This window comes from Tachyglossus aculeatus, unplaced genomic scaffold (genome assembly GCF_015852505.1).
Source record: "Tachyglossus aculeatus isolate mTacAcu1 unplaced genomic scaffold, mTacAcu1.pri scaffold_234_arrow_ctg1, whole genome shotgun sequence".
NCBI lineage: Eukaryota > Metazoa > Chordata > Mammalia > Monotremata > Tachyglossidae > Tachyglossus > Tachyglossus aculeatus.
The window spans coordinates 1-72,089 of NW_024044949.1; the positions used below are offsets into that span (position 1 = coordinate 1).

A 72,089-nucleotide genomic window follows, 5' to 3' on the forward strand; every position below is an offset into this window, starting at 1 on the left:
CCCAAAGAGCCCCCCGCTGAGCCAGGAGGCGGCCGCCATCTTCCCACAGGCCCCTCGGTCCATGATGAGGCTGTAGCGCAGGGGGAGGCAGATGGCCGCGTAGCGGTCGTAGGACATCACCGTGAGGAAGGACATCTCCAAAGCGACAAACAGATTCACTAAAAAGACCTGGGTAACACAGTTTCTGAAATAGATGGATCTGTTGTTGACCAGGGCATCGAGGATGGATTTGGGGACGGTGACGGAGATGTAGCCGAGGTTGATGATGGACAGGTTCCTGAGGAAGAAGTACATGGGGGTGTGGAGGCGCCGGTCAAGAAGGGTGATGGCGACGATGAGGAGGTTCCCCGTCAGGACCACCAGGTAGAACAGGAGTAACAGCGCGGCCTGGGCCAGCTGGAGCTCCCGGACCTCTTAGAATCCCAGGAGCAGGAATTCCGTCACAACTGTGTGATTGACCATGTGGTCTGAGGACTGCCTAAGGGTACCAAGAAAGCAATTGAGTATTCACTCTTCCCCTGTTCCTCCCCCTCCTCCTTCCCTCACCCCCAACGATCTGGCCTCCTAATTCATCAGTAAAATTAACTCCATCAGGTCTGAGCTCCCCAAAGTCACTCCTCCCCCTTCTCCAACCCCCCGGCTCTCAGCCCTCTCTGCTACACTCCCATCCTGCCCAGCGGTATCCTCAGATGAGATCTCCTCCCTCCTCTCAAGTGCTACTCCGGCCACCTGTGCTCCTGACCCCATTCCCTCTCATCTTATGAAATCTCTCACCCCGTCCCTCCTCCCCTCCTTAACTTCCATCTTCAACCACTCACTCTCCACTGGTTCCTTCCCCTCTGCCTTCAAACATGTCCTCGTCTCCCCCATCCTGAAAAATGGTCTCTTGTCCCCGCCTCCCCTTCTAGTTATCGCTCTATCTCCCTCCTACCATTCCTTTCCAAACTCCTCGAACGAGTCGTCTACACCCGCTTCCTCCAATTCGTCAATGCCAAATCTCTCTTCGACCCCCTCCAATCTGGCTTCTGTCCCCCACATTCCACCGAAACCGCCCTCTCAGAGGTCACTAATGACCTCCTGCTTGCCAAAACCAACGGCTCCTACTCTATCTTAATCCTCCTCGACCTCTCAGCTGCCTTCGACACTGTAGCCCACCCCCTTCTCCTCAACACGCTATCCGACCTTGGCTTCACAGACTCCGTCCTCTCCCGGTTCTCCTCATCTCTCCGGCCGTTCATTCTCAGTCTCCTTCGCGGGCTCCTCCTCCCCCTCCCATCCCCTTACTGTAGTGGTTCCTCAAAGGTCAGTTCTCCGTCCCCTTCTGTTCTCTGTCTACACTCACTCCCTCGGTCACCTCATTCACTCCGACGGCTTCAACTATCATCTCTACGCTGATGACACCCAAATCTCCATCTCTGCCCCTGCTCTCTCTCCCTCCCTTCAGGCTCGTGTCTCCTCCTGCCTTCAAGACATCTCCATCTGGATGTCCGCCCGCCATCTAAAACTCAATTATGTCCAAGACTGAACTTCTTATGTTCCCTCCCAAACACTGCCCTCTCCCTGACTTTCTCATCACCGTGGACGGCACTACCATCCTTCCCGTCTCACGAGCCCGCAAATCCGGTGTCATCCTCGACTCCGCTCTCTCGTTCACCCCTTACATCCGATCGGTCACCAAAAACTGCCTCTCTCACCTCCCCAACATCGCCAAGATCCGCCCTTTCCTCTCCGTCCAAACCGCTGCCCTGCTGGTTCAGTCTCTCATCCTATCCCGACTGGATGACTGCATCGGCCTCCTCTCCGATCTCCCATCCTCCTGTCTCTCCCCACTTCAGTCTATATTTCACGCCGCTGCCCGGATCATCTCTGTGCAGAAACGCTCTGGGCATGTTATTCCCTCCTCAAAAATCTCCAGTGGCTACCAATCAACATAGGCATCAGGCAAAAAACTCCTCACTCTTAGATCAAGGCTGTCCATCACCTCACCCCCTCTCACCTCACCTCCATTCTCTCCTTCTCCAGCCCAGCCCACACCCTCCGCTCCTCTGCCGTTCGCCTCCTCACTGTGCCTCGTTCTCTCCCGTCCCGCCGTCGACTCCCGGCCCACGTCTTCCCCCGGCTCGGAATGCCCTCCCTCCGCACATCTGCCAAACTAGCTTTCTTCCTCCCTTCAAAGACCTATTGAGAGCTCACCTCCTCCAGAAGGCCTTCCCAGACTGAGCCCCCTTTTTCCTCTCCTCCTCCCCATCCCCCCGCCCTAACTACGTCCCCTCCCCACAGCACCTGTATATATGTCTGTACAGATTTATCACTCTAACTTGTACATATTTACTATTCTATTTATTTTATTTTGTTAGTATGTTTTATTTTGTTGTCTGTCTCCCCCCGTCTAGACTGTGAGCCCGCTGTTGGGTAGGGACCGTCTCTATATGTTGCCAACTTGTACTTCCCAAGCGCTTAGTCCGGTGCTCTGCACACAGTAAGCGCTCAATAAATACGATTGATTGATTGATTGAATGAATGAATCACTCTGAGAAAAACATAGGACAAGTGAAATTGTTAGGTTGCTTCGGACCTCTCGGGTTCCTCTTTCTTCTGCCTCTGGCCTGGAATGAAGACAAGCACTCAAACCGATTTATTCTCCCGGGGACGTCTCCTGTTCTTAAATGTTTTTGAGGATTGAAATACTGCAACTCCGCTTATTTATCTAGCCACACTAGCTTATCTGCCCTGGAAGCTCTCTCGCTTCATGTCTGGCAGATGCCCACTCTCCTCTCTCTAATAAACACGAAGCGGCAGGGTGACTAAAAGACAGGCAGATGCAGAGAAACAGAGGCAGGGAGACCGAAGCACAGAGACCAAACAAAATTCAGGGAGATATCTAGCGCAGGAGACGGAGTTTTAATTCTAGCTCTGCCACCAGCTTGCAGTGTGACCTGCTGTGAGACCTTGGGCCACTCACATAACTCCTCTGGCCCCAGTTCCTTCATTCGCAAATAGCGGTAAATTCCCTGCTACATAAACTGCGAGCCCCATGTGGGAAAGGGTCTACGTACAATCTGATTATTCGAGAAGCAGCGTGGCTTGGGAGTCAGAGGTCGCGGATTCTAATCCCGCCTCTGCCACTTGTCTGCTGTGTGACCTTGGGCGAGCCACTTCTCTGTGCCTCCGTTCCCTCATCTATAAAATGGGGATTAAGATTGCGAGCCCCAAGTGGGACAACCTGATTACCCTGTAATAATAATGATAATAATTATAATATTGATGGCATTTGTTTAGCACTTACTAGGAGAAGCAGCGTGGCTCAGTGGAAAGAGCACGGGTTTTGAAGTCAGAGGTCATGGGTTCTAATCTCGGCTCCAGCGCCTGTCAGCCGTGTGACCTTGGGCAAGTCACTTAGCGTCTCTGGGCCTCAGTTACTTCATCTGTAAAATGGGGATGAAGACCGACAACCTGATCACCTTGTATTCTCCCCAGTGCTTAGAACAGTGCTTCGCACAGAGTAAGCGCTTAATAAGTGCCACCGTTATCATTATGACTGTTACTACTACTGCTGTTTCTACTTCGACTAATGACCTGCAGAGAGAGAGAAACAGAAGGCCCAAGACAAGAAACTCAAAGAAATATAAATCGAAAGCTCTAGAAACCCAGAAAAATTGAGAAGGGTAGAGGCATTAAGACAGAGCAATGGAGGAGAAGAGTGAAGGTTGAGACAGAACCAAAGGCAGAAACAACAAGATCATCAGAAAGGCGATGATGCTCACTAACTACATCAGTTAGTTGGACGGTGAACAACAGTGATCCTGAAATGGTCTCAGAGTTCGACTTTGTGATAACTAATGCTTATCCAGCGCTTAGAACAGTGCTTTGCACATGGTAAGCGCTTAACAAATACCAACATTATTATTATTATCATTATCTAAACTGCCCAATCTTGATAAATGGCAGTCCGGTCGCTAACACTGCCAGTTCCCCGGTGACTTTCAAGTTCCAAACCAAATTTTCCTTTACATAATAACCTTCAAAAAATGAGCATTTTCCATCAACACCTGTGCACATGTTCTGTTTTGTTGTCTGTCTCCCCCTTCTAGACTGTTAGCCCGCTGTTGGGTAGGGACCGTCTCTCTATGTTGCCGATTTGGACTTCCCAAGCGCATAGTACAGTGAGCGCTCACTAAATACGATTAAATGAATGAATGAAATCAGACCTCTCGGATTCCTCTTCCTCTGCCTCTGGCCTGGAATGAAGACAAGCACTCAAGCCGATTTATTGTCCGGGGAACGTTCCCTGTTCTTAAATGTTTTTGAGGATTGAGATACTGCAACTCCTCTTATTTATCTAGTCACACTAGCCTATCTGCCCGGAAGCCCTCTCGATTAATGTCTGGCAGACCCCCACTCTCCTCTCCCCAATAAACACGAAGTGGCAGGGTGACTAAAAAACAGGCAGATGCAGAGAAACAGAGGCAGGGGGACCGAAGCACAGAGACCAAAAAAATTCAAGGAGATATCTAGCCCAGGAGACGGAGTTTTAATTATAGCTCCACCACCTTGCAGTGTGACCTGCAGTGAGACCTTGGGCCAGTCACATAACTTCAGTTCCTTCATTTGCAAGTAGTGATGAATGACATTTTCTCCCTGCTACGTAAACCGCGAGCCCCACGTGGGAGAGGGTCTATTAGAGAAGCAACGTGGCTTAATGGAAAGAGCCCGGGGTTGGGACTCAGAGGTCGTGGGTTCTAATCCCGCCTCCGCCATTTGTCTGCTGTGTGAACTTGGGCAAGTCATTTCGCTTCTCTGTGCCTCAGTTACCTCATCTGTAAAGTGGGGACTAAGACTGTGAGCCCCACATGGGACAACCTGATTACCTTGTATCTCCCCCAGTGCTTAGAACAGTGCTTGACATATAGTAAGTGCTTAACAAATACCATTATTATTTTTATCTTGTATCTCCCCCAGCGCTTAGAACAGTACTAGGCACATACTAAGTGCTTCACAAGTATCAATAAAAAAACCGGTCTCCATTTTACTTAGAGTGTGAGCTCCATGTGGGACACGGGCTATTTCCAATCTTCTATCAACTCCAGCACTTAGAACAATTCTAGCGTTCAGTAGAGTGCCTGGCACATAGTAAGCGCATAACTAATGCCATAATTATTATTATTGTTATTATTATTACAAAGCACTCACTAAGTGCTTAACAGTACCTATAAAATACCTCCTCTCCCTCCAATTTAGACTGGGAGCCCCTTGTGGGACGTGGAGTCTGTCCTATCGTGTATCTAGCCCGGATTCTAGCCCTGTGCTTGGAATATAGTAAGCACTTACCAAACTAGAGGATGACAAGGAGCAGGCACGAACTCACACGAACAATGAAGCAGCTGAAGGTCAATGAAATGGATTTCCTGCCGCACGTTGGCACTCACCAATGGATGGAAACAGGCGATTTCTCGTCACATTTCTCCCAGACTTAAAAAAGCTTCCATTTTTTGTTGTTCAGCCCCTCCATCTCTGACGTTGTGGTCAGGGATCTTGTTTCCCAACTCTCTTATATTACTCTATATAGTACAGAGCTCTGCCTATGGGAAGTGTTCAGTAAATACGACTGATGGATTAATTAAAGTCCATCTCCCCCTCTAGACCGTATGCTCACTGTGGCCAGGGAATGTATCTCCCAACTCTGTTATATGGTACTCTCCCGAACATTTAGTTCAATGCCCTGCACACAGTAAGCACTCAGTAAATCCCACTGACTGATTGCCGGTTGAACCCGGGAGGATACATCACTCTCTTTTTGAGGAGTTCCCGAAAGATCGTGTCTTTCACATTCTGCGCTCCTCTCGAGTGGCAATTTATAATCCTTCCCACTTGGCCTCTCTTTTCCCTCGGGAGAAAGCAGGATTCCTCTTTTGTTTTGAGGGGCTTCGTGACTGAAAGCCCCCAGAATCTACTGTGATTGAAAGAATGAATGAATGAAACATCCTGGCTTTTCCACGAGGATAATCAAGCTATTCTCCACCCCCCAGCGCTTCATATTTGTAAATTATGACGTATATCGTAAATTATTTATTTAGATTAATGCCTGTCTTCCTCTCTCGACTTTTCGGTTCTTGTGGGTAGGGAAGGTGCCTACCAACTTTGTTATACTGCAGTGAAAACGAGAATAATAATAATGGTATTGGTTAAGCACTTACTATGTGCCAAGTACTGTACTAAGCGCTGGAGTGGATACAGGCAAATTGGGTTGAACGCAGTCCCTGCTCCGCGTGGGACTCACAGTCTTCTTCCCCGTTTTACAGAGGAAGGAACCGAGGCACAGAGAAGTGAAGTGACTTGCCCAAGCTTACACAGCAGACAGGTGGCAGAGCCAGGATTAGAACCCATGACCCCAGGCCCAGGCTCTATCCACTATGCTTACAGAAGCAGCATGGTTCAGTGGAAAGAGCCCGGGCTTTGGAGTCAGAGGTCATGGGTTCAAATCGCAACTCCGCCAATTGTCAGCTGTGTGACTTTGGGCAAGTCATTTAACTTCTCTGTGCCTCAGTTGCCTCATCTGTAAAGTGGGGATTAAGACTGTGAGCCCCCCGTGGGACAACCTGATCTCTTTGTAACCTCCTCAGCGCTTAGAACAGTGCTTTGCACATAGTAAGCACTTAATAAATGCCAACATTATTATTATTATTATTATGCCATGCTGCTTCTCTGGCATTCTGTACTCTCTCAAGGGCTCAGTACAGTGCTCTGCACACAGTAAGCGCTCAATAAACACCACTGATGGTGGCGAGTGGTGATTGAAGGCCTTAAGTGGAGAAGGCTGGGATTATTTCTTTTTCCCAGTACCGTCTCCTCGTAGATTCTAAGATGTATTCTCAGAGGCTACTTTTCTGTCATCTGGAATCATTTTTGTGATCAAGGGTCTCTTTTTGATTCCCTCCTTATGATCTAGAATCCTCCCTTAACCGACTCTTTCCTCTGTCTGTGTTTCTATCCTCTTATTCACTGAAGAGAACAGTAATAATAACTGTGGCATTTGTTAAGCGCTCACTATGTGCCAAGCACTCTATAAGATTCAAGCTAATCAAGTCAGACAACAGCCTCGGCCTCTCGTGGGGCTCGCAGTCTTCATCCCATTTTCCAGGTGGGGAAACTGAACCGCAGAGAAGTGACTCGGCCAAGGTCGCAGAGCAGACAAGTGGTGGAGAGGGGATTAGAACCCAGGACCTCTGACTCTCAGGCCTGGGGTCTTTCCGCTGGCTATTCTGCTTCTCCGTTTGGTGAGCACTACCAGAGCACTGTTCCAAACCCTTGGATAAAACACTAGGCTATTTCAAGGGGCTTGCAATCTTACGGGGGAGGCAGACACTCAAGGGAATTACAGACGGGAAGCAACAGAGTGTAAGGGTTTGGACATAATCCCTATGGGACTGGGGTCGGATAATAATAATGATAATAATAATGGCATTTATTAAGCCCTTACTATGTGCAAAGCACTGTTCTAAGCGCTGGGATAGATACAAGGTAATCACGGTGTCCCACGTGGGGTTCACAAACTTAATCCCCATTTTCCAGATGAGGGAACTGAGGCCCACAGAAGTGAAGTGACTTGCCCCAAGTCACACAGCTGACCAGTGGTGGAGCCGGGATTCAAACCCATAACCTCTGCCTCCAAAGCCCGGGCTCTTTCCACTGAGCCATGCTGCAAGCACTCCATCTCAATATTCCCAAGCACTGGGAATCAATTCTGGGAGAGCAGCTGGATCCTAGAGAGAAGAAGGCTGGCCACTTAATGTTAAAATAGTGCGCAGAAAGTGGTCCGGGACCATATTAGCCAATCGATCAAGCAGTGGTATCTATTGAGCGCTTACCGTGTGCAGAACGCTGTACTAAGCGCTTGGGACAGTACAATAGAGCAGAGTGGGTAGACACGTTCCCTGTCCACAGGGAGCTTACGGACTAGGGAAAGAGACAGAGATGAATATAAATAAATGAATTGTGGATATGGACATCAGTGCTGTGGGGCTGAGGGAGGGGTGATTAAAGGGAGCAAATCCAAGTGCGAGGGGGACACGGAAGGGAATGGGAGAGGAGGGATTGGTCAGGGAAGGTCTCTTGGAAGAGAGCTGCCTTCAATAAGGCTGTGAAGGTGGGGAGAGTGATCTGTAGTGGACAAGAGATGGATCAGCTGAAAACGGAATGTCTTCTGATTCTGGATAAATAGCAGTTTAGTCAGGGTAGGGTTTGGAATCTGGTAAGTCAAGGGAAGGGAGATAGGGATAGCGAGGAGTGGTCAAGACTGTAAGTTTCTTGTGGGAGGGGAACGTCTCTGCCAATTCTGTTGTGTTGGCCTCTCCCAAATGCTTAGTAATAATAATAATAATGATGATGGTATTTGCTAAGCGCTTTCTATGTGCAAAGCACTGTTCGAAGCGCTGGGTAGGTTACAAGGTGATCTGGTTGTCCCCCAGGGGGCTCAGAGGTTTAATCCCCATTTTACAGATGAGGGAACTGAGGCCCAGAGAAGTGAAGTGACTTGCCCAAAGTCACACAGCTGATAGTCGGCAGAGCCAGGATTTGAACTCCTGACCTCTGACTCCAAAGCCCGGGCTCTCTACACTGAGCCACGCTGGGCACCGCACGGAGTAAGCGCTCAGTAAGTACCACCGATTGACTGATCACCAGGGAAGGGGAAACGACAACACTTAGTTGGCGGGATTCGGAAACATTCTGGGAGCAAACGTCAGGTGAAAAAGAGGGGATCTTTATTCTGGAGGAACGTAAGCCCCCTCAGGACCCTCCCCAGGGACGCTTTCGTGTCCCGGTTCCTCAGGCTGTAGATGAGGGGGTTCAGTGCGGGGGGCACCGTGGTGTAGAAAACGGACACCAGCAAGTCTAGGGTCGAGGGGGAGTCAGACGTGGGCTTGAGGTAGGCCACGGCGCCGGTCGAGAGGAAGGTGGTGACAACGACGAGGTGGGGCAGACAGGTGGAGAAGGCTTTGGCCCGGCCCTAGCAGGCCGGCATCCTCAGCACGGCCCGGAAGATGCGCACGTACGAGACGACGATGAGGACGAAGGAGATGAAAGCCAAGCCGAATGCCGTGGCTATGCTGACGTCGATGACGACATGCGTTTCGGAACAGGAGATCTTCAGTAGGGAAGGGATGTCGCAGAAGAACTGCTGGACCAGGTTAGAACCACAGAACCTCGGTTTTAACGTCCCGGATGTGTACACCACCCCGAACAGGCCCCCGCCGAGCCAGGAGGCGGCCGCCATCTTCCCGCAGGGCCCTGGGTCCATGATGACCCCGTAGCGCAGGGGGAGGCAGATGGCTGCGTAGCGGTCGTAGGACATTGCCGTGAGGAGGGACAGCTCCGAGAAAGCAAACGAAATCACTAAAACCACCTGAACCATGCAGCCCCATAGAGAGATGTCTCTGCCATTGATCAGGGAGTTGTGGCTGGATTTGGGGACGGTGACGGAGATGAGGCAAAGGTCGAGGATGGACAGGTTCCTGAGGAAGAAGTACAAGGGGGTGCGGAGGCGCTGGTCGAGCGCGGTGACGGCGATGATGAGGAGGTTCCCCTTCAGGGCCGCCAGGTAGACCAGGAGGAACAGCGCGGCCTGGACCAGCTGCAGCTCCCGGACCTCCGAGAATCTCAGCAGGAGGAATTCCCTCACCTTGGTAGTGTTTCCCATCTCCACGGATTATCTGTGGATTTTCCATGGAGGCACAGAGAGGGAGCACGTTTACAGGAAGGAATCGGAAAAATCCCCATTTTGATTTTCAACTATCAGCGTCCCTCCGTTTTGGTTTCTGAAAGTCAGCATTTTCACTTTCACAGAGACCCAGGATGGGAAGGCAATGGCTTTGGAGCAATGGAAAAGGGGCTGGGGTCCTAATATTCCACCCATCCCTTTCTCTCGCTCACATACACACACACTTTACAAAGATATTTTAATATTTTCTACCAACTCTGTTCCACTATACTCTGCCAACCCTGTTCTATTTCACTCTCCCAAGCACTTAACAATAATAACAATAATGATGATGGCATTTAGTAAGCGCTTACTTTGTGCAAAGCACTGTTCTAAGTGCTGGGGAGGATACCAGATGATCAGCTTGTCCCACATGAGGCTCACAGTCTTCATCCCCATTTTCCAGATGAGGGAACTGAGGCCCAGAGAAGTGAAGTGACTTGCTCTAAGTCACATAGCTGACAATTGGCGGATCCGGGATTTGAACCCATGACCTCTGACTCCTAAGCCCGGGCTCTTTCCACTGAGCTACGCTGATTGGATCAATGGTATTTAGTGAGCATGTACTGTGCAGTGCACTGTACTAAGCACTCGGGGCACTATAACCCTGTTGGTAGGAACTTTCCCTGCCCACATCGAGTTGTTAATAATATTAATATTAATAATAATAATAATAATAATAATAATGGCATTTATTAAGCACTCACTATGTGCCAAGCACTGTTATAAGCGCTGGGGAGGATACCAGGTGATCAGCTTGTCCCAAATGGGGCTCACAGTCTTCATCCCCATTTTCCAGATGAGGGAACTGAGGCCCAGAGAAGTGAAGTGACTTGCCCAAAGTCACACAGCTGACAATTGGCGAAGCCGAGATTTGAACTGACGACCTCTGACTCCAAAGCCTGGGCTCTTTCCACTGAGCCACGCTGCTTCACTTGGTTCAGTGCTCTGCTTACAGTAAGTGCGCAATAAATACTGTCGATGAATCGATCATTTCTGCAAACACCTTTTGGGTGTGTGTCATAACGGCACCCTGATATTAGCATTCAATCGTACTTACTGAACGCTCACTGTGTGCAGATTGCTGTACTAAGCGCTTGGAAAGTACAATTCAGCAACAGAGAGAGACAATCCCTGCCAACACTGGGCTCACAGTCTAGAAATGAATGAATTACCCACGTTGCCTAATGTTTCTTCAACATTAATGGTGTTTCCTGAGCGCTTTCTGCGTGCAGGGCACTGTACTGAGTGCTTGGGAGAGTACAACAGAACAGAGTTAGTGGAAACGTTCCCTGCCCACAGCGAATTTACAGTCTAGCAGAGGGGATGGACACTAATAGAAATATATCAATCAATCAATCAATCGTATTTGTTGAGTGCTTACTGCGTGCAAAGCACTGTACTAAGCGCTTGGAAAGTACAAGCTGGCAACATATAGAGATGGTCCCTACCCAACAGTGGGCTCACAATCTAGAAGGGCTCACAGTCTAGAAGTTAAGCGCTTACTATGTGCCAAGCACTGTTCTAAGCGCTGGGGGGGATACAAGGCGATCAGGTTATCCCACGTGGGGCTCACAGTTTTAATCCCCATTTTACAGATGAGGTCACTGAGGCTCAGAGAAGTGAAGTGACTTGCCCAAGGTCACAAAACAGACATGGTGGAGCTGGGATTAGAACCCACCACCTCCGATTCCCAAACCCGGGCTCTTTCCATGGCGCCACGCTGCTTCTCTGATAGATTCTGTTATTCTTAGCCTCAGAGGCAATCCAGTAGGCGATCGCTCGATCGATGGTATTCACTGAGCACTTGCTGGGTGCGGAGCATTGTACTAAGCCTTGGTGGGAGTACAGGAGAACAGAATTGGAAGAAACATTCCCGGCATTCCCGGCCCTCAGAGAGCTTCGTGGCTAGTCTAGTCTCGGCACCGTGGTCCTTTGTCCTTCTCTTGGGATCCTGGCAGCTTAGTTCTGACTGGTTTCAACTAGACGTTTGGAGTCCGCGCCTCCTAAAACTCCCAACTCTCTCCTTCGGGAGGTCAGTGTCTTTTCCACAGAGGCGGATTTTCCACCCACATCCCACGCCCGGCCTCTCATCTCACACCCATCCTTGCGGTTCCATCTTCTCTGCATTCCTGGCTTTTTATCTGGCCCCTCTTTACAACCTGGCCTCGCATTCTATATCTTCCAACCTGGTCGGAGATTGGGAAGCAACGTGGACTACTGGAAAGCCTGGGAGTCAGGGATCTGGGTTCTAATCCCACTCCAAAACCTACCCTTTTGTGGGAGGTGTTTGTTAAGCGGTTACTAGGTGCCAGTCACTACACTAAGCGCTGGGGTAGATACAAGCTAAGTAGGTTGGCCACAGTCCCTGTTCCACAAGAGGGTCACGGTCCTAATCCCCATTTTACATATGAGGTAACTGAGGCACAGAGGAGTGAAGTGCATGGAGCTTGAATTAGGACCCACATGCTCTGAGGCCCGTGATCTTTCCACTAGGGCACGTTGCTTCTCACACACGAACATATTCTTCTATTATCTGTCATTCATTTTAATGTCTCCTTTTCACACTAGATTCTAAGCTTCTTAATAATAATAATAATGATGATGATGGCATTTATTGAGCGCTTACTATGTGCCAAGCACAGTTCTAAGCGCTGGGAAGGTTACAAGGCGATCAGGTTGTCCCACAGGGGGCTCACAGGCTTCACCCCCATTGTACAGATGAGGGAACTGAGGCCCAGAGAAGTGAAGTGACTTGCCCAAAGTCACACAGCTGACAACTGGCAGAGCCGGGATTCGAACCCATGACCTCTGACTCCAGAGCCCGGGCTCTTTCCACTGAGCAATGCTGCCCTTCTTCAGGGCAGGCTTTGTGTCTATCCACTAGAGGAGCAGCGTGGCTAAAAGGAAAGAGACCGGGGTTGTGGATTCTAATCCCGGCTCCGTCACTGCTGCCACGCAGCAGTCTGAATCAGGATGAAGCCAGCATCCCTCCTTTCACTGGCCGCATAAGAACATATTCTCATCCCTCCCTCCACGCCTAGACCGTGAAGACCCAAACGGGGAATCTAATTTGGGGCTCATGGCATGAATTGTAGCAGTCCAGTTCTCTGTACCGTCTGTACTTCCCAAGCGCTTAGTACAGTGCTCTGCACACATTACGCGCTCAATAAATGTGATTGAATGAATGAAAGAATGAATGAGAAACATTCCCTGTTCATAATCAATCAATAGTACTTATTGAGCTCTTACTGGGTGCAGAGCACTGTACTAAGCTCTTTAGAGAGTACACTACAACAGAGTTGGTAGACCTGGTATATATGTTTGTACAGATTTATTACTCTATTTATTTTACTTGTACATATTTATTCTATTTATTTTATTTTGTTAATATGTTTTGTTTTGTTGTCTGTCTCCCCCTTCTAGACTGTGAACCTTGGGTAGGGACCGTCTCTATATGTTGCCAACTTGTACTTCCCAAGCGCTTAGTACAGTGCTCTGTACACAGTAAGTGCTCAATAAATACGAATGAATGAATGAATGAATGAATGAATGAATAGAGGAGCAGCGTGGCTAAATGGAAAGAGCCCGGGGTTGTGGATTCTAATCCCGGCTCCGTCACTGCTGCCACGCAGCAGTCTGAAGCAGGATGAAGCCAGCATCACTCCTTTCACGGGCCGCATAAGAACATATTCTCATCACTCCCTTCGTGCATAGGCCGTGAAGACGCAAACGGGGAATCTAATTTGGGCTCGGCATGAATTGTAGCATTCCAGTTCTCTGTACCCAGTAAGAGCTCAGTAACTATGATGGATGGATTGAGCGATTGACTTTGGCTCACCGGGGCGGTCCAGCGTTGGAGATGCTGAGTTCCTCCTCCTCGTCTCTATATGCGGGTCTGTGGTCGGGACGGGAAAGAGCCCGACATTAAACCAGCGCTCCGGGCTCCTCGGAGACAGCAGCCCCCGTTCCGGCGGGACGCGGGGAGGGGGTTCCCCAGGAGGACCAGCCCCGGGATCGCCCCGAGAGACTCGTTTTCTGGAAGACTTTGGAGTCCCAGAGGAGACGTTATCTCCGACGTTCAGCAGGGCTCAGACTGTCCCAGTAATTTTATGTCCCTCACTCACGAGAATGGCCATGGTCACCAATTCATTCAAATGTCGCCGTTTAGTGCTTGCTGAGAGTAAAGCACTGTAGTAAGCGCTTGGGAGCGCACAATACAACAATAAACGGACATAGTCACCGCTCCCACTGAATCTATAACGTAGAGAAATTCCGATAACCAGCAAAACTCTGGCAAACTGCCTAGTTATGCGATCTTCCTCTGAGCTCTCACTCTCCCCACCTTCATAGACTTATGTGGATCCTCTCCAAGAGGCCTTTCCTGACTGAGCCCTAATTTAATGATAATAATAATAATAATGGTATTTGTTAAGCGCTTATTGTGTGCAAAGCACCGTTCTAAGCGTTGGAGATTTCCTCTTCTCCGACTCCCTTCCGCATCACCCTGGTACTTGGATTTGCCCCCTTTATTCACCCCACCCTCTGCCCCACAGCACTTATATCCAAATCCTCAATTAATTTATTTATATTAACATCTGTCTCCCCCCACTAGATCATAAACTCACTATGGGCCTTGCTCCGCGCGGCCTTGCTGCTCCCGGAAGGATTCTCTCCTCAGAGCGCCTCCATAGACGCCTGGGACTCCGTCCTCTAGAGGCCCGCCTGCCCGCCCGCCATCACACCGCGAGGCCTTGCTGCTCCCGGAAGGATCCTCTCCTCAGAGCGCCGCCGTTGATGCCTGTGACTCCATTCCCGAGAGGCCCGCCCGCCCGCCATCACACCGGGCAGCCTTGCTGCTCCCGGAAGGATCCTCTCCTCAGAGCGCCGCCATAGACGCCCGGGACTCCGTTCCCGAGAGGCCCGCCCGCCATCACAGCGCCCCCACAGACGCCCCTCTGTTTCCACTCCCCCCCACTTAGGAGGCCTTCCTTAAAGTGCCCCTCATCCTCCCCTTCCCGGTCCGGTCCTGACTGACACTCCCCCCGCCCCCAGGTAAAAAGTCCTTGTTAGCAACATGTTACATTAACGACAACCTCACGGGCACCTCCTCTGCCCTCCCATGGTAGTTGACTGTTCGCTCCTCTCCCCAGGTATCTCTGCTCCCTGACCCACCTTAATTGGCCCACCCTACTCCAGCACTTAATAGTTTGTATCTGCTCTCTGTGACATCATTATCTGCCAATTCTATTATTGCCATAGCATATTGATTGTTTAACTACACCCTGTGATGCCATCGCCTACTTATATCATTACTACTGTTTTATTGCTTCTGCATCTCAATTTTTAACCTCCAGCTGTATTGTCACTCGCCCTGCTGACCTCACCATGAATTTTCAGTTCCCTTGCTCCCAACTGCCATTCCCATTCCTCACCTTCCCCTTCCCCTTCCCCTCTCCCACTCAGCTTTTTCCCTCCCTCTCACCCACCAAGACGACTCCCCCTCACCCCCTCCCAAGGATTCCTCTGAAGCAGTGCCAGTCCTCCGCTCCTCCCTCCCGGCCCCCTCCCTCCCCTTCTCCCCGCCCCCACCCCATCCCAGTTCTCCTTTCCCATCGCCAACCCCCTTCCCACTCTCCCAGCCCAGGCCCCCGCCAACTCATCCCAATCCAAACCCTCCCCACCCCTCGCACCCTTCCCCCTCTCTCCCCACCCTTGACAGCTGCTCCCAAGTGTGGCCTCTGGAACCCCCGCTACGTTTTAAGTAATATCCCTTTCAACCTGGACCTTTTCCTTTCCAGTTCTCTACTCCTCCTCGCACTAACTGAAACATGGCTGTCTCCGGACGACACGGTCTCTTCTGCTGCTCTCTGCAGTGCAGGCCTCTTCTTCTCCCACTCCCCCAGACTCACCGGAAAAGGAGGAGGTGTCGGTTTCCTTCTCGCCCCCCAATGTCGCTTTCGCACTATCCCTCCTCCCCCTTCCCTTTCCTTCCCTTCCTTTGAAGCCCACATTATTCACCTCTACCACCCCCTCCAGATTCTTGTAGCCGTCATCTACCGCCTTCCCGGCCCCATTTCCAACTTCCTTAAAGACTTTGACCCCTTCCTCACCTTCCTTCTCTTCTTCTCCTTGCCCACTCTGATCCTCGGAGACTTCAATATTCACATGGATATCCCTAACGACTCCTCTGCCGCCCGCCTTCTATCTCTCCTTGACGCTGCCAACCTCTTCCTTCACCCCACCTCACCCACTCGATAACTTGGTCATACCCTCGACCTCATCATCTCCTACCACTGCTCTGTGTCCACCCTCACCAACTCTGAAATCCCTCTCTCTGATCTTAACCTTTTCACCTGCCTCCTCACTCACACCCCTTTCCCCTGTAAATCCGTATTACTCCCTCACAGAGATCTCCGCTCTCTGGACCCCACCCATCTTTCGGAGCGCCTCACACCCCACCTCGCCGCCCTCTCCTCTCTACACAGTCTTGATGATCAGATTACTGTTCTGGACTCTAACCTTTCTACTCAGCTAGACTCACTCGCTCCCCTTTCCCTTCGCCGCTCTCGCACCACTAGCCCATAGCCCTGGGTCACTGCCACTGTCCGCCTCCTTCGCTCTTATGCTCGAGCTGCCGAACGCTGCTGGCGAAAGTCTAAACACCATGCCAACCTCGTTCACTTCAAGTTTATCCTTTCCTGCCTTAACTCAGCCCTCTCTTCTGCCAGACAAAACTATTTCTCCTCCCTTATTGACACCCATGCCCATCACCCCCGCCAGCTCTTCCGTACATTCAACTCCCTTCTCAGGCCCCCGGTTCCTCCCCCTCCTCCTTCCCTCACCCCCAACGATCTGGCCTCCTACTTCATTAACAAAACTAAATCCATCAGGTCCAACCTCCCCAAAGTCTCTTCCCCCCCTTCTCCAACCCCCCGGCTCTCAACACTCTCTGCTACTCTCCCATCCTTCCCAGCAGTATCTATCCTCAGAGGAGCTCTCCTCCCTCCTCTCCAGTGCTACTCCGGCCACCTGTTCTTCTGACCCCATTCCCTCTCATCCCATGAAAACTCTTGCTCCATCCCTTCTCCCCTCCTTAACTTCCATCTTCACCCGCTCACTCTCCACGGGTTCCTTCCCCTCTGCCTTCAAACATGCCCATGTCTCTCCCATCCTAAAAACACCCTCTCTTGACCCCACCTCACCTTCTAGTTACCGCCCCATATCCCTCCTACCATTCCTTTCCAAACTCCTTGAACGAGTTGTCTACACGCGCTGCCTAGAATTCCTCAACAACAACTCTCTCCTCGACCCCCTCCAGTCTGGATTCCGCCCCCTTCATTCCATGGAAACTGCGCTCTCAAAGGTCACCAATAACCTCCTGCTTGCCAAATCCAACGGCTCATACTCTGTCCTAATCCTCCTCGACCTCTCAGCTGCCTTTGACACTGTGGACCACCCCCTTCTCCTCAACACGCTATCTGACCTTGGCTTCACAGACTCCGTCCTCTCCTAGTTCTGCTCTTATCTCTCCGGTCATTGTTTCTCAGTCTCTTTTGCAGGCTCCTCCTCCCCCTCCCATCCTCTTACTGTGGGGGTTCCCCAAGATTCAGTGCTTGGTCCCCTTCTGTTCTCGATCTACACTCACTCCCTTGGTGACCTCATTCGCTCCCACGGCTTCAGCTATCATCTCTACGCTGATGACACCCAGATCTACATCTCTGCCCCTGCTCTCTCCCCGTCTCTCCAGGCTCGCATCTCCTCCTGCCTTCAGGACATCTCCATCTGGATGTCTGCCCGCCACCTAAAGCTCAACATATCGAAGACTGAACTCCTTTTTTTCCCTCCCAATCCTTGTCCTCTCCCTGACTTTCCCATCTCTGTTGACGGCACTACCATCCTTCCCGTCTCACAAGCCCGCAACCTTGGTGTCATCCTCGACTCCGCTCTCTCATTCACCCCTCACGTCCAAGCCGTCACCAAAACCTGCCGGTCTCAGCTCCGCAACATTGCCAAGATCCGCCCTTTCCTATCCATCCAAACCGCTACCCTGCTCATTCAAGCTCTCATCCTATCCCGTCTGGACTACTGCATCAGCCTTCTCTCTGATCTCCCATCCTCGTGTCTCTCTCCACTTCAATTCATACTTCATGCTGCTGCCCGGATTATCTTTGTCCAGAAACGCTCTGGGCATATTACTCCCCTCCTCAAAATCTCCAGTGGCTACCAATCAATCTGCGCATCAGGCAGAAACTCCTCACCCTAGGCTTCAAGGCTCTCCATCACCTCGCCCCCTCCTACCTCACCTCCCTTCTCTCCTTCTACAGCCCAGCCCGCACCCTCCACTCCTCCGCCGCTGATCTCCTCACCGTACCTCGTTCTCGCCTGTCCCGCCATCGATCCCCGGCCCACGTCATTCCCCGGGCCTGGAATGCCCTCCCTCTGCCCATCCGCCAAGCTAGCTCTCTTCCTCCCTTCAAGGCCCTGCTGAGAACTTACCTCCTCCAGGAGGCCTTCCCAGACTGAGCCCCTTCTTTCCTCTCCCCCTCGTCCCCCTCACCATCCCCCCATCTTACCTCCTTCCCTTCCTCACAGCACCTGTATATATGTCTATATGTTTGTACATATTTATTACTCTATTTATTTATTTATTTATTTATTTTACTTTTACATATCTATTCTATTTATTTTATTTTGTTAGTATGTTTGGTTTTGTTCTCTGTCTCCCCCTTTTAGACTGTGAGCCCACTGTTGGGTAGGTACTGTCTCTATATGTTGCCAATTTGTACTTCCCAAGCGCTTAGTACAGCGCTCTGCACATAGTAAGCGCTCAATAAATACGATTGATGATGATGATTATGATGTGGGCAGGGAACGGGTCGACCGGCTCTGCTGTATTACACTCTCCCAAGGGCTCAGTGCAGTACTCGCCACACAGTAAGTGTTCGGTAAATGTAATTGATTGACTGACTCATTCATTCAATTTTATTTATTCGTTCAATCGTATTTATTGAGCGCTTCCTGTGGGCAGAGCACTGGACTAAGCGCTTGGGAAGTCCAAGTCGGCAACATAGAGAGACGGTCACTACCCCACAGCGGGATCACAGTCTAGAAGGGGAAGCAGGGGAAGCAGCATGGCTCAGTGGAAAGAGCGAGGGCTTGGGAGTCAGAGGTCCTGGGTTTGAATCCTGACTCCGCCACTTGTCAGCTGTGTGACCTGGGGGAAACCACTTGACACTTCTGGGCCTCAGTTACCTCATCTGGAAAATGGGGATTAAGACTGTGAGCCCCAAGTGGGACAATCTGATCTCTTTGTATCACCCTTGAGCGCTTAGAACAGTGCTTTGCACATAGTAAGTGCTTAACACATACCACCATTATTATTAGAACGGGGAGACAGAGAACAAAACAAAACACGGAGACAGGTGTCAAAGTCGTCAGAACAAATCGAATTAAAGCCAGATGCACATACGTATGGAGTATATGTGTAGAGCAAACGTGCATCTGGTTTTGTACTGGACGGTCTGGTTTCTGGCTGTTCTGTCTCCTGATGTTCGTCTTTGTCCAGAAACGCTTTGGGCATGTTACTCCCCTCCTCAAAAAACTCCAGTGGCTACCAATCAACCTACGCATCAGGCAGAAACTCCTCACCCTCGGCTTCAAGGCTGTCCATCACCTCGCCCCCTCCTACCTCACCTCCTTTCTCTCCTTCTCCAGCCCAGCCCGCACCCTCCGCTCCTCTGCTGCTAATCTCCTCACCATGCCTCGTTCTCTCCCGTCCCGCCGTCGAACCCCGGTCCACGTCATCCCCTTGGCCTGGAATACCCTTCCTCTGCACATCCGCCAAGCTAGCTCTCTTCCTCCCTTCAAGGCTCTACTGAGAGCTCACCTCCTCCAGGAGGCCTTCCTACACTGAGCCCCCTCCTTCCTGTCCTCCTCCATCCCCCTCTCCATCTCCCCCGCCTTACCTCCTTCCCTTCCCCACAGCACCTGGATATATGCATATATGTTTGTACAGATTTATTACTCTATTTATTGATTGATTTTACTTGTACACATCTATTCTATTTATTTTATTTTGTTAATATGTTTGATTTTGTTCTCTGTCTCCCCCTTCTAGACTGTGAGCCCGCTGTTGGGTAGGGACCGTCTCTATATGTTGCCAACTTGTACTTCCAAAGCGCTTAGTACAGTGCTCTGCACACAGTAAGCGCTCAATAAATACGATTGATTGATTGATTGATCTGGGCCCAGGATCCACGAGTGACCCCAACGACCACCCTCGCAATTTCCCTGCCCCCTTGTCTAACAGCACCAAAACCCCAGCGTCCATTTGGGTGCCACGGCTATTTGCTCTCCTAGTCTTCTCTTACAGTTCCATCTCCCCTTACAGCCCTCCTTTCCTCTTCTCCCACTCCCTTCTGCATCACCTTGACTCGCTCCCTTTATTCATCACCACCGTCCCAGTCCCACGGCGCGTACGTCCATATCTGTCGTTTATTTGTGTCTATTAATAAATAATAATAACGGCATTCATTAATATTAATAATAATAATGATAATTGCATTTTCTAAGCGCTTACTATGTGCAAAGCACTGTTCTAAGCGCTGGGGAGGTTACAGGGTGATCAGATTGTCCCACGGGGGCTCACAGTCTTAATCCCCATTTTACAGATGAGGGAACTGAGGCACCGAGAAGTTAAGTGACTTGCCTTAAGTCACCCAGCTGACAAGTGGCAGAGTCGGGATTCGAACCCATGGCCTCCGACTCCAAAGCCCGGGCTCTTTCCACTGAGCCACACTGTTTGAGCCGAGCGTTGTTCCAAGCGCTGGGGAGCTTACAAGGTGATCCGGTTGTCCCATGGGGGGCTCCCAGTCTCCATCTCCATTTTCCAGAAGAGGTCACTGAGGCCCAGAGAAGTGCCCAAAATCACCCCGCTGACAAGTGGCAGAGTAGGGATTTGAACCCATGACCTCCGACTCCAAAGCCCGGGCTCTTTCCACTGAGCCACGTCCGTCTACCCTAAGCTTGCTGTGGTCAGGGAATGTGTCCTTTATATGGTTATATTGTACTCTCCCAGGCACTTAGTATAGTGCTCTGCACACAGGAAGCACTCAATTAATACGATTAATTGACTGACTGATTACTAAAGGCCACTTAATTTTCACGCCATCTCAGTCCTGATCAAGGACTACTCTTTTTCTAGTCCCAATGAACCCTGATTTATTGGAGGTGCCTAGTGAAAACAGCAGAGGGTTGAGAATCAGAGGAGGACCTGGTTTCTAATCCCTGCTCCACCATGTACCTGCTGGGTGGCCTTGAGCAAGTTATTTCACTTCTCTGGTCCTCAGTTACCTCATCTATGTAATGGAGAGTAAGACTGTGAGCCCCGTGTGGGACAGGGATTGGGTACTATTCATTCATTCGTTCAGTCGTATTTACTGAGCGCTTACTGCGTGAAGAGCACTGGACTAAGCGCTTGGGAAGTACTACAGACTGATCATCTCATATCTACCCTAGTGCTTAGTACAGTGCCTGGCACATAACGGGAGCATATCTACCGATTCTGCTACACTGTACTCTCCCAGGAGTTTAGTATAGGGCGCCGCACACAGTTAGCACTCAGTTGATTGATTGATAATAACCGCTTTACAAATGCTACAAACAAATAGCCAATCTCCACGGCCACCATTCCTTGTAGACGGTTGGCATTATACGATCCATCTGGGCATGGTGGTCCTGGATAATAATAATGATGGCATTTATTAAGTACTTACTATGTGCAAAGCACTGTTCTAAACGCTAGGAAGGTCACCAGGTGATCAGGTTGTCTCGCGGGGGGCCTCCCAGTCTTCATTCCCATTTTACAGATGAGGTAACTGAGGCCTATAGAAGTGAAGTGACTTGCCCAAAGTCACACAGCCGACAATTGGCGGAGCCAGGATTCATTCATTCATTCAATCGTATTTATTGAGCACTTACTGTGTGCAGAGCACTGTACTAAGCGCTTGGGAAGTATAATTTGGCAACATATATGAGGAACCCATGGGATATGAACCCATGACCTCTGACTACAAAGCCCGGACTCTTTCCAGTAAGCTACGAGGTCTCAGCAACTGGACGACAATTTTTCTCCGGAGGAGACTCCAGGGTCACCAACAGTTCCCACGTGAACGACCCCAAAGGGTGGGGACCCAGAATCTCCCAGGCTAGAAGGGCCTCTGACCTCGGGGAGAAGAAGGTTTGTAACCTTTGTAAACCCCCTCCCCCCTCAGAGCTTAGAACAGTGCTTTGCCCATAGTAAGTGCTTAATAAATACCATCGTTATAAGGTTCGACCGCCATTTTAGAGGCATTTCGCCGTTATCATTCTCCTCAGGGTGGTCTTCATGTCCCGGTTCCTCAGGCTGTAGATGAGGGGGTTGAGGGCTGGGGGCACCACGTTGTAAAACACGGACAACAGCAGGTCCAGGGCCAAGGGGGAGTCAGACGTGGGCTTGAAGTAGGTGAAGACCCCGTTCACTATGAATAAAGACAAGATGGCAAGGTGGAGCAGACAGGTGGAGAAAGCCTTGGCCCGGCCCTTGGAGGCCGGCATCCTCAGCATGGCCCGGAAGATGCGTACGTACGAGACGATGATGCCGACGAAACAGCAGAGGCCCAGGAACATGCTGAAGCCCAGAATGGCGAGCTCGTCGATGGAGCGCCTGGAACAGGAGATCCGCACTAGGGAAGGGATGTCGCAGAAGAACTGCCGGGTGACGTGGGTGTCACAGAAGAGGAGGGAGAAAGTCACGGCGGTGTGGATGACTCCGTTCAGCCCCCCGCCGAACCAGGAGCCGGCCACCATCTTCCCGCAGGCCCCTCGGTCCATGATTACCTCGTAGCACACGGGGAGGCAGATGGCGGCGTAGAGGTCGTGGGACATCGCCGTGAGGAGGAACAGCTCCGAAGTGGCAAACAGGACCACCAAGAAGACCTGGGTGGCACAGCCCAGGAAGGAGATGGATCTACGATCGATCAGGGAGTTGTGGATGAATTTGGGGACGGTGACGGAGATGTAGCAGAGGTCTAGGACGGACAGGTTCCTGAGGAAGAAGTACATGGGGGTTTGGAGGCGCCGGTCGAGGACTGTGATGGCAACGATGAAGAGATTTCCCCACCAGGGCCACCAGGTAGACCAGGAGGAACAGCACGGCGTGGACCAGCTGCAGCTCCCGGATCTCTGAGAATCCCAGGAGCAGGAATTCCCTCAATCAATCAATCGTATTTATTGAGCGCTTACTGTGTGCAGAGCACTGTACTAAGCGCTTGGGAAGTACAAGCTGGCAACATATAGAAACAGTTCCTACCCAACAGTGGGCTCACAGTCTAGAAGGCACTGTCAGCGCCGTGTCGTTGACGATTTCTTCCTTGTGGGGAAATAGGAAATAGGGTGCTGTGGGATTGATGGAGGTGAAAATATTAAGTTATCCAAGCAGTGTGGGAAACAGTGCTTGGCACATAGTAAGGGCTTAACAAATGCCATTATTATTATTATTATTATTATTATTATTATTATTATTATTATTATTCTCTGGACCCTAGTTACGTCAACTGCAAAATGAGGATTAAATCCTACTCTAGTAATAATACTATTATTATTATTAGTGACTAGAGCACAGGCTTGGAAATCAGAAGACCTAGGGTTTAATCCCAGTTCTGCCGTTCGTCTGCTCTGTGACTTGGGGCAAGTCACTTCCCTTCTCAGAGAAGCAGCGTGGCTCAGATAAGATCCCGGGCTTTGGAGTCAGAGGTCATGGGTTCAAATCCCTGCTCTGCCAACTGTCAGCTGTGTGACTTTGGACAAGTCTCTTCACTTCTCTGTGCCTCAGTGACCTCATCTGTCAAATGGGGATGAAGACTGTGAGCCCCACGAGGGACAACCTGACCACCTTACAACCTCTCCAGCGCTTAGAACAGTGCTGTGCACATAGTAAGCGCTTAATAAATGCCATTATTATTATTATTATTGTTATTATTATTATTATTATTATTATTATTATTATTATTATTATTATTATTATTATTATTATTATTATTATTCTCTGGACACCAGTTACCTCAACTGTAAAATGAGGATTAAATCCTACTCTTTCCTCTTTTGCATTTTCTCCTGTGCTCCCCTTACTGCACATAGTAAGCGCTTAGTAAATGCCATTATTATTATTATTATTATTATTCTCTGGACCCCAGTTACTTCAACTGTAAAATGAGGATTAAATCCTAATCTTTCCTCCTTTGTATTTTTTCCTGTGCTCCCCTCTACCCAGGGCGCGACATCTACAGGTGAAAGACATTCAATCAATACTATTGATTGATCGATGGATTGACTATTGGGAAATGCTGCCCAGGAAGGAAGATATTTGAGAAAAATCCCAGCAGCTTTAATTTTTCTCCAAAACGAGGAAAGCTGCAATTACAGCTGAACCCAAGCTCCTCCAGTTTTCATGATAAAAATAATACCAATGATGATGGTATTTGTTAAGCGCTTACTATGTGCCGAGTACTGTTCTAAGCGCTGGGGGAGATCCAAGGTCATCAGGTTGTCCCACGTGGGGCTCCCGGTCTTAATCTCCATTTTACAGATAAAGGAAATGAGGCCCAGAGACGTGAAGTGACTTGCCCAAAGTCACACCTCTGATAAATGGCAGAGGCGGGATTAGAACCCATAACCTCTGACTCCCAAGCCCACATTCTTTCCACTAAGCCATGCTGCTTCTCCCACTCAATCAGTCAAATCGATCAATGGTATTTAGTGGCTATTTGCAGAGCACTGTACTTAATGATGATGATGATGATGATGATGGCATTTAGTAAGCGCTTACTATGTGCAAAGCACTGTTGTAAGCGCTCGGGAGGTTACAGGGTGATCAGGTTGTCCCACGGGGGGCTCAAAATCTTAATCCCCATTTTACAGATGAGGTAACTGAGGCACAGAGAAGTTAAGTGACTTGCCCAGAGTCACACATCTGACAATTGGCGGAGCTGGGATTCGAACCCATGACCTCTGACTCCAAAGCCCGGGCTTTTTCCACTGAGCCATGCTGTTTAAATGCTGGGGAGACTACAATTCAACAGAATTAGCAGACGTTCCCGGCCCACAATGAGCTTGCAGTCTAGAGGGGGAGACAGACATTAATATAAATAAAGAAATATGGTACAAGGAACCATATCACAGGCCATGGCAGGATGGAGGGCAGGTTAAGACTTCATTCATTCGATCGTATTTATTGAGGAAGGGGGTAGAGCAGAGAAAGGGAGTTGGGTCGATGGAGAGGAGAGGAGGAGCAGAGGAAAAGTGGGGCTCAGTGTGGGAATAATAATAACAACAATAATAATAATAATAATAATAATAATAATAATAATAGCATTTATTAAGCGCTTACTATGTGCAAAGCACTGTTCTAGGTGCTGGGGAGGTTACAAGGTGATCAGGTTGTCCCACATGGGGCTCAGTCTCCATCCCCATTTGACAGATGACGGAACTTAGGCCCAGAGAATAATAATGATAATGACGGCATTTATTAAGCACTGGGGAGGTTACAAAGTGATCAGTTTGTCCCACTGGGGGCTCACAGTCTTAATCCCCATTTTACAGATGAGGCCCAGAGAATAATAATAATAATGATGGCGTTTATTTAGTACTTACTATGTACAAAGCAGTCTTAATCCCCATTTTCCAGCCTCGGAGAAGTTAAGAGACTTGCCCAAAGTCACAGAGTTGACAATTGGCGGAGTTGGGATTCAAACCCAGGACCTCTGACTCCAAAGCCCGAGCTCTTTCTACTGAGCCACTCTGCTTCTCTAATCGTATTTAGGAAGGCCTCTCAGTGTGGGAAGTGTGGGAAGGGAGAAAGAGAGATAGGTTGGCGGATGTGTGGAAGGAAGGCATTCCGGGCCGGTGGAAGGACGCGGGCCAGGGGTCGACGGCCGGATTGGCGAGAAGGAGGCCCGGTGAGGAGGCGAGCGGCGGCAGAGGAGCGGAGGGTGCGGGCTGCGGTGGAGAAGGAGAGAAGGGAGGGGAGGGAGGAGGGGGCGAGGTGATGGACAGCCTTGAAGCCAAGTTGATGGACGCCTTCTCAGGGCAGGGTCTCTGCAGCCTCCAAGGGACCCTCAAACTAACAACCCTGGAAGTGTTGAGGAGCTGAGTTCTAATCCTCGCTCCGCCAACCGCTTTCTGTGTGATCTTGTACGCATCACTTGACTTCTCTGTGCCTCAGGTCCCCTATTCTCTCCCTTCCTTAGGCTGTGAGCCCCATGCAGGACAAAGACCGTAGCCAACCTAATGGACTTGTAATCTATTCCAGCTCTTAGAAGAGTAATAATAATAACGATGGCATATATTAAGCGCTTACTATACGCAAAGCACTGTTCTAAGCGCCGGGGAGGTTACAAGGTGCTCAGGTTGTCCCACAGGGGGGCTCACAGTCTTAATTCCCATTTCACAGATGAGGTAGCTGAGGTATGGAGAAGTTAAGTGACTTGTCCCTCCCCTTTCTAGACTGTGAGCCCACTGTTGGGTAAGGGCCGTCTCTATATTTTACCAACTTGTACTTCCCAAGCTCTTAGTACAGTGCTCTGCACACAGTAAGCGCTCAATAAATACGATTGAATGAATGAATGAATGAATGAATATGTTGCCAACTTGTACTTCCCAGCGCTTAGTACAGTGCTCTGCACACAGTAAGAGCTCAATAAATGCGATTGAAAGAATGAATGAATATGTTGCCAACTTGTACTTCCCAAGCGCTTAGTACAGTGCTCTGCACACAGTAAGCGCTCAATAAATACGATTGAATGAATGAGTGAACTTGCCCAAAGTCACACAGCTGACAAGTGGTGCAGCCGGGATTTGCACCCATGACCTCTGACTCCAAAGCCCGGGCTCTTTCCACTGAGCCAAGCTGCTTCTCTATAGAACAGTGGAACAGCCCAGAATGTAGATTAGTAGAATAGAACAGTAATTAGAACAATAATAGTAATATTATGCCATAATGATGATGATGATGGTATTTAAGTGCTTACTATAATAATAATAATAATGATGGTATTTGTTAAGCACTCACTATGTTCCAAGCACCGTTCTAAGCACTGAGGTAGATATAAGGTAATCAGGTTGTCCCACATGGAGCTCACAGTCTTAATCCCCATTTTACAGATGAAGGAACTGAGGCACAGAGAAGTTAAGTGACTTGCCCAAAGTCACAGAGCTGACAAGTGGCGGAGCCGGGATTTGAACCCATGACCTCTGACTTCAAAGCCCGGGCTCTTTCCACTGAGCCACGCTGCTTCTCTACAGAACAGCCCAGAATGTAGATTCATTCATTCATTCATTCGTATTTATTGAGCGCTTACTGTGTGCAGAGCACTGTACTAAGCGCTTGGGAAGTACAAGTTGGCAACATATAGAGACAGTCCCTACCCAACAGTGGGCTCACAGTCTAGAAAGTGGGCTCACAGTCTAGAAGGTGGGCTCATAGAATAGAACATTAATTAGAATAATAATAGTAATATTATACCATAATAATGATGACGATGGTATTTAAGTGTTTACTATAATAATAATAATAATGATAATAATAATAATAATAATAATAATAATATTTGTTAAGCTCTCACTATGTGCCAAGCACCGTTCTAAGCACTGAGGTAGATACAAGGTAATCAGATTGTCCCACATGGGGCTCACAGTCTTAATCCCTATTTTACAGATGAGGGAACTGAGGCACATAGAAGTAAAGTGATTTGCCCAAAGTCACACAGCTGACAAGTGGCGGAGCCAGGATTTGAACCCATGACCTCTGACTCCAAAGCCCGGACTCTTTCCACTGAGCCTTGCTGCTTCTATATAGAACAGTGGAACAGCCCAGAATGTAGATTCATTCATTCATTCAATCGTATTCGTTGAGCGCTTACTGTGTGCAGAGCACTGTACTAAGCACTTGAGAAGTACAAGTTGGCAACATGTAGAGATGGTCCCTACCCAACAGTGGGCTCACAGTCTAGAAGGTGGGCTCATAGTCTAGAAGGTGGGCTCATAGAATAGAACAGTAATTAGAATAATAATAGTAATATTATACCATAATAATGATGATGATGATGGTATTTAAGTGCTTACTATAATAAGAATAATAATGATGATATTTGTTAAGCGCTCACTATGTGCCAATCACCATTATAAGCATTGCGATAGATACAAGGTAATCAGATTGTCCCATATGGGGCTCACAGTCTTAATCCCCATTTTACAGATGAGGGAACTGAGGCCCAGAGAAGTAAAGTGACTTGACCAAAGTCACACAGGTGGCAATTGGCAGAGCCAGGATTTGAACCCATGACCTCGTACTCCAAAGCCCGGGTTCTTTCCACTGAGCCATGCTTACTATGTGCCAAGCACTGTTCTAAGCACTGAATAATGATATAGTAACGATGTTAAAGATATCGTAACAAATAGAAGCAGCGTGGCTCAGTCGCTCAGTGGCTCAAGCGCTTAGTACAGTGCTCTGCACACAGTAAGGGCTCAATAAATACGATTGATTGATTTATTGAAAGAGCCCGGGCTTGGGGGCCAGAGGTCGTGGGTTCTAATCCCGGTTCCGCCGCCTGTCACCTGGGTGACTTTGGGCGAGTCACTTCACTTCTCTGGGCCTCAGTTCCCTCTCTGTCAAATGGGGATGAAGACTGGGAGCCCCACTTGGGACAACCTGATGACCTTGTGTCTACCCCAGCGCTTAGGACAGTGCTGGGCACATAGTAAGCGCTTAACAAATGCCATCATCATTATATAAAAAACGTCGCCGTTCTCAGCCTCTGCTTCAGACCAGAACATCTCTTCCAACTTGTACTTCCCCAGCGTTTAGTACAGTGCTCTCCACACAGTAAACGCTCAATAAATACGATTGATTGAATGAATGAATCTGTCCCCAGTTTAGTCATCCCGTGTCCTGTAAATAGTACCCTGAGCGGGGTTTAATAAAAAAGAGCATAATCCCGGCTCCGCTACTTGCCTGCTGTGTGATCCTGGGCACGCCACTTTGCTTCTCTCGATTTCGTCAGCTTATTTTTAAAATCAGGAAAATCAAGTTCACCTTCCTCACGGGTCTTCTTCGAATCAGGCCTGGAATGAAATGGGAGAGCTTCCCTCGCTCCCTCTAGACGGTCAGTTCGTTGCGGACAGGGAATGTTGCCAACTTGTACTACCCAAGCGCTTAGTACAGTGCTCTGCACCCAGCAAGCGCTCAATAAATACGATTGAATGGATGAATTAATTAATTAATACGACTGAATGAAGACTTGTACTTCCCAAGCGCTTAGTACAGCGCTCTGCACCCAACAAGCGTTCAATAAATACGATTGAATGAATGAATTAATTAATTAATACGACTGAATGAAGACATGTACTTCACAAGCGCTTAGTACAGCGCTCTGCACCCGGCAAGCTCTCAATAAATACGATTGAATGAATGAATGAATTATTATGACTGAATGAAGACTTGTACTTCCCAAGAGCTTAGTACAGCGCTCTGCACCCAGCAAGCGCTCAATGACTGCAATTGAATGAATGAATTAATTAATACGACTGAATGAAGACTTGTACTTCTCATGCCCTTAGTACAGCGCTCTGCACCCAGTAAGCGCTCAATAAATACGATTGAATGAACGAATGAATAGAGAAGTAGCGTGGCTCAGTGGAAAGAGCCCGGGCTTGGAAGCCAGAGGTTGTGGGTTCTAATCCCGCCTCCACCTCTTGTCAGCAGTGTGACTGTGGGCAAGTCACTTCACTTCTCTGGGCCTCAGTTCCCCCATCTGTAAAATGGGAATTAAGACTGTGAGCCCCATAAGGGACAACCTGATCACCTTGCATCCCTCCCAGTGCTTAGAACAGTGCTTGGCACATAGTAAGGGCTTAACAAATGCCATCATCACCATCATCGACAGTGCTTGGCACATAGTAAGCGCTTAACAAATGCCATCATCACCATCATCAACAGTGCTTGGCACATAGTAAGCGCTTAACAAATGCCATCATCACCATCATCAACAGTACTTGGCACATAGTAAGCGCTTAACAAATACCGTCCTCATTATTATTCATCATCATCATCAATCGTATTTATTGAGCGCTTACTATGTGCAGAGCACTGTACTAAGCGCTTGAGAAGTACAAATTGGCAACATATAGAGACAGTCCCTACCCAAAAGTGGGCTCACAGTCTAAAAGGGGGAGACAGAGAACAAAACCAAACATACTAACAAAATAAAATAAATAGAATAGATATGTACAAATAAAATAAATAAATAAATAAATAAATAGAGTAAAAAAATATGTACAAACATATATACATATATACAGGTGCTGTGGGGAAGGGAAGGAGGTAGGATGGGGGGATGGAGAGGGGGACGAGGGGGAGAGGAAGGAAGGGGCTCAGTCTGGGAAGGCCTCCTGGAGGAGGTGAGCTCTCAGCAGGGCCTTGAAGGGAGGAAGAGAGCTAGCTTGGCGGATGGGCAGAGGGAGGGCATTCCAGGCGCGGGGGATGACGTGGGCCGGGGGTCGATGGCGAGACAGGCGAGAACGAGGTACGGTGAGGAGATTAGCGGCGGAGGAGCGGAGGGTGCGGGGTGGGCTGTAGAAGGAGAGAAGGGAGGTGAGGTAGGAGGGGGCGAGGTGATGTAGAGCCTTGAAGCCCAGGGTGAGGAGTTTCTGCCTGATGCGTAGATTGATTGGTAGCCACTGGAGATTTTTGAGGAGGGGAGTAATATGCCCAGAGCGTTTCTGGACAAAGATAATCCGGGCAGCAGCATGAAGTATGGATTGAAGTGGAGAGAGACACGATGATGAGAGATCAGAGAGAAGGCTGATGCAGTAGTCCAGACGGGATAGGATGAGAGCTTGAATGAGCAGGGTAGCGGTTGGGATGGAGAGGAAAGGGCGGATCTTTGCAATGTTGTGGAGCTGAGACCTGCAGGTTTTGGTGACGGCTTGGATGTGAGGGGTGAATGAGAGAGCGGAGTCGAGGATGACACCAAGGTTGCGGGCTTGTGAGACGGGAAGGATGGTAGTGCCGTCAACAGAGATGGGAAAGTCAGGGAGAGGGCAGGGTTTGGGAGGGAAGACAAGGAGTTCAGTCTTCGACATGTTGAGCTTTAGGTGGAGGGCAGACATTCAAATGGAGATGTCCTGAAGGCAGGAGGAGATGCGAGCCTGGAGTGAGGGGGAGAGAGCAGGGGCAGAGATGTAGATCTGGGTGTCATCAGCGTAGAGATGATAGTTGAAGCCGTGGGAGCGAATGAGGTCACCAGGGGAGTGCGTGTAGATCGAGAACAGAAGGGGACCAAGCACTGAACCTTGGGGAACCCCCACAGTGAGAGAATGGGAGGGGGAGGAGGATCCTGCAAAAGAGACTGAGAAAGAACGACCGTTACCAACTCTGTTATATAATATTCGTATGATATCCCCCTCATATCCCCCTCCCCATCCCCCCGCCCTACCTCCTTCCCCTCCCCACAGCATCTGTATATATGTTTGCACAGATTTATTACTCTATTTATTTTACTTGTACATATTTACTATTCTATTTTTTTTTGTCAATGATGTGCTTTACTTCCATTTATTCTGAAGACTTGACACCTGACCACATGTTTTGTTTTCTTGTCCGTCTCCCCCTTCTAGACTGTGAGTCCGTTGGTGGGTAGGGGCCGTCCCTATATATTGCCAAATTGGACTTCCCAAGCGCTTAGTCCAGTGCTCTGCACACAGTAAGCGCTCAATAAATACGATTGAATGAATGAATGAATGAATGAATATTCTTCCAGTTCCTTGATTCGGTGTTCTTCACACAAGCGCTCAATAAATAGCACTGATTGATTGACTAATGCCTGCCTCTCCATGTACAGTGTAAGTTCACTGGGGCAGCGATCACGTCCACCAACTCTATTAAATTGGACTCCTCCAATCGCTCATTCAGTGCTCTGTGCACAGTGAGCGCTGGCTAACACCACTGATCTTTTGACTAATTCTAGACCGCAAGCTCGTTCATTCCTTCATTCAGTCGTATTTACTGAGCGCTTACCTTGTGCAGGGCACTGGACTAAACGCTTGGAACGTCCAATTCGGCCACAGGTAGAGACAATCCCTACCCAACAACGGGCTCACAGTCTTGAAGAGGGAGACGGACAACGAAACAAAACAAGTAGCCAGTCAGTGGGCATCCAATGTGTCTACTCACTCTGACCTAGTGTGGTCTGCCAAGCGCTTAGTGCAGTGCTCTGCACCCCGCTGATTGATGGATTCCCTCCTTAGCCCTCACAAGGTCTCAGCCACGGCACTCACGATCGCCACAACGTGCCCTAGATCTCTGATAGTCTTCCCATCTGAGCCCAGAACCGGTGGCAAATATTCCCAGAACAACGTGCCGCAGAAAAAGAGGAGCCGGTTTTATGAACTCCTGAAAAACGTACGACTCTCATCTTCTCCCATCCCCCGGGGATCCCGCCTGCTCGCAGAAGTTAGGATTCCCAGCGGGCCCTTACGTTCAACCTCTAGAAAAATGGCAAAACTGAAGGGAGAGATTGGTTCACCTAGATTTATCCCCCTAGATTTACAATAATTACAAATATTATCATCATTGCTGTTGCATTTGTTGAGCACTCACTAGATTATTATGATATTTAGCACTCACTCATCTATTATTATGGTATAAATTAAGCACTCACTATATTATTATTATTGTATTTGTTTAGCACTCACTCTGCTATTATTATGGTATAAATTAGGCACTCACTATATTATTATTATGGCATTTGTTAAGCACTTACTCTATTCTTATGATAGTATTGGTTAAGTCCTTACTATATTATTATTATGGGCTTTATTAAGCATGCACTATATTATTATGGCATATGTTCAGCACTTACAATATTATTATTATTGTGGTATTTGTTAAGCACTCATTATATTATTATTATGGCATTTGTTAAGCACTTATTACATTCTTATTATGGCATTTGTTAAGCACTTACTATGTTATTATTATGGCATTTGTTAATCAATCAATCAATCAATCAATCAATCGTATTTATTGAGCGCTTACTGTGTGCAGAGCACTCTACTAAGCTCTTGGGAAGTACAAGTTGGCAACATATAGAGACAGTCCCTACCCAACAGTGGGCTCACAGTCTAAAAGGGGGAGACAGAGAAGAAAACCAAACATACTAACAAAATAAAATAAATAGAATAGATATGTACAAGTAAAATGAATAAATAAATAAATAGAGTAATAAATATGTACAAACATATATACATATATACAGGTGCTGTGGTGAAGAGAAGGAGGCAAAATGGGGGGGATGGAGGGGGGACGAGGGGGAGAGGAAGGAAGGGGCTCAGTCTGGGAAGGCCTCCTGGAGGAGGTGAGCTCTCAGTAGGGCCTTGAAGGGAGGAAGAGAGCTAGCTTGGCGGATTGGCAGAGGGGAGGTATTCCAGGCACGGGGAATGACGTGGGCCAGGGGTCGATGGCGGGACAAGCGAGAACGAGGTACGGTGAGAAGATAAGCGGCAGAGGAGCGGAGGGTGCGGGGTGGGCTGTAGAAGGAGAGAAGGGAGGTGAGGTAGGAGGGGGCGAGGTGATGGAGAGCCTTGAAGCCCAGGGTGAGGAGTTTCTGCCTGATGCACAGATTGATTGGTAGCCACTGGAGATTTTAGAGGAGGGGAGTAACATGCCCAGAGCGTTTCTGGACAAAGATAATCCGGGCAGCAGCATGAAGTATGGATTGAAGTGGGGAGAGACAAGAGGATGGGAGATCAGAGAGAAGGCTGACGCAGTAGTCCAGACGGGATAGGATGAGAGCTTGAACGAGCAGGGTAGTGCTATGGATGGAGAGGAAAGGGCGGATCTTGGCAATGTTGCGAAGCTGAGACCGGCAGGTTTTGGTAACGGCTTGGATGTGAGGGGTGAATGAGAGAGCGGATTCGAGGATGACACCAAGGTTGCGGGATTCTGAGACAGGAAGGATGGTAGTGCCGTCAACAGAGATGGGAAAGTCAGGGAGAGGGCAGGGTTTGAGAGGGAAGACAAGGAGTTCAGTCTTGGACATGTTGAGTTTGAGTTGGTGGGCAGACATCCAGATGGAGATGTCCTGAAGGCAGGAGGAGATGCGAGCCTGGAGAGAGGGGGAGAGAGCAGGGGCAGAGATGTAGATCTGGGTGTCATCAGCGTAGAGATGATAGTTGAAGCCGTGGGAGCGAATGAGGTCACCAAGGGAGTGAGTGTAGATCGAGATCAGAAGGGGACCAAGCACTGAACCTTGGGGAACCCCCACAGTAAGGGGATGGGAGGGGGAGGAGGAGCCTGCAAAAGAGACTGAGAATGAACGACCGGAGACATAAGAGGAGAACCAGGAGAGGATGGAGTCTCTGAAGCCAAGGTCAGATAGCGTGTTGAGGAGAAGGGGGTGGTCCACAGTGTCGAAGGCAGCTGAGAGGTCGAGGAGGATTAGGACAGAGTATGAGCCATTGGAGTTGGCAAGAAGGAGGTCATTGGTGACCTTTGAGAGGGCAGTTTCCGTGTAATGTAGGGGACGGAAGCCAGAGTGGAGGGGGTCGAGGAGAGAGTTGGTGTTGAGGAATTCGAGGCAGCGCGTGTAGCCGACTCGTTCAAGGAGTTTGGAAAGGAATGGTAGGACGGATATGGGGCGATAACTAGAAGGTGAGGTGGGGTCAAGAGTGGGTTTTTTTTAGGATGGGAGAGACATGGGCATGTTTGAAGGCAGAGGGGAAGGAACGAGTGGAGAGTGAGCTGTTGAAGATGGAAGTTAAGGAGGGGAGAAGGGATGGAGCGAGAGATTTCATGAGATGAGAGGGAATGGGGTCAGAAGCACAGGTGGCCGGAGTAGCACTTGAGAGGAGGGAGGAGAGCTCCTCTGAGGATAGATACTGCTGGGAAGGATGGGAGAGTAGCAGAGAGTGTTGAGAGCCGGGGGTTGGAGAAGTGGGGGAAGTGTCTTTGGGGAGGTCGGACCTGATGGATTTAATTTTGTTAATGAAGTAGGAGGCCAGATCGTTGCGGGTGAGGGAAGGAGGAGGGGGAGGAACCGGGGGCCTGAGAAGGGAGTTGAATGTACGGAAGAGCTGGCGGGGGTGATGGGCATGGGTGTCAATAAGGGAGGAGAAATAGTTTTGTCTGGCAGAAGAGAGGGTTGAGTTAAGGCAGGAAAGGATAAACCTGAAGTGAACGAGGTTGGCATGGTGTTGAGACTTTCGCCAGCAGCGTTCGGCAGCTGGAGCATAAGAGCGAAGGAGGCAGACAGTGGCAGTGATCCAGGGTTGTGGGTTAGTGGTACGAGAGCGGCGAAGGGAAAGGGGAGCGAGTGAGTCTAGCTGAGTAGAAAAGGTAGGGTTCAGAGCAGTAATCTGATCATCAAGACTGGGTAGAGAGGAGAGGGCGGCGAGGTGGGGTGTGAGGCGCTCCGAAAGATGAGTGGGGTCCAGAGAGCGGAGATCTCTGTGAGGGAGTAATATGGATTTACAGGGTAAAGGAGTGTGAGTGAGGAGGCAGGTGAGAAGATTATGATCAGAGAGAGGGATTTCAGAGTTGGTGAGGGTGGACACAGTGCAGCGATAGGAGATGATGAGGTCGAAGGTATGAGCAAGTTGGTGAGTGGGTGAGGTGGGGTGGAGCAAGAGGTTGGCAGCGTCGAAGATAGATAGAAGGCGGGCGGCAGAGGAGTCACCAGGGATATCCATGTGGATGTTGAAGTCTCTGAGGATTAGAGTGGGCATGGAAAAGGAGGGAAGGAAGGTGAGGAAGGGGTCAAAGTCGTTAAAGAAGTTGGAAGTGGGGCCGGGAGGGCGGTAGATGACCACTACAAGAATCTGGAGGGGGTGGTAGAGGCGAATAATGTGGGCTTCAAAGGAAGGGAAGGGAAGGGAAGGGAAGGAAAGGGAAGGGGGAGGAGGGATAGTGCGAAAGCGACATTGAGGGGCGAGAAGGAAACCGACATCTCCTCCTTTTCCGGTGAGTCTGGGGGAGTGGGAGAAGAAGAGACCTGCACTGCAGAGAGCAGCAGAAGAGGCCGTGTCGTCTGGAGACAGCCATGTTTCAGTTAGGGCGAGTAGGAGTAGAGATCTGGAAAGGAATAGGTCCAGGATGAAAGGGATCTTACTTAAAACTGAGCGGGGGTTCCAGAGGCCACACGTGGTAGCAGCTGTCGAGGGAGGGGAGGGAGGGGGAAGGTTGCGAGGGGTGGGGAGGGTATGGATTGGGATGAGTTGGAGTGGGCCTGGGCTGGGAGAGTGGGAAGAGGGGTGGCGATAAGAAAGGAGAACTGGGATGGGGTGGGGGAGGGGAGAAGGGGAGGGAAGGGGCCGGGAGGGAGGGGTGCAGGACTGGCGCTGGTACAAAGGGATCCTTTGTAGGGGGTGAGGGGGAGTGGTCTTGGTGGGTGAGAGGGAGGGAAAAAGCTGGGTGGGAGAGTGGAAGGGGAAGGTGAGGAATGGGAATGGCAGTTGGGAGCAAGGGAATTGAAAGTTCATGGTGAGGTCAGAAGAGCGAGTGACAGTACAGCGGGAGGTTAACAATTGAGATGCGGAAGCAATAAAACAGTAGCAATGATATAAGTAGGCGATGGCATCACAGGGTGTAGTTAAACAATTAATGTGCTATGGCAATAATAAAATTGGCAGATAATGATGTCACAGAGAGCAGATCCAAACTATTATGTGCTGGAGTAGTGTGGGCCTGTTAAGGGGGTTCAGGGAGCAGAGATACCTGGGGAGAGGAGCGAACAGCCAACTAGCATGGGAGGGCTGAGTAGGTGCCAATGAGGTTGTCGTTAATGTAACTTGGTGCTAACAAGGGGCTATTTCCCGGGGTGGGGGGTGGGGTGGGGGAGAGTCAGTCAGGACCGGACTGGGGAGGGGAGGAGGGGGGGACTTTAAGGAAGGTCGCTTAAGTGGGGGGGGTGGAAGCAGGGGGCGTCTATGGGGGCGCTCTGAGGAGGGGAGCCTTCCGGAGCAGCGGGGGCCACGCGGTGTGATGGCGGGCGGGCGGGCTTCTCGGGGACGGAGTCCTGGGAGTCTGTGGCGGCGCTCTGATGAGAGGATCCTTCCGGGAACAGCAAGGCCGTGCGGTGTGATGGCAGGCGGGTGGGCGGGCCTCTCGGGAACGGAGTCCCGGGCGTCTATATAATCACTTATATAATCACTTATTATATTCTTATTATGGCATTTGTTAAGTACTTACTATATTATTATTATGGTATTTGTTAAGCACTCGCTATCTTATGGTATTTGTTAAACACTCACTATATTATTATTATTATGGGATTTGTTAAGCAATTATATTATTATTATTATTATGGCATTTGTTAAGCACTTATATTATTATTATGGTATTTGTTAAGCACTCACTATATTATTATTATGGCATTTGTTAAGTGTTTACTGTATTATTATTATGGTATTTGTTAAGCCCTCACTACATTATTATTATAGTATTTATTAAGCACTCACTATATTATTATTGTGGCATTTGTTAAGCATTTACTATATTATTATTATGGTATTTGTTAACCATGCATTATATTATTATTAGAGAAGCAGCGTGGCTCAGTGGAAAGAGCCCGGGATTTGGAGTCAGAGGTCATGGGTTCAAATCCCGGCTCTGCCAATTGTCAGCTGTGTGACTTTGGGCAAGTCACTTCACTTTTCTGGGCCTCAGTTACCTCATCTGTAAAATGGGTATGAAGACTGTGAGCCCCACAGTCTGATCACTTTGTAACCTCTCCAGTGCTTAGAACAGTGCTTGGCACATAGTAAGCACTTAATAAATACTATCATTATTATTATTATTATCATTATTATTGTGGCATATGTTAAGCACTACTATATTATTATTATTATTATTGTGGTATTTGTTAAGCACTAACTACATTGTTATTAAGGCATTTGTTAAGCACTTACTATATTCTTATGGCATTTGTTAAGCACTCACTATATTATTATTGCGGCATTTGTCAAGCATTTACTATATTATTATTACGGTATTTGTTAAGCACGCACTATATTATTATTATGGCATATGTTAAGCCCTTACCACATTATTATTATTGTGGTATGTGTTAGGCACTCACTATATTATTATTATGACATTTGTTATATTATTATGGCATTTGTTAAGCACTTACTATATTATTATTGTGGTATGTGTTAAGCACTCACTTTATTATTATTATGGCATTTGTTAAGCACTTATTATATTCTTATGGCATTTGTTAAGCAGTTACTATAGTATTATTGTGGTATTTGTTAAGCACGCATTATGTTATTATTATGGTATTTGTTAAGCACTCACTATTATTATTATTATGGCAATTGTTAAGCAATTCTTATTATTATGGCATTTGTTAAGAACTCACTATGCCATTACTATTGCATTTGTTAAGCACTTACTATATTCTTATTATTCTTGTTCTTATATTTTTATTATTGTTGTGAAATCTTCTTCGAGGATGAAGGACAACTATTAATCAATCAATGGTATCTACTAAGGAATTCAGTGCTTAGTACAGTGCTCTGCACATGGTAAACACTCAACAAATACCATTGATGATGATGATGATGATGCAGAGCACTGTACTAAGCGCTAGGGAACATTCGATACAACAGAGTTGGTATATGTGATGTCTGTCCACTTTTAGATTGTAATCTGCATGAGGGATAGGGACTGTGTTTAATTCCCCACCCGGGGACTTTCTCCTATCATTTATGATAATAATAATAATAATGACGGCATTTGTTAAGCGCTTACTATGTGCCAAGCACTGTTCTAAGCGCTGAGGGGGGATACAAGGTGATCAGGTTGTCCCCCGTGGGGCTCTCAGTCTTCATCCTCATTTTCCAGATGAGGGAACTGAGGTCCAGAGAAGTGAGGTGACTCGCCCAAAGTCACACTGCTGACAAGTGGAGGAGGCGGGATTAGAACCCACGACCTCTGACTCCCAAGCTCGGGCTCTTTCCACTGAGCCACGCTGCTTCTCTTATCATCATCATCATCATCATCATCATCATCAATCGTATTTATTGAGAGCTTACTATGTGCAGAGCACTGTACTAAGCGCTTCGGAAGTACAAATTGGCAACATATAGAGACAGTCCCTACCCAACAGTGGGCTCACAGTCTAAAAGGGGGAGACAGAGAACAAACCAAACATACTAACAAAATAAAATAAATAGAATAGATATGTACAAATAAAATAAATAAATAAATAGAGTAATAAATATGTACAAACATATATACATATATACAGGTGCTGTGGGGAAGGGAATGAGGTAGGATGGGGGGATGGAGAGAGGGACGAGGGGGAGAGGAAGGAAGGGGCTCAGTCTGGGAAGGCCTCCTGGAGGAGGTGAGCTCTCAGTAGGGCCTTGAAGGGAGGAAGAGAGCTAGCTTGGCGGATGGGCAGAGGGAGGGCATTCCAGGCGCGGGGGATGACGTGGGCCGGGGGTCGATGGCGGGACAGGCGAGAGCGAGGTACGGTGAGGAGATTAGCGGCGGAGGAGCGGAGGGTGCGGGGTGGGCTGTAGAAGGAGAGAAGGGAGGTGAGGTAGGAGGGGGCGAGGTGATGGAGAGCCTTGAAGCCCAGGGTGAGGAGTTTCTGCCTGATGCGTAGATTGATTGGTAGCCACTGGAGATTTTTGAGGAGGGGAGTAATATGCCCAGAGCGTTTCTGGACAAAGATAATCCGGGCAGCAGCATGAAGTATGGATTGAAGTGGAGAGAGACACGATGATGAGAGATCAGAGAGAATGCTGATGCAGTAGTCCAGACGGGATAGGATGAGAGCTTGAATGAGCAGGGTAGCGGTTGGGATGGAGAGGAAAGGGCGGATCTTTGCAATGTTGTGGAGCTGAGACCTGCAGGTTTTGGTCACGGCTCGGATGTGAGGGGTGAATGAGAGAGCGGAGTCGAGGATGACACCAAGGTTGCGGGCTTGTGAGACGGGAAGGATGGTAGTGCCGTCAACAGAGATGGGAAAGTCAGGGAGAGGGCAGGGTTTGGGAGGGAAGACAAGGAGTTCAGTTTTGGACATGTTGAGCTTTAGGTGGAGGGCAGACATTCACATGGAGATGTCCTGAAGGCAGGAGGAGATGCGAGCCTGGAGAGAGGGGGAGAGAGCAGGGGCAGAGATGGAGATTCATTCATTCATTCAATCAATCGTATTTATTGAGTGCTTACCGTGTGCAGAGCACTGTACTAAGCGCTTGGGAAGTACAAGTCTTCATTCAGTCATATTAATTAATTAATTAATTAATTAATTAATTAATTGATTCAATCGTAGTTATTGAGCACTTACTGTGTGCCGAGCACTCTATTAAGCGCTTGGGAGAGGACAATAGAACAACAGAATATTCATTCATTCATTCATTCATTCATTTGTATTTATTGAGAATTTACTGTGTGCAGAGCACTGTGCTAAGCGCTTGGGAGGTACAAGTTGGCAACATCTAGAGACGGTCCCTACCCAACAGCGGGCTCACAGTCTAGAAGGGGGAGACAGACAATAAAACAAAACATATGAACAAAATAAAATGAATAGAATAAATATGTACAAGTAAAATAAATAATAAATAAATTGAGCTCTTACTATGTGCAGAGCACTCCACTAAGCGCTTAGTACAGAGATATTCATTTGCTTTGTTGTCTTTCTCCCCCTTCTAGACTGTGAGCCAGTTGTTGGGTAGGGACTTTCTTTGTATGTCGCCGATTTGTACTTCCCAAGTTCTTAGTACAGTGCTGTGCAGACAGTAAGCGCTCAATAAATACGACTGATTGAATGAATGAATGAATGCTTTGCACCCAGCAAGCACTTAATTATTGCAATTACGACTTCTACTATGTACCTATGAGAAGAACAGTGCTTTGCACATAGTAAGCGCTTAATAAAGGCCATCATTATTATTATTAAGTACATAGTACTTATGTACCATGCAAAGCAGCGTAGCTCAGTGGAAAGAGCCCGGGCTTGCGAGTCGGAGGTCATGGGTTCAAATCCCGGCTCTGCCAATTTTCAGCCGTGTGACTTTGGGAAGTCACTTCACTTCTCTGGGCCTCAGTTCCCTCATCTGTGAAATGGGGATGAAGACTGGGAGCCCCACGTGGGACAACCTGATCACCTTGTATCCCCCCAGTGCTTCGTACATAGTAAGCACTTTACAAATGCCATTATTATTATTACTATTATTACCTGAACGTGAATTCCTGGACCATAGGTTAAGTGGATTGTCCAAACAGCGGTAGTAAGCGCTCAACAAATGCCATCAAAACAAACAAACAACAAAACACCTCGTGTGCCAGGAGATTAGCAGAGGCCTAGCAGGAAATGCAGTGTCTCAGGTGGTTTCACTGTGTCTCTGAGCCCCTCGGCCCACCTCGGCACCCCGACTAGTATGTTCTACACACAGTAAGCGCTCAGTAAATGTGATTGAATGAATGAATAAAAGCTGCGCCGGGGGTGGACACGGTGATACAAAGATGCCCCGCAACAGGAGAGGGATCAAATATCCCACCCCGTCCGCGGCTCGGCTCGCTCCGGCCTCTCGTCGAAGGGAGAGGAGGTGACCATGAATCAATCAGTCAATCAATTAATCAATCATATTTATTGAGCGCTTACTGTGTGCAAAGCACTGTACTAAGCGCTTGAGAAGTACAAGTTGGCAACATATAGAGACGGTCCCTACCCAACAGTGGGCTCACAGTCACAGATTTGCTCTTGGGATTCTGGCGTTCGGAGAAGAGGAGGCGGACGAGATTGGTCGACTCAATCCCTCCCTTCTCAGCACGTGACAACTCTGTGAGCCATTTTATCCGTTGTCAGGAAACGTGCTGGCTGTGGGATTTAGCGGCCGCAGCGGAGAAGCAGTGTGGCCTATCGGAAAGTGCCCGGGCCTGGGAGCTAGAAGGATCTGGGTTCTAATCCCAGCTCTGACGCTTCTCTGCTGAAGTCACTTGGCTTCTCTGGCTCAGTGGAAAGAGCCGAGGCTTTGGAGTCAGAGGTCATGGGTTCAAATCCCAGCTCCACAACTTGTCAGCTGTGTGACTTTAGGCAAGTCGCTTCACTTCTCTGGCCCTCAGTTACCGCATCTGTCAAATGGGGATTAAGACTGTGAGTCCCCCCATGGGACAACCTGATCACCTTGTAACCTCCCCCAGCACTTAGTACAGAGCATTGCACATCGTAAGCACTTAATAAATGCCATCGTACATTCATTCATTCATTCAATCATATTTATTGAGCGCTCACTGTGTGCAGAGCACTGTACTAAGCGCTTGGGAAGTCCAAGTTGGCAACACATGGAGATGGTCCCTACACAACAGTAGGCTCACAGTCTAGAAGAAGGAGACAGAGAACAAAACAAAACATATCAACAAAATAAAATAAATGGAATAAATATGTACAAATAAATAAATAAATAAATAAATAAATAGAGTAATAATTGTTATTATTATTAGAACAGTGCTTTTCACATAGTAAGCGCTTAATAAATGCTATTATTATTATTATTATTATTATTATTATTATTGTAGCACCTGGCACATAGTAAGTGCTAAACATATACCATAAAAAATACATTTTTCCTGAAAGGATCCAGGCAGTCTCCATGCATCTCTAGACTGCATGCTCGTCTATTTATTTATTCTTATTTATTACACGCTCTCCATGTGTCAAGTACTGTTCTAAGCACTGGGGTAATAATAATAATAATAATAATAATAATAATAATAATAATGGCATTTATTAAGCGCTTACTATGTGCAAAGCACTGTTCTATGTGCTGGGGAGGCTACAAGGTGATCCGGTTGTCCCACGGGGCCTCACAGTCAATCCCCGTTTTACAGATGAGGCAACTGAGGCACAGAGAAGTGACTTGCCCAAAGTCACACAGCTGAGAGCGTGTGGAGCCAGGATCTGAACCCATGACCACTGACTCCTAAGCCCGGGCTCTTTCCACTGAGCCACGCTGCTTCTTGTGGCTCTTGTATCTTTTCATAGGTACAAGTTAATCTGTTTAGATGCAGTTCTTATTTATTTATTTATTTTATCATTTTTATTTATTAATTATTTATTAAGCACTCCCCACGTGTCGAGCACTGTTCCAAGCACTGGGGTAGATACAGGTTAATCTCTTTGGATGCAGTTCCAGTCCCACGTAGAGCTCACAGTTTAAGTAGGAGGGAAGACAAGCTCAGTAAGGTCAGGGAATGTGTCTATCAGTTCTGTTGTACTCTCCAAGTGCTTAGTATAGCACACAGTGAGCGCTCAATAAATACCACTGGATGATCGATATTGATGAGGCGATAAAGGGTGTATAATAATGGAAAGAGCAGAGGGCTGGGGGTCACTTTCTTGCTGTGTGATCTTGGACGAATCACTTAAATTCTCTATGACTCAGTTTCCTCGTCCATAAGATGGTCATTAAAATATCTGTTTTCCTTCCTCTTAGACAGTGAGCCCCGTGTGGGACAGTAACTGCATCTGATCTAATAATGATAATAATAATAATGATGGTATTTGTTAAGCATTTACTATGTGCGAAGCACTGGTCTAAGCACTGGGGTAGATACAAGGTAATCAGGTTGTCCCACGTGGGGCTCCCGGTCTTAATCCCCATTTTACAGAGGAGGTAACTGAGGCGCAGAGAAATGAAGTGACTCGGCCAAAGTCACACAGCTGATAAGTGGCAGAGCCGGGATTAGAACCCACGACCTTTGACTCCCAAGCCCGGGCTATTTCCACTAAGCCACGATTGGACTTTATCCATTCCACCGCTTGGAACATAGTATGTGCTCAACAAATACCGCAAGTACTATTCAAATCCGGTGAATCGAACATATTATTATTATTCTGGTATATTTACAGTCTAATAGAAAATGGGTAACCTCAAACCAGCTATGTGTCATCAATCAATCGATCAATCAATGGTATTTATGGAGCGCTATCAATTAATCGTATTTATTGAGCCCTTACTATGTACAGAGCACTGTACTAAGCACCAGGGAGAGTACAGTATAACAGAGTTGGTTGACATGTTCCTTGTCCACAAGGAGTTTATAGTCTAGGAGGGGAAGCAGCCATTGATTAATTCGGCCATCAATCAATGACATGTATTCATTCATTCATTCAATCGTATTTATTGAGCGCTTATGTATTGAGCACTGACCATGTACAGAGAACTGTACTAAGCACTTGGGAGAGTCAAATATGTGTCCCCATGATCTTGCCCACCAGAAGAAAGTAGGAATAGTATTCTTTCATTCAACTGTATTTATTGAGCGCTTACTGTGTGTAGAGCAATGTATTAAGCGCTTAGTAGTAAATAATAATAATAATAATAATGGCATTTATTAAGCACTTACTATGTGCCAAGCACTGTTCTAAGCGCTGGGGAGTTTACAAGGTGATCGGGTTGTCCCACGGGGTCTCACAGTCTTAATCCCCATTTTACAGATGAGGTCACTGAGGCCCAGAGAAGTTTAGTGACTTGCCCAAAGTCACCCAGCTGACAAGTGGCGGAGCCGGGTTGTGAACCCATGACTTCTGACTCCAACTTGTACTTCCTAAGAGCTTAGTATAGTGCTCTGCACACAGTAAGCGCTCAATAAATACGATTGATTGATTGATTGACTCCAAAGCCCGGGCTTTTTCCACTGAGCCACGCTGCTTCTCATCAGTAGTAAAAGTATTCACAAAGTAAAAGTATTTACAAAGACTTACTGTGAGATGATGTGACACATATTTTGTTTCGTCCTCTGTCTCCCCCTTCTCGACTGTGAGCCCATTGTTGGGTAGGGACCGTCTCTAGATGTTGCAGACTTGTACTTCCCAAGCGCTTAGTACAGTGTTCTGCACACAGGAAGCGCGCAATAAATACGATTGAATGAGTGAATTTGTAATGGTTCAAAGCGGTCTTCTCTTCCACAGCTAGGACATCTTATCTCTGGGAAGGAAATGGCCAATGGCACGGCGGTGACGGGATTCCTCCTGCTGGGATTCACGGAGATCCGGGAGCCGCAGCTGGTCCAGGCCGCGCTGTTCCTCCTGGTCTACCTGGCGGCCCTGACGGGGAATCTCCTCATCGTCGCCGTCACCGCCCTCGACCGGCGCCTTCGCACCCCCATGTACTTCTTACTCAGGCACCTGTCCGTCCTGGATCTCTGCTACATCTCCGTCACCGTCCCCAAATCCATCCACGAATCCCTGACCGGCCGGGGAGAAATCTCTATCCCGGGTTGCATCTCTCAAGTTTTCTTAGTAATCAGCCTTGCGGGCGTCGAAGCAGCCCTGCTCACGGCGATGTCCTACGACCGCTACAACCTCATCATGGACGGAGGGGCCTGCGGGAAGATGGTGGCCGCCTCCTGGCTGGGTGGTCCCGTGAACGCCGCCACGCACGCGGCCGCCACCTTCTCCGTTGGCTTCGGCGGGTCCAACGTGATCCGCCACTTCTTTTGTGACGCTCCCCAGATGATGGAACCAGATCATGGCCCCAGTGGGAGCGTCCGGGAGATCGGAGTCACAATCTTCTCTGCCATCCTGAACGTCTCGTGTCTCGTCTCCATCGTCGTCTCGTACGTGCGCATCTTCCGGGCCGTGCTGAGGATGCCGTCGTCCGAGGGCCGGACCAAAGCCTTCTCCACTTGCTTGCCCCACTTCGCCGTGGTGATTTTATTCATCTCCACGGGAACTGTCGTCCACCTCGAGCCGCCCTCAGACTCCTCCTCCACGCTGGACCTGCTGGTGTCCGTGCCCTACGCCGTGGTGCCCCCCGCCCTCAACCCCCTCACCTACAGCCTGAGGAACCGGGATGTGAAGGCCGCCCTGAGGAGAGTGCTGGAAGTGAGAGGATGGCTCTGAGAAACAGGGACACATAAAGTTCGTCCTGGGGACGGCTAACTTTGGGGGAAAAATCCTGTCGGAAACGCGTCACCTTCTTATGTTCATATTTGTTAAGCGCTTACTATGTGCCAAGCACTGTTCTAAGCACTGGGGTAGATACAAGATCGTCAGGTTGTCCCACGTGGGGCTTGCACTCATTCCCCATTTTACAGATGAGGGAATTGAGGTCCAGTGAAGTGAAGTGACTTGCCCAAAGTCACACAGGTGACATGTGGCGGATCCGGGATTAGAACCCACAACCTCGGACTCTTTTCACTAAACCACGTTGCTTCTCTTCTCAATAATAATAATGATGGTATTTGTTAAGCACTTACTATGTGCCAAGCACTGTTCTAAGCACTGGGGTAGATACAAGGTCTTCAGGTTGTCCCACGTGGGGCTCACACTCTTATTCCCCATTTTACAGATGAGGGAATTGAGGTCCAGCGAAGTGAAGTGACTTGCCCAAAGTCACACAGATGACAAGTGGTGGAGCCGTGATTTGAACCCATGACCTTTGACTCCAAAGCTCGGGATCTTTCCACTGAGCCGCGCTGCTGCTTCTCTTCTTCTAGGGAAGGCTCAGGCAATCAATCACTCAATTAAACTACCAATTTTTTTTAATGGCAGTTGTTGAGCACTTACTGTGTGCCAGGCGCTGTACTAAGCGCCGGAGAAGATGCAAACTCATCAGGGTGGACACAGTCCTTGTCCCACATGGTAATCAGTCCCAGTTCAGTAGTGGAACCCTGAAACAAGCTCTAATAATAATAATAATAATAATAATAATAATAATAATTATTATTATTATTATTATTATTATTATTATTATCGTATTAAGCGCTTACTATGTGCAAAGCACTGTTCTAAGCACTGGGGAGGATACAAGGTGATCAGGTTGTCCTACGTGGGGCTCACAATCTTAATCCCCATTTTCCAGATGAGGGAACTGAGGCCCAGAGAAGTGAAGTGACTTGCCCAAAGTCACACAGCTGACAATTGGCGGAGTCGGGATTTGAACCCATGACCTCTGACTCCTAAGCCCGGGCTCTTTCCACTGAGCCACGCTGCTTGGATCAATGGTATTTAGTGAGCACTTACTGTGCAGAGCACTGTACTAAGCACTCGGGACACTACAACCCTGTTGGTAGGAACGTTCCCTGCCCACATCGAGTTAATAATAATAATGATAATAATAATAATAACAACAATAATAATAATGGCATTTATTAAGCACTTACTATGTGCAAAGCACTGTTCCAAGCGCTGGGAGGATACAAGGTGATCAGGTTATCCCATGGGGGGCTCACAGTCAATCCCCATTTTACAGATGAGGTAACTGAGGCACAGAGAAGTGAAGTGACTTGCACAAGGTCACCCAGCTGACAGTTGGCAGAGTCGGGATTTGAACCCATGACCGTGGACACCAAAGCCCGGCCTCTTTCACAAACCATGGAAGCAGAACTCCTGAACTAAATCACCCAGAATTGTAATTCTAGAGCAAAGCATACAAGCCTGAGTAATAATAATAATAATAATAATAATAATAATAATAATGGTATTTATCAAGCGCTTACTATGTGCAAAGCACTGTTCTAAGCTCTGGGGAGAATACAAGGTGATCAGGCTGTCCCATGGTGGGCTCACAGTTTTAATCCCCATTTTACAGCTGAGGTCACTGAGGCACAGAGAAGTGAAGTGACTTGCTCAAAGTCGCACAGCTGACAGTTGGCGGAGCCGGGATTTGAACCTATGACCTCTGACTCCAAAGCCCAGGCCCTTTCTGAGTAGCAGTGTGAAGAGTGGAGAGCACGCAGGGCATGGTGTCAGAAGGCCCTGAGTTCTAAATCTGCCTCCACTGTGTGACCTTGGGCAAGTCGCTTCATTTCCCCGTGCATCAGTTACCTCATCTGAAAAATGGGGATTAAGACTGTGAACCCAACGTGGGACGGGGGCTGCGTCCAACCCGATTATTTTACTTGTACATATGCTATTTATTTATTTTATTTTGTTAATATGTTTTGTTTTGTTCTCTGTCTCCCCCTTCTAGAGTGTGAGCCCACTGTTGGGTAGGGGCCGTCTCTATATGTTGCCAACTTGTACTTCCCAAGCGCTTAGTACAGTGCTCTGCACACAGTAAGCGCTCAATAAATACGATTGAATGAATGAATGAATCGACCCCAGCCCTTAGTACGACGTCTTCTAGACTGTGATAACGCTGTTGGGTAGGGACCATCTCTATATGTTGCCAACCTGGACTTCCCAAGCGCTTAGTACAGTGCTCTGCACGCAGTAAGCGCTCAATAAATACTATTGAATGAATGAATGAATGTCTGGCACATAGTAAGGGCTTAGTAACAAGAAGAAGAAGCAGAAGAAAGAATCAGAAGCAGTCCAGGGTGTGTCTGTAGACAGACTGGCCTTTGCCTCAGCAGGAACTAAAGTCCTAAATGGAAATGAGAGACTCTGAACTCATTGCCCCTAGAACAAGAAGAAGAAGCAGGAGAAAGAATCAGAAGCAGTCCAGGGTGTGTCTGTAAACAGACTGGCCTTTGCCTCAGCAGGAACTAAAGTCCTAAATGGAAATGGGAGACTCTGAACTCATTGCCCCTAGAACAAGAAGAAGAAGCAGGAGAAAGAATCAGAAGCAGTCCAGGGTGTGTCTGTAAACAGACTGGCCTTTGTTTCAACAGAAACTAAAGTCCTAAATGGAAATGAGAGACTCTGAACTCTTCACACTGCACCCAGAACTCCAAACATCCAGCACAGTTCTGCCAATGCCAGGCGAAACAAGAGCCAAGGAGGGATAGCGAGCCTGCAGCCATAAAAATTGGGATAATAATAATAATGATGGCATTTATTAAGCGCTTACTAAGCCTCAGCGCTTAGAACAGTGCTTTGCACATAGTAAGTGTTTAACACATACCATCATTATTATTATTACTATGTGCAAAGCACCGTTCTAAGCACTAATCTGGCGGGAGCAGTGAGAGGAACAATTCAGAAAGATGGAGGTCCAGCAAAAAGATGCAGATGAATAATAATAATAATAATTTAATAATTCTCTAGACTATGAAGAACAATTCAGAAAGATGGAGGTCCAGCAAAAAGATGCAGATGAATAATAATTATAATAATAATAATTCAATAATTCTCTAGACTATGAGCCCGTCTCTAGACTGTGAGCCCATTGTTGGGTAGGGACCGTCTCCATATGTTGCCAACTTGTACTTCCTAAGTGCTTAGTACAGTGCTCTGCACACAGTAAGCGCTCAATAAATACGATTGAATGAATGAAAGAATTTTGGTATTTCTTAAGCACTTACTACGTGCCAAGCACTGTTCTAAACGCTCGGTAGATACAAGGTGATCAGGTTGTCCCACATGGGGCTCACAGTCTTTATCCCCATTTTCCAGATGAGGTAACTGAGGCCCAGAGAAGTTAAGTGGCTTGCCCAAAGTCACACAGCATACAAGTGGCGGAGGCGGGATTAGAACCCATGACCTCTGATTCCCAAACCCGGGTTCTTGCCATTGAGCCATGCTGCTTCTTTGGGTTGATCCCCCAAACCTACCCGGGGGAGGGGCTTAGGATGGATTTAAGAGTAATTTCTCATTCTCTCTAGATTCGCAATCAGAGGACGTCAGAAAATACTACAGATTAAATGACCGACTGATCGTTTGAGCTAATGAACAAGATGAAGCGGAGTGGCTCAGTCGAAAGAGCCCAGGCTTTGGAGTCCGAGGTCATGGGTTCAAATCCCGGCTCCACCACTTGTCAGCTGTGGGACTTTTGGCAGGTCCCTTCACTTCTCTGCGCCTCAGTTCCCTCATCTGGAAAATGCGGATTAAGACTCTGAGCCCCTCGTGGGACAACCTGATCACCTTGTAACTTCCCCAGCGCTTAGAACAGTGCTTTGCACATAGTAAGCGCTTAATAAATGCTATCATAAATGCTCCGCCACATGTCTGCTGTGTGACCTTGGGCAAGTCACTTCACTTCTCTGAGCCTCAGTTCCCTCATCTGTAAAATAGGGATTAAGACTGTGAGCCCCACGTGGGACAACCTGATCACTTTGTATCCTCCCCAGCGCTTAGAACAGTCCTTTGCACTTAGTAAGTGCTTAAAAATGCCATTATTATTATTATTATTATTATTATTATCATCATCATCATTATTATTATTATTATGAAACTCAGAGAAGCAGCATGGACTAGTTGATAGAGCGTGAACCCGGGAGTCACAATGACCTGGGTTCTATTCTCGCCTCTGCTATCTTTCTGCCGTGGGACCTTGGGTGAGTCTCTTCACTTCTCTGGGCTTCAGTTCCCTCATTTGGAAAATGGGGATTGAGACTGTTCTCTGGGCTTCAGTTCCCTCATCTGGAAAATGGGGATTGAGACTGCGAGCCCCATGTGGGATAGGGACTGTGTCCAACCTGATCAGCTTGTATCGCATCCCGACACTTAGTCCAGTGCCTGGACCATAGTAAGTGCTTAACAGGTACCACTGAAGAAAAAAAAAAGCTGAAGCCCCCACCTGTTGACCCAGATGGTCACTAACAGAGGGAACAGTTAGGATACCGTAGCCATGGGAACGCCATGCCATCACCAGATCCTCATCTCTGTGGGGAATCAAGGATTGTGGGGACGGGTCGCTGGGATCCGGTCCTCCGGGGACCCCCCTCGGGGCAGCGGTGGCTTTATCTAAGGGGACGGGGGCCCTGTCTGGAAAGCGTGCCTCAGTTCCCGCGGGAGAGCAGTGCGGGGCTGACGGCTCCTCTCCATCCCTCCGTGGCCACTGCATCCAGGAGTCCGAGGAGAGAGGGGGGACCGGACTGGCCCACAGCGGGTCAGCGCTCCACCAGCCCCACGCTGGCCCGGTGAGAGGGTGGAGAGGGACGGGGAGGGACAAGCAGGCTAACCGCCATGAGTGTGAGGGTCACTCAGGGAAGACGTTCGTACCCGGGGACCTGGGTGGAGCTGGAACCAGGACTGCGTACGCAAGCAGAGAGAAAATATTTGCCCCTACGGTAGCCCCCTGGCCCCCTCCATCCACAGCCCAAACCCCGGCTACCGTGGCTTCCGGGCTAGAGCGTTCAAGCGCTTAGTACAGAGGAGCAGCGTGGCTCAGTGGAAAGGGCACAGCCTTTGGAGTCAGAGGTCATGGATTCAAATCCTGGCTCCGCCAATTTTCAGCTGTGTGACTTTGGGCAAGTCACTTAACTCCTCTGCGCCTCAGTTACCTCATCTGCAAAATGGGGATGAAGACTGTGAGCCGCCCGTGGGACAACCTGATCACCTTGCAACCTCCCCAGAGCTTAGACTAGTAAGCGCTTAATAAATGCCATTATTATCATTATTATTATTATCACAGTGCTCTGCACACAGTAAGCGCTCAATAAATATAATTGACAATGAATGGCATGCCATCAGCCGCAGGCCGTGGTGACTTCCACCTTCCGGGCAGGGACAAGTCAGTATGACTGAGATTCTACTGGCCAGATTTTTCATCACCTATACCCCCTCACAGGTCTTCCCCCAACAAATCTTGGGCGGACGCAAGAGAGAAGCAGTGCGGCCTAGCAGATAGAGCATGGGCTGGAAGTTAGAGGCCTTGGGTTCTAATCATGGCTACCCGTCTTTTTCATTTTTTTAACGGTATTTGTGAGGCGCTTACTATGCGTCAAACATCGTTCCAAGCCCTGGGCACAGTCCCTGCATTTCCTGGGGCTCATAGACTGAGCAGGAGGGAGAACAGGAGAAGTGAGGCACAGTGAAGGTAAGTGACTTGCCCAAGGTCACACAGCAAGCAATTGGCAGAGCTGGAAATAGAGCCCAGGCGCGTGCTCTTTCCAATGGGCCAGGCTACTTCTCTTCTGGGTGATTTGGGGCAGGTCGCTTCGCTTCTCTGGGCCTCAGTTCCCTCATCTGTAAGATGGGGACTGAGACTGTGAGCCCTGTGTGGGACGGCGACTGTGAGCCACCCAATTTTCTTGTATTCACACCAGATCTTAGTACGGTGCCCGGCACATAATGTGAGCTTAAGAAATACCATAAAAAGAGAGATAAAAGGCCTGATCCTCGCCTTCAAAGACTTCCCTGTCTAATAGGCTGGATAGGCAAAATGTCATTGACAGATGGAAGGAGAAAAGAATGGAACAGTGGATATGTGGATGACAAGCAGTGTGGCTCAGTGGAAATAGCCCGGGCTTTGGAGTCGGAGGTCGTGGGTTCAAATACCGGCCGCACCAACTGTCAGCTGTGTGACTTTGGGCAAGTCGTTTAACTTCTCTGTGCCTCAGTTACCTCACCTGTAAAATGGGGATTAAAATGTGAGCCCTCCGTGGCACAACCTGATCACCTTGTAACCTCCCCAGTGCTTAGAACAGTGCTTTGCACATAGTAAGCGCTTAACAAGTACCATCATCATCATTATTATTATTAAAGGGGGCAGGCGCGGGTGTCAGAGGTCGTGGTTGCTAAACCCGGCTCTGCCACTTGTCAGCTGTGTGACTTCGGGCAAGTCATTTAACCTCTTTGTGCCTCCGTTACCTCATCTGTAAAATGGGGATGAAGACTGTGAGCCCCACGTGGGACAATCTGATTACCTTCTATCCCCCCACAACGCTTATAACAGTGCTTGGCACATAGTAAGCGCTTAACAAACACTATCGTTATTATTCTTAGTGGTTGATAATCATATTTTTAGTGCTTAACTTGTGCAGAGCACTAAACTGAGTGCTGAAGAGCGCAACCTATAAAAGAGTTGGGAGACATGTCCCTGCCCGCAAGGAGCTCACCGTCTACGGGGGAAACATAGATTAATCAGTCATCCGATCGGAGACATTTATTGAGCGCTTACTGTGTGCAGAGCACTGTCCCAAATGCTTGGAGGACTACAATATGAAAGAGTTGGTAGACATGTTTCCTCAAGGAGCTTACAGTCTAGAATAATGAACGTTACCTTCAGCATAAATATCCCGAGGGTCTGCGGATGCATTAAGTCTGGAGCTGGTCACTGACAGGTGGTTGGAAGAAGTGAATTAGCTAAATCCTCCTCGAGAAGGTGGAATTCCAGAGGGTTTTGGACGGTGGGATATCTTCGGCCTGGGGAATTGAAAAGGGTGAATTTCCAAGCCAAAGGGAGGCTGGGAGCCAGAGGTGGAAGGAGGAAGCGTTGAAAGTGAATCACGGTAAGAAGGTTCTTTTTGAAAGGTTGGTTGAAGAGAGCGGATAATGAGAAGAGTTAGAACAGGTGGATGTAACTGAAGCCAGTGAAATCAATCCAACTACAATCCGTTATTCCTCTAGACTGTACGCTCGTTGTGGGCAGGGACTGTGACTGGTTATTATTCTATTGTACTCTCCCCACCATTTAGTACAGTGCTCTGCACACAGTAAGCACTTCATAAATATTACTGAACGAATTCATTTTCCACTTTACGGGAGCTGCTGTAATCAGGTTCCCTGTGCTATAAGCTGGTGTGTGTGTGTTGTGTGTTTATGTGTGTGAATACAAAGTATTGGGGAGTGGAAGCAGCGAACAAGTTCAGGCAGCGGGGAGGATTGAAGACAAAGATAGAAAAAGATCTCTCTCCAGACTGTAAACTCGGTGTGGGTAGGGAACGTGTCTGAGGCGGGGACGATCTCAGGGATTCCCTTTAAATAATGTGAAAATCTGGATCTTTCCTTATCCCTGCTGGATATGAAACTCCAAGATCATTTTGAATTCAATTACTGCCTCCTTTCCATAGAGAATCCCCAACAAATATCTTGTCAGTTTCTTCACTCTTTAATGGGCTGTGACTTTCGCTCTTCCCTCATCCACTGCAGAAAGTCCATGCTGCTTTCCAAAAATGCCCAACATCTCCACGGTGACGGAATTCCTCCTGCTGGGATTCTCGGAGGTCCGGGAGCTGCAGCTGGTCCACGCCGCGCTGTTCCTCCTGGTCTACCTGGCGGCCCTGACGGGGAATCTCCTCATCGTCGCCGTCACCGCCCTCGACCGGCGCCTCCACACCCCCATGTACTTCTTCCTCAGGAACCTGTCCGTCCTCGACCTCTGCTACATCTCCGTCACCGTCCCCAAATCCATCCACAACTCCCTGACCGACCGTAGTTCCATCTCCTTCCTGGGCTGTGCCATCCAGCTCTTCTCGGTGGTCCTGTTTGCCGCCTCAGAGGTGTTCATCCTCACGGCCATGTCCTACGACCGCTACGCCGCCATCTGCCTTCCCCTGCGCTACGAAGTCGTCATGAACGGACGGGCCTGTGGAAGGATGGCGGCCGCCTCGTGGCTCACTGGGGGCCTTTTGGCAGTAATGTGTTCAGCTGCGACGTTCTCCCTGTCCTTCTGTGGGTCCAACATCGTCCCGCAGTTTTTCTGTGACATCCCCTCCCTGCTGAAGATCTTCTGCTCCACGGACCATGTCGCCGTCGACGTGAGCGTCACCGCTGGGGCAGTGTTAGGCTTCCCCGGCTTCATTCTCGTCATCTTCTCGTACGTGTGCATCTTCCGGGCCGTGCTGAGGATGCCGGCCGCCGAGGGCCGGGCCAAAGCCTTCTCCACCTGCCTGCCCCACCTCGCCGTCGTCACTATTTTCATCTCGGCGGCGGCATTTGTCTATCTCAAGCCGTCCTCGGAATCCTCCTCGATCGTGGATCTGCTGGTGTCCGTGTTCTACTCCGTGGTGCCCCCCGTCCTGAATCCCCTTATCTACAGCTTGAGGAACCGGGACATGAAGGCCGCCATGGACAGGATCCTGAAAGGGTCACTCGCCCGGCCTCTGCTCTGGGACAAAATGTCTCCTTCCTTGTGCAAATCATCTCACCCCACCATTTAACCAAGGAATTGCTCTTGGACCTAGCCAGATATTTAGCTGTCCTACAGGGTTCACAGAAAACGCGGGACGTCGATGAATTGTCAAAGTCTGGGAGGGAGGCGGCTAAGACGGAAGCAGGACTGACAATCCGGTTTCGGGGAGGCACCGTGGCCGAAATGAAGGGGAGGCCCTGGAGACTGTTAGCTCACTGTGGGAAGGGAATGAGCTTAACAACTCTGGTAAACTGACCTCTCCCACGTGCTTGGTACTTCCTCAGACAGTAAATCATGTTTGGGGGCGGTTCGAAGCCCTGCTCTGCCACTTGTCTTCTGGGTGACCTCGGGTCAGCCACTTCACTTCTCCGTGCCTCAGTGACCCCATCTGTAAAATGGGGATTAAGACTGTGAACCCCACGTGGGACAACCCGATGACCTCCTATCTACCCCACTGGCCTTAGAACAGCGCATGCCACATAGCAAGTGCTTAACAAATACCATCTTTTTTTAAACTTTTATCGTGGCCTGAAGGAACGGGAATCGCTCTAGACTGTACGATCATCGTGGGCAGGGAATGTGTCTACCAACTCCGTTATATTGAACTTTTCCATGTGCTCAGTACAGCGCTGGGCCTAGAAAAAGTGCTCAATAAATATGACATTGATTGATTGAGACGAGTTCTTATTCTATCTCTGCTACTGGCTTGCTTTGTGACCTAGGGTCAGTGAAATAACATCCCTAGGATCTCTCTTCCTCTTACACTCTGAGCCCCTGTCTGAACTGATTCTTTGGTTTCTACTCCAGCAAGTGGAACAATTTAGTCACACAACGTCTGAATAAATACGATAATGATATCATTATTAGTAGTGACTATGAAAATATAGCGATATGCTCTTTATCATGACTCTGGGGTTGGGAATGAAAGTTGGAAAATGGGAGGTGGTAAGGGAGAAGGGAAGAAAGGTTGAGTGCAGCTCCATCTGTCTTGTCAAATCCATCCTCTCTATAATAATAATAATAATGATGGCATTTATTAAGTGCTTACTATGTGCAAAGCACTGTTCTAAGCGCTGGGGAGTTTACAAGGTGATCAGGTTGTCCCACGGGGGGCTCACAGTCTTAATCCCCATTTTACAGAGGAGGGAACTGAGGCCCAGAGTAGTGAAGTGACTTGCCCAAAGTCACACAGCTGACAAGTGGCGGAGCCGGAATTTGAACCAATGACCTCTTACTCCAAAGCCCCGCTGCTTCTCTCATCAATCCATCTTCCCTTCCTTCCATCCATCTATCCTTCCAACCATTCATCTATCCATCCATCCAGAGCACAGGCTTGGGAGTCTGAGGTCAGGGGTTCTAATCCCAGTTCTGTTACTTGTCTGCCGTGTGACCTTGGGCAAGTCTCTTCACTTCTCTGGGCCTCAGTTCCCTCGGCTGTAAAATGGGGGTTGAGACTGTGAGCCCATGTGGGACAGGGACTTGTCTGACCCAATTGGCTTGTATCCACTCCGGCACATAATAAACCCTTATCAAATACCACGGTTATTATTATTGTTATCATTATTATTAAGGATGGGGAGGGGGGCTTTTTACACAGGCCCAGACCGAGACAATTAAGCACCCTGAGACAGGGAAGTGCAAGGAAGCAGCATAGCCCAGTTGATAGAGCATGGACCTTGCCGTCAGAGGGCCTGGGTTCTAATTCCACCTCCACTGCTTGTCTGCCATGTGACCTTGGGCAAGTCATTTCACTTCTTGCCTCAACTACGTCACCTGTAAAATGGGGATTAAGACTGGAAGTTCTATGCGCGACAGGGACTGGTCCAACCCAACTCGTGGGAACTTCAGCGCTTAGAATGGTCCATGGAAAATAGTAAACACTTACCACGTACCATTATGAAAAAAATAATCAGGGAAGGCCCCGTGGATTTTACAGAGTTTCAGGAAGGAGTGTGGAAGATGGGAAGCCCTGAGGGCTGGTGCATATGAAGGGAGAGGGAATTGCAAGCCAGGGAAAGGTGGTGAGGTAGGGGTCTGAGTCGGGGGAGTTGGGAACGAGGCACAGTGAGAGGGTGAGCTAGGGAGGAATGGAGACTGCAGATGGGAATTCAGTAGGGGAAAATAATGCACATCAATCAATCAGTCATATTTACTGAGCGCTTTCTATGTGCAGACCTTGGTAGTGAAGCGCCTGGGAGAGTATGATATAATGATATAACAGGGTTGGTAGCCACATTTCCTGCCTGTAATGAGCTTCCAGGCTAGAAGGGAATGTCTAAGTTGGATTGTTGCAGATTTCAGCTGGTCCCAAGCCCTGGCATGGCATGAAGCTCCAAACCTCATAGCTTAATCAGAATGCTATTATTAATCACAGAAAGGGAATGATGATTAGTCTGTTGATGTCCCAGGAAAGAGTACCAGAGTGGGAAACACATGGGAATGGGCAGTTACTTAGGTCGTGGGGGCCGGGACCGCGGGGAGCCCACGATCCCGGCCTTCCGAGATTCCCGGATGGTTTGCTGTCTCAGCGGAGTCCCGGGCCCATCGCCCCATGGGGAGTCACCTCAGAAAATAACCCGGCCGCCATCTGAGGGGACAGCGCAGCCAGCCGGGGAGCCGAGAGGGGGAGGGAGGATCCTGACAGCCCTCACCCCTCGCCCAGACCTTCCTGTCACTACTGCCAGGGCCCAGGACCGACGAGATGGAGTGAGCATCTATCTCAGCAGAGTTCGACGCTCCCCAGCCCAGGACAGGCCCGGTGGGTCCGGAGAGGAGCAGGGGAAAGCTGAGGGAAATTTCAATAGGTAACTGGGTTGACTAGGGTGTTGCGGAGAAGGAGGGGTCCACAGTGTCAAAGGCAGCTGAGAGGTCGAGGAGGAATAGGATAGAGTAGGAGCCGTTGGATTTGGCAAGAAGGAGGTCATTGGTGACCTTTGAGAGGGCAGTTTCGGTGGAGTGGAGGGGACAGAAGCCAGATTGGAGGGGGCCCAGGAGAGAGTTGGAGTTGAGGAATTCGAGGCAGCGAGTGCTGATGACTCGCTTTGGGAGTTTGGAAAGGAAGGGTAGGAAGGAGATAGGGCGATAACTGGAAGGGGCAGTGGGGTCAAGAGAGGATCTTTTTAGGATGGGGGAGACGTAGGCATGTTGGAAGTCTGAGCGGAAGTGCTCTATCAACTTTATCACACCATAACAGACACATTCCCTGCCCCTTCTAGAAGAAAAGAAATGAATGGAAAGATGAAGATGCAATTATTGCATGTAATTCTACAGATGAGGAAGCTGAGGCCCAGAGAAGTGAAGCGACTTGCCCAAGGTCCCACCGAGGGAGGATTAGGACCCAAGTCCTCTGATTCTCACTAAGCTATGCTTGGGAGAGTACAATGGAACAGAACTGGGAGATGTGTATGCTCCCGTCAAGGAGCTCAGAGTCAAGAAGAGAACTCCTGGGCCCATCCTTTTTCCACTAAATGAAGATGGACTTGAGTTGATTCCCTCTTGAGTTAAGAGAATTGGGTTTAGAGGGCTGGGAAATGAACTGGGGAAGCTGGTTGGAGGCGGGGGGGATTTTAGCTGTAAAGAATTCAGAAAGAACAGTGCTCTCTCTGATTTTGCGCTGATAAGAGAGGGAGTTCCAGTCTAGGATGGAAACGGGAAAGTCGATCGTGAGTAAAAACAAGACTGTATGCTCACTGTGGGCAGGGACTGTGTCTGTTTATTATTCTAGTGTACTCTCCCCAGCATTCAGCACAGTGCTTTGCACACAGTAAGCGCTTCATAAATATTACTGAACGCATTCATTTTCCACTTTACGGGAGCTGCTGCCATCAGGTTCCCTGCGCTAGAGAAGGGGTGTGAGTGTGTATGTGTGCGTACACAAAGTATCGGGGAGTGAAAGCAGCAAACAAATTCAGGCAGCGGGGAGGGTTGAAGACGAAGATAGAAAATGATCTTCCTCCAGACTGTGAACTCGATGTGGGTAGGGAACGTGTCTGCCGACGGTGTTGGGGTGGCTGAGGTGGGGGACGATCTCAGGGATTCCCTTTCAATCGACCAAAGTACTGTGAAAATCTGGATCTTTCCTTATCCCTGCTGGATATGAAACTCCAAGATCATTTTGAATTCAATAACTGTCTCCTTTCCATAGAGAATCACCAACAAGTGTCTTGTCAGTTTCTTCACTCTTCTCATCAATGGACTGTGACTTTGGCTCTTCCCTCATCCACTGTAGAAAGTCCATGCCGCTTTCCAAAAATGCCCAAGATCTCCACGGTGAAGAAATTCCTCCTGCTGGAATTCTCGGAGGTCTGGGAGCTGCAACTGGTCTACGCCACGCTGTTCCTCCTGGTCTACCTGGCGGCCCTGACGGAGAACCTCCTCATCGTCGCCGTCACCGCCCTCGACCGACGCCTCCACACCCCCATGTACCTCTTCCTCAGGAACCTGTCCGTCCTCGACCTCTGCCACATCTCCGTCACCGTCCCCAAATCCATCTACGACTCCCTGACCGAACGTAGATCCATCTCCTTCCTGGGCTGTGCCACCCAGTTCTTCTCGGTGGTCCTGTTTGGTGGTTCAGAGATGTTACTTCTCACGGGGATGTCCTACGACCGCTACGCCGCCATCTGCCTCCCCCGACGCTACGAGGTTATCAGGAACGGACAGGCCTGTGGGACGATGGCGGCCTCCTCGTGGCTCACTGGGGGCCTGTTGGCAGCAATGTGTTCAGCTAGGACGTTCTCCCTGTCCTTCTGTGGGTTCAACATCGTCCCGCAGTTTTTCTGTGACATCCCCTCCCTGCTGAAGATCTCCTGCTCCAAGGACCACGTCGCCTTCAACTTGAGTGTCACCACTGGGGTAGTGTTAGGCGTCCCTAGCTTCATTCCCATCATCTTCTCGTACGTGCGCATCTTCCGGGCCGTGCTGACGATGCCGGCCGCCGAGGGCCGGGCCAAAGCCTTCTCCACCTGCCTGCCCCACCTCGCCATCGTCACCATTTTCGTCTCAGCGACGCTATTTGTCTACCTCAAGCCACCTTCGGACTCCTACTCGATCACGGATCTGCTGGCGTCCATGTTCTACTCCATGGTGCCCCCCGCCCCCAAACCCCTCATCTACAGCCTGAGGAACCGGGACCTGAAGGCCGCCATGGGCAGGATCCTAAAAGGGTCACTCGCCCGGCCTCCGCTCTGGGACAAAATATCTCCTTCCTTGTGCAAATCATCTCACCCCACCACTTAACCAAGGAATTGCCCTTGGACCTAGCCAGATACGTAGCTGTCTGACAGGGTTCACAGAAAAAGCTGGACGTCGATGAATTGTCAAAGTCTGGGAGGGAGGCGGCTAAGACGGACGCAAGACTGACAATCCGGTTTCAGGGAAGCATCGTGGCTGAAATGTTGGGGAGGCCCTGGGGACTGTTGGCTCACTGTGGGCAGGGAATGAATTTAACAACTCTGGTAAACTGAACTCTCCCCATATAACTATACGCTCTTTAGCATAACTCTTAGGGTGGGAATGAAAGCTGGGAAGTAGGAGGTGGTATGAGAGAAGGGAAGAAAGGTTGACTGCAGCTCCATCTGTCTTAAATCCATCCTCTCTCATCAATCCATCTTTCCTTGCTTCCATCCATCCATCCATCCATCCATCCATCCATCCATCCATCCATTCATCCATCCATCCATCCATCCCTCCATCCAGAGCACGGGCTTGGGAGTCGGAGGTCGCGGGTTCTAATACCAGTTCTGCTACCTGTCTGCCGTGTGACCTTGGGCAAGTTTCTTCACTTGTCTGGGCCTCAGTTCCCTCAGCGGTAAAATAGGGGTTGAGACTGTGAGTCCATGTGGGACAGGGACTTGTCGGACCCAATTTTCTTGTATCCACTCCAGCACATAATAAATGCTTATCATATACCACGGTTATTATTATTGTTATCGTTATTATTAAGGATGGGGAGGGGGGCTTTTTACACAGGCCCAGGCCGAGACAGTTAAGCACCTGAGACAGGGAAGCACAGGGAAGCAGTATATCCCAGTTGATAGAGCATGGACCTGGGCATCAGAGGGCCTAGGTTCTAATTCTGCTTCCACCACTTGTCTGCCATGTGACCTTGGGCAAGTCATTTCACTTCTTGCCTCAACTACCTCATCCGTAAAAGGGGGATTAAGACTGGAAGTCCTATACGGGACAGGGAATGGTCCAACCTGACTAGCGTGTGGGGACTTTGGCGCTTAGAGCGGTCCCTAGAAAATGGGAAACATTTACCATGTACCATTATGAAAAAATTAATCGGGGAAGGTCCCGTGGATTTCACAGAGTTTGGGGAAGGAGTGTGGAAGATGGGAAGTCCTGAGGGCTGGTGGATGTGAAGGGAGAGGGAATTCCAATCAGGGGAAAGGTGGTGAGGTAGGGGTCTGAGTCGGGGGAGTTGGGAACAAGGCACAGTAAGAGGGGGAGCTGGGAAGGGATGGAGAATGCAGATAGAAATTCAGTAGGGGAAGATAATGCACATCCATCAATCGATCTTATTTACTGAGTGCTTACTATGTGCAGACCTTGGTAGTAAGCGCTTGGGAGAGTACGATAGAACAATGTAACAGGGTTGGTAGCCACATTTCCTGCCCATGATGAGCTTACAGTCTAGAGGGGAATGTCTAAGTTGGATTTCTGCAGATTTCAGATGGTCCCAAGCCCTGACATGGGATGTAACTCCACAGAGCATAACCAGAAAGCTATTATTAATCTATTTACTTTATTAATGAAGTGTATATATCTATAATTCTATTTATCTATTTAGATGGCATTGACGCCTGTCTCCTTGTTTTCTTTTGTTATCTGGCTCCCCTTCTAGACCGTGAGCCCGTGGTTGTGTAGGGATTGTCCCTCTCTGTTGCCGAATTGTACTTTCCCAGCGCTTAGTACAGTGCTCTGCACACAATAAGCACTCAATAAATATGATTGAATGAATGAAAGAATGAATCACAGAAAGGGAATGATGATTAGTCTGTTGAAGGAGTCCCAGAGTGGGAACCGCACGGGAATGGGTAGTTATTTAGGTTGTGAGGGCCGGGACCACAGGGAGAGCACGATCCCGGCCTTCTGAGATTCCCGGACAGACAGCCGTCTCAGCGGAGCCCCGGGCTCGTCCTCCCACGGGGAATCTCCCAGGAAATAACCCACCATCGTCTGAGGGGACGGCACAGCCAGCCAGAGAGCCGAGAGGGAGAGGGAGGATCCTGACAGCCCTCACCCCTCTCCCAGACCTTCCTGTCATCCCCACCCGTGACCAGGACCGACGAGATGGAGTGAGCCCCTCTCTCAGCAGAGGACGAGGTTCCCCAGCCCAGGACGGCCCCGGTGAGTCCTGAGAGGAGCGAGGTAAAGCTGAGGGAAATTTCAATAGGGAACTGGGATGACCAGGGTCAGAGTCGCAATTTCTCTAAATTAGAAGCAGTGTCGCTTAGTGGAAAGAGCACGGGCCCGGGAGTCAAGAGGACCTGGGTTCTAATTCATTCATTTCAATCGTATTTATTGAGTAGTTTCTGTGTGCAGAGCACTGTACCAAGCGATTGGAAAGTACAATTCGGCAACAGATGGAGACAATCCCTACTCAAAAACGGGCTCACGGTCTAGAAGGGGGAGACAGACCACAAAACACAACAGGTAGACAGGCATCAATAACGTCAAAACAGATAAATAGAATTATAGATATATATACGCATCACTAATAAAATAAATCGAGTAATAAATATGTACAAATATACACAAGTGCTATGGGGAAGGGAAGGGGGTGGAGCAGAGGGAGGGGAGGAAGGGCAGAAGAAAAGGGGGGCTCGTTTCTGCACAGAGACGATCCGGGCAGCGGCGTGAAGTATGGATTGAAGTGGGGAGAGACAGGAGGATGGGAGATCGGAGAGGAGGCCGATGCAGTAATCCAGTCGGGATAGGATGAGAGATTGAACGAACAGGGTAGCGGTTTGGATGGAGAGGAAAGGGCGGATCTTGGCAATTTTGCAGAGGTGAGACCGACAGGTTGTGGTGAGGGATTGGATGTGAGGGGTGAACCAGAGAGCGGAGTCGAGGATGACACCAAGGTTGCGGGCTCGTGAGACCGGAAGGATGTTAGTGCCATCCGCAGTGATGGGAAAGTCAGGGAGAGGGCAGGGTTTGGGAGGGAAGATAAGGAGCTCAGTCTTGGACATGTTGAGTTTTAGATGGAGGGCAGACATCCAGATGGAAATGTCCTGAAGGCAGGATGAGATGCGAGCCTGAAGGGAGGGAGAGAGAGCAGGGGCAGAGATGTATATTTGGGTGTCATCAGCGTAGAGATGATAGTTGAAGCCGTGGGAGTGAATGGGTTCACCGAGGGAGTGAGTGTAGACAGAGAACAAAAGGGGACCGAGAACCGACCCTTGAGGAACCACTACAGTTAGGGGATGGGATGGGGAGGAGGAGCCCGCAAAGGAGAGCGAGAATGAAGGGCCAGAGAGATAAGAGGAGAACCGGGAGAGGACGGAGTCTGTGAAGCCAAGGTCGGATAGCGTGTTGCGGAGAAGGGGCGGGGGGAGGGTCCACAGTGTCGAAGGCAGCTGAGAGGTCGAGGAGGATTAGGATAGAGTAGGAGCCGTTAGACTTGGCAAGAAGGAGGTCATTGGTGACCTTTGAGAGGGCAGTTTCGGTGGAGTGGAGGGGACGGAAGCCAGATTGGAGGGGGCCCAGGAGAGGGTTGGAGTTGAGGAATTCGAGGCAGCGAGTGCTGATGACTCGCTTTGGAATTTTGGAAAGGAAGGGTAGGAGGGAGATAGGGTGATAACTGGAGGGGGCAGTGGGGTCAAGAGAGGATCTTTTTGGATGGGGGAGACGTGGGCATGTTTGAAGGCAGAGGGGAAGTGTTCTGTCCACTTTATCACACCGTACCAGACACATTCCCTGCCCCTTCTAGAAGAAAAGAAATGAATGGGACGATGAAGATGCAATTATTGCATGCCATTTTACAGATGAGGAAGCTGAGGCCCAGAGAAGTGAAGCGACATGCCCAAGGTCCCACAGCAGCAAAGGGACAGAGGGAGAATTAGGACCCAAGTCCTCTGACTCCCATTAAGCTATGCTTGGGAGAGTACAATGGAACAGAGCTGGGAGATGCGTATGCTCCCGTCAAGGAGCTCAGAGTCAAGAACAGAACTCCTGGTCCCATCCTTTTTCCACTAAATGAGGATGTACTGGAGTTGATTCACGCTTGAGTTAGGTGACGTGAGTTTAGAGGGCTGGGAAATAGTTGGAGGAAGGGGAGATTTTAGCAGTAAAGAATTCAGAAAGAACTGTGCTCCCTCTGATTTTGAGCCAGAAAGGGAGGGAGGTCCAAGCTAGGATGGAAACGGGAGAGTCTGTCATGAGTGACAACAAGACTGTACGCTCGTTGTGGGCAGGGACTGTGTCTGTTTATTTTTCTAGTGTACTCTCCCCAGCATTCAGTACAGTGCTCTGCACACAGTAAGCGCTTCATAAATATTACTGAACGAATTCATTTTCCACTTAACGGGAGCTGCTGCAATCAGGTTCCCTGTGCTAGAAGAGGGGTGTGAGTGTGTGTGTGTGTGTGTGTGTGTGTGTGTGTGTGTGTGTGTGTGTGCGTACACAAAGTACTGGGAAGTGAAAGCAGCGAACAAGTTCAGGCAGCGGGGAAGGTTGAAGACGAAGATAGAAAAAGATTTCCCTTCAGACTGTGAACTCGATGTGGGTAGGGAACGTGTCTGCCGACTCTGTTGGGGTGGCTGGTGGGGACGATCTCAGGGATTCCCTTTCAATTGACCAAAATAATGTGAAAATCTGGACCTTTCCTTATCCCTGCTGGATATGAAACTCCAAGATCATTTTGAATTCAATAACTGTCTACTTTCCATGGAGAATCACCAACAAATGTCTTGTCAGCTTCTTCACTCTTTAATGGACTGTGACTTTGGCTTTTCCCTCATCCACTGCAGAAAGTCCATGCCGCTTTCCAAAAATGCCCAACATCTCCACGGTGAGGGAATTCCTACTGCTGTGATTCTGGGAGGTCCGCGAGCTGCAGCTGGTCCATGCCGCACTGTTCCTCCTGGTCTACCTGGCAGCCCTGATGGGGAACCTCCTTATCGTCGCCGTCACTGCCCTCGAGTGACGCCTCCACACCCCCATGTACTTCTTCCTCAGGAACCTGTTCGTGGCCGATCTCTGCTACATCCCCCCCTCGTCCCCCTCTCCATGCCCCCATCTTACCTCCTTCCCTTCCCCACAACACCTGTATATATGTATGTACATATTTATTACTCTATTTATTAATTTATTTATTTATTTTACTTGTACATATCTATTCTATTTATTTTGTTTTGTTGTTTGGTTTTGTTCTCTGTCTCCCCCTTTTAGACTGTGAGCCCACTGTTGGGTACGGACTGTCTCTATATGTTGCCAATTTGTACTTCCCAAGCGCTTAGTACAGTGCTCTGCACATAGTAAGCGCTCAATAAATACGATTGATGATGATGATCTCCGTCTCCGTCCCCCAATCCATTCACAACTCCCTGACCGACCTTAGAGAAATCTCCTTCTTATATTGTAGAGCATAGGTCTGTCTGGTGATTTTCTTTGCAGGTACAGAATATTTTATCCTCACGGCAATGTCCTACGACCTGTATGCCGCCATCTGCCTCCCCCTGAGCTACGAGGCCGTCATGAACAGAGGGGCCTATGGGAAGACGGCGGCCGTCTCGTGGCTCACCTCTGGTCTGTTTGCAGTAATGTGTTCAGCCGGGATGTTCTCCCTGTCCTTCTGCGGGTCCAACATCGTCCGGTAGTTTTTCTGTGACGTCCTCTCCGTGCTGAAGATCTCCTGCTCCAAGGACCATGTCGCCATCGACGTGACCGTCGCCGCTGGGGTAGTGTTAGGCGTCACCTGCTACATTCTCATCGTCGTCTCGTACGTGCGCATCTTCCGGGCCGTCCTGAAGATGCCGGCTGCCGAGGGCCGGGCCAAAGCCTTCTCCACCTGCCTGCCCCACCTCATCGTCGTCACTGTTTTTGTCTCGGCGGCGGTATTTGGCAGCCTCAAGCCGCCCTCTTACTCCTTCTCGATCATGGATCTGCTGATGTCCGTGTTCTACTCCATGGTACCCCCCGCCCTGAATCCCCTCATCTACAATCTGAGGAACCGGGACATGAAGGCTGCCATGAGCAGGATCCTAAAAGGGTCACTCACCCGGCCTCCGCTCTGGGAGAAAATGTCTCCTTCCTTGTACAAATCATCTCACCTCACCACTTAACCCAGGAATTGTCATTGCACCTAGCCAGATGCTTAGCTGCCCTACGGGGTTCACAGAAAACACGGGACGTCGATGAATTGTCAAAGTCTGGGAGGGAGGCGGCTAAAACAGAAGTAGGACTGACAATCCAGGTTCGGGGAGGCATTGTGGCCAAAAGGAAGGGGAGGCCCTGGAGACTGTGGGCAGGGAATGCGTTTAAAAACTCTGGTAAACTTAACTCTCCCCATATAACGTTATGCTCTTTAGCATGACTCTGGGGGTGGGAATGAAAGTTGGCAAATGGTAGGTGGTATGGGAGAAGGGAAGAAAGGTTGACTGCAGCTCCATCTGTCTTCTTAAATCCACCCTCTCTCTTCAATCCATCTTTCCTTCCGACAATCCATCTATCCTTCCAAGCATTCATCTATCCATCCATCCATCCATTCATCCATCCATCCATCCATCCATCCAGAGCACGGACCTGGGAGTCAGAGGTCACGGGTTCTAATCCCAGTTTTGCTACTTGTCTGCCGTATGACCTCGGGCAAGTCTCTTCACTTCGCTGGGCCTCAGTTCCCTCAGCGGTAAAATAGGGGTTGAGACTGTGAGCCTGTGTGGGACAAGCACTTGTCTGACCCAATTGACTTGTATTCACTCCAGCAAATAATTAACGTTTATCAAATACCACGATTATGATTATTGTTATCATTATTATTAAGGATGGGGAGGGGGACTTTTTACACAGGCCCAGGCCGAGACAATTAAGCACCCTGAGACAAGGAAGCACAGGGAAACAGCATAGCCCAGTTGATACAGCATGGACCTGGGCATCAGAGGGCCTGGGTTCTAATTCTGCCTCCACCGCTTGTCTGCCATGTGACCTTGGGCAAGTCATTTTACTTCTTGCCTCACCTACCTCATCTGTAAAATGGGGATTAAGACTGGAAATCCTATGCGGGACAGGGACTGGTCCAAACTGACTAGCTTGGGGGGACTTTAGTGCTTAGAGCGGTCCCTAGAAAATAGGAAACATTTACCATGTACCATTATGAAAAAATTAATCAGGGAAGGTCCCATGGATTTCATAGAGTTTCGGGAAGGAGTACGGGAGATGGGAAGCCCCGAGGGCTGGTGGATAAGAAGGGAGAGGGAATCCCAAGCGAGGGAAAGGTGGTGAGGTAGGGGTCTGAGTCGGGGAAGTTGGGAACGAGGCACAGTGAGGGGGGAGCTTGGGAGGGATGGAGAATGCAGATAGAAATTCAGTAGGGGAAGATAATGCGCATCCTTGAATCGATCTTATTTATTGAGTGCTTACTACGTGCAGACCTTGGTAGTAAGAGCTTGGGAGAGTACGATATAACAATGTAACAGGGTTGATAGCCACATTTCCTGCCTATGATGAGCTTACAGTTTATAGGGGAATGTCAAAGTTGGATTGCTGAAGATTTCAGATTCATTCATTCATTCAATCGTATTTATTCTTTCATTCATTCAATTGTATTTATTGAGCGATTACTGCGTGCAGAGCACTGTACTAAGCGCTTGGGAAGTACAAGTTGGCAACATAGAGAGAGGGTCCCTACCCAACGATGGGCTCACAGTCTAGAAGGGGTCACAAGCCCTGGCGTGGGATGAAACTGCAAACCTCAGAACATAACCAGAACGTTATTATTAATCTATTTACTTTATTAATGATTTGTATACATCTATAGTTCAATTTATCTATTTAGATGGTATTGATGCCTGTCTACGTGCTTTGTTTCATTGTCTAGCTCCCCCTTCTCTACTGTGAGCCCGTTGTTGTGTAGGGATTGTCTCTGTTACCGAATTGTACTCTTCCAGTGCTTAGTACAGTGCTCTGCAAACAGTAAGCATTCAATACATATAATTGAATGAATGAATCACAGAAAGGGAATGATGATTAGTCTGTTGAAGGAGTAACAGAGTGGGAACCACACGGGAATGGGTAGTTATTAAGGTTGTGAGGGCCAGCACCGCAGGGAGCCCACGATCCCGGCCTTCCGAGATTCCCGGCCGGCCGACCGTCTCAGCGGAGCTCCGGGCCCGTCCTCCCACGGGGAATCTCCCAGGAAAAAATCCGCTATCGTCTGAGGGGACGGCGCAGCCAGGCAGAGAGCCGAGACGGGGAGGGAGGATCCTGCCAGCCCCCATCCCTAGCCCAGACCTTCTTGTCACCCCCATCTGCGTCCAGGACCGATGGGATGGAGTGAGCCTCTCTCTCAGCAGGGGTCGACGCTCCCCAACCCAAGACGGGCCCGGTGAGTCCGGAGAGGTGCGAGGGAAAATTGATGGAAATTTCAATAGGGAACTGGGGTGACCAGGATCAGAATCGCAATTTCTCTAAATCAGAAGCAGTGCCGCTTAGAGGAGAGAGCACTGGCCCGGGAATCAAGAGGACCTCGGCTGTAATTCATTCATTCAATCATATTTATTGAGCGCTTACTATGTGTAGAGCACTGTACTAAGGGCTTGGAAAGTACAATCGGCAACAGATAGAGACAATCCCTATCCAACAACGGGCTCACAGTCTAGAAGGGGTAGACAGTCCACAAGAAAAAACAAGTATACAGGTGTCAGGGCTATGAACAGGGGAAGAGAGCTAGTTTGGGGAGGACGTGGGCATGTTTGAAGGAAGAGGGGAAGTGCACTATCCAGTTTATCACACCACAACAGACACATTCCCTGGCCCTCCTAGAAGAAAAAAAGTGAATGGAAAAATGAATATGCAATTATTGCATGCCATTGTACTGATGAGGAAACTGAGACCAGAGAAGTGAAGCGCCTTGCCCAAGGTCCCACAGCAGCAAAGGGACAAAGGCAGGATTAAAACCCAAGAACTCTGACTCCCACTAAACTATGCTTGGGTGAGTACATTGGAACAGAGCTGGGAGATGTGTATGCTCCTCTCCAGGAGCTCGCGGTCAAGAAGGGAAATACTGGTCCCATCCTTTTTGCACTAAATGAGGATGGGCCTGAGTTGATTCACGCTTGAGTTAGATAAAATGGGTTCAGAGGGCTGGGAAATGAATCGGGGAAGCTGGTTGGAGGCAGGGGGGATTTTAGCAGTAAAGAATTCAGAAAGAACTGTGCTCGCTCTGATTTTGAGCTGATAAGAGAGGGAGTTCCAGCCCAGGATGGAAACGGAAGAGCCGATTGTGAGTAACAACTAGAAAGTTGCTTTGAGAGCTTAGAAAACGAGTTGAACGATGGAAAGGGGGTGAAGTTCAGTCATAGGGCGGAGAAACCTCAAGTCGATTAAGAGTTTATTTTCCTTGTGAAAAGACACAATTTGTCTTGAGAGGAGGATGAGGAGGGGTGAAATGTAGGCTGAGTGATGCTATAGGAAAGGACTCGATGAATGATGAGGTATACTTCTGTTTGTGTGTGTACAAGTGTGAATGCAGATATGTGAGCAAATGGGATTGGTTTGGAGTACACGTGGTTTTTGTTGCTGTTGTTTGTTTGTTTTATGGTGTTTTTAAGTGCTCATTATGTGCCTGGTACTGTACCACGCACTGGGGTGGATACAAGCTGATCAGGTTGGACACAGTCCACGCCCCATAGGATGCTCAGAATTGTAACGCCCATTTTTCAGATGAGGTAACCGAGGCACAGAGTCGGTAAGCGACGGGCCCCAGTTCACACAGCAGACAAGGAGCGAAAACAGGATTAGAATCCAGGTATTACTCTCTACCAGGCCCATTCTTTCTCCACTAAATGGATGAATTTATGTGTGAAGGCGCTTCTCGTTTGACTCTTAAACCACCGAGAACAATTCACAACAGTCACGAACATATCTTTATATTCTCTGACATCTGCTATCTGCTATTTATTTCAGTTTTGGTCTCCTCAACCAAAAATAATACTCTTGATCCTCATTAAGAGCATACTACATTCCAAGTCACCTTCCCATGGCTATGCAGCAGAGAACTGGTAGAGGTGGGATTAGAACCCAGGTCCTCTGATTCCCAGGTCTGTGTTCTTCCCAATAGCCCCCTGCTTCTACACAGTTCAAAGCTTTGTGTCTCCAATGGAATGGAAGCTCCCTGGGGGCAGTGATTATATGTATTAATACCACGTTCTCTGTAGGTCCTCAATAAATAGAACTGATTGACTTAGTCCTATTCCTTCACCCCCAACATGAACGTCTCTGAATTGAAGTCTTCCCTCATCCTGTGCAGGGAGTCGACATCATTCCCCAGAAACGTTCCGTGCCTCCACCGTGAACTCAGAGATCATTTTGAATTGAATAACGCCCTCCTCTCCATGGAGAATCACCAGCGAGTGTCCTGTCAATTCCTTCACTCACCCCATCAATGGACTCTAACTTTGGCTCTTCTCTCATCACATGCAGAAAGTCAGTGCTGCCTCCCCAAAATGCCCAACGTCTCCACGGTGAAGGAATTCCTCCTGCTGGGTTTCTCGGAAGTCCGGGAGCTGCAGCTGGTCCACGCCGCGTTGTTTCTCCCGGTCTACCTGGCGGCCCTGACGGGGAATCTCCTCATCGTCACCGTCACCGCCCTCGACCGGCACCTCTGCACCCCCATGTACTTCTTCCTCAGGAACCTGTCTGTCCTCGACCTCTGCTACATCTCCGTCACCGTCCCCAAGTCTATCGTCATCTCCCTGACCTATCGTAGAGCCATCTCCCTCCTGGGCTCTGCCGCCCAGGTCTTCTTGGTGGTCCTGTTTGGTAGATCAGAGATGTTCCTCCTCACGGCGATGTCCTACGACCGCTACTCCGCCATCCACCTCCCCCTGCGTTATGAGCTCATCATGACCAACACGACCTTTGGAAAGATGGCGGCCGCCTCGTGGCTCACTGGGGTGATGGTTGCGGTCTTGTATTCAGCTTCGACTTTCTCCCTGAGCTTCTGCGAGTCCAACATCATCCAGCAGTTCTTCTGTGACATTCCCTGCGTGCTGAAGATCTCCTGCTCCGAGGACCACGTCGTCATTGACGTGAGTGTCACCAGTGGGGTAGCTTTAGTTGTCTTCTGCTTGGTTTCCATCGTCGTCTCGTATGTGCACATCTTCCGGGCCGTGCTGAGGATGCCGGCCGAAGAGAGCCGGGCCAAAGCCTTCTCCACCAGCCTGCCTCACCTCGCCGTCGTCATCATCTTCCACTTGACCGGAACCTTCACCCAAGTCAAGCCCATGTCAGACTCCCCCTCGACCCTGGACCTCCTGTTGTCCATGTCCTACACTGTGGTGGTCCCCGCACTGAATCCCCTCATCTATAGCCTGAGGAACCGGGACATGATGGCCGCCCTGGGGAGAGTCCTAAAGGGGAGACTCCTCCTCCCTTTTCTAAGGGACAAAACCTCTCTTTCCTTTTGCTGACTCCCGTTCCTCATAAGGTTTCCCGACCGCGGGGGTAGCCATATAAAGAGCTGTCCAAAGAGGAAGTCCAGCGCCTGAGGATTTGTCAACGTCTGGGACGGAGGCTGATACGATGGGTGTGACTGTAAGCCCGGTGTGGGCAGGGATTGTCTCTCTTTATTCTGAGTGGTACTTTCCAAGCAGTTAGTACGGTGCTCTGCTCGCGGTAAGCACTCGATAAATATGATTGATGAATGAATGAATGAGTGACAAGTGATTGTTTGGGCGACACCATGGTTTAGTGGAATGAGTGTGTGGATGGGCGTCATGAGATTAGAAATATCAGCCCGGTTCTGCCACGGGCCTGCTGTATCACCTTGGTTCATCTACGGAACCCCTCTGGGTCTCACTGTAAAATCGGCATTCAATATGCGCTCTCTCTTTGTCTTTCAGTCTGAGCCCCCGCGGGTCAGGAAACGTCTCCGATATGATTCGTTTGTTTCTACTCTGACACTTGGCAGTCTTTTTGTAAGGAAATTCTTAATAAATTCAATAATGATAATGTCGATACTACTATTGATGATCACGGTGATTCTAGGAATTTTAAGATCCCTCTTGGCGGTTATGAATCAGAAAATCGGAGGGTCACAAGGGAGAAGGGACATAGGGTCAGTGACGTAACATCCCTACGATCTCTCTTCCTCTTACACTCTGAGCCCCTGTGGGACAGAAATTGTGTCTGAACTGATTCTTTTGTTTCTACTCCAGCAAGCGGACCGATTTAGGCACACGACTTCTTAATAAATATGATAATGATATCATTATTAGTAGTGACTATGAAAATGTAACGATACGCTCTTTAGCATGACTCTGGGGGTGGGAATGAAAGTTGGAAAATGGGAGATGGCATGTGAGAAGGGAAGAAAGGACGA

The 72,089-nt window shown here is 49.0% G+C and overlaps 1 protein-coding gene and 1 pseudogene across 1 annotated transcript; one reads left to right on the top strand and one right to left on the bottom strand.

The window, feature by feature from the left end:
• Positions 1–8,737: 8,737 nt before the first annotated feature.
• LOC119923734 lies at positions 8,738–22,627 on the bottom strand (annotated as a pseudogene).
• A 30,958-nt stretch (positions 22,628–53,585) lies between these two features.
• Positions 53,586–68,045, top strand: LOC119923735 (olfactory receptor 14A2-like). The gene is made up of 8 exons (XM_038743012.1): positions 53,586–54,499; positions 57,207–57,250; positions 59,121–59,210; positions 59,550–59,629; positions 61,802–61,845; positions 65,235–65,310; positions 65,401–65,492; positions 68,027–68,045. The coding sequence occupies exons 1-8, from the start codon at positions 53,586–53,588 to the stop codon at positions 68,043–68,045; spliced, it is 1,359 nt and encodes a 452-aa protein (XP_038598940.1).
• Positions 68,046–72,089: the final 4,044 nt, after the last annotated feature.

Excerpts from the sequence above, each read along its gene's own strand:
- LOC119923735 (XM_038743012.1), top strand. The coding sequence starts at position 53,586 with ATGCCCAACATCTCCACGGTGACGGAATTCCTCCTGCTGGGATTCTCG. Across the intron at positions 54,500-57,206 it reads ATGGACAGGATCCTGAAAGG|ACCTTCCTGTCACTACTGCC; the intron begins GTCACTCGCCCG and ends CCCCTCGCCCAG. Across the intron at positions 59,630-61,801 it reads CGTCCATGTTCTACTCCATG|ACCTTCCTGTCATCCCCACC; the intron begins GTGCCCCCCGCC and ends CCCCTCTCCCAG.